The sequence below is a fragment of the Camelus ferus genome, chromosome 13, assembly GCF_009834535.1.
Source record: "Camelus ferus isolate YT-003-E chromosome 13, BCGSAC_Cfer_1.0, whole genome shotgun sequence".
NCBI classification, from domain to species: domain Eukaryota; kingdom Metazoa; phylum Chordata; class Mammalia; order Artiodactyla; family Camelidae; genus Camelus; species Camelus ferus.
The window spans coordinates 67,018,389-67,090,477 of record NC_045708.1 but is presented as its reverse complement, the minus strand read 5'-3'; the positions used below and the strand labels follow the sequence as shown (position 1 = coordinate 67,090,477).

Sequence of the window (72,089 nt, the reverse complement as noted above, 5' to 3'; positions counted from 1 at the left end):
TCTGACAGAAAATCAGTAATGAAACAGAGATATTAAGTGACACAACAGAACAGCTGGACTTGGTTAATATTTTCAGGACATTACATTCCCCCCAAAACAGAATATACATTCTTTTCAAGTGTGCCTGGTATATTCTCTAGGATGGACCACATACTCAGGCACAAAAGAAACCTCAATAAATTTAAGAGGATAGAAATTATTTCAAGCATCTTCCCTGACCACAATGAATCTAGAAATCAATGACAGAAAAATGAATGAGAAAATAAATGACTGTACAAAGACTAACTAACATGCTACTAAAAAACCAATTTGTCAGTGATGAAATCAAAGAAGTAAATTTAGAACTTTGAGACAACTGACAGTGAAAACCCAACCACACAAAATCTATGGGGTGCAGCAAAAGCAGTCCTAACAGGGAAGTTCATAGCAATACAGGCTTTCCTCAAAAAACAAGAGCAATCTCAAATAAACAACCTAAACTTCCAGCTGAAAGAATTAGAAAAACAAACAAACAAACCTAAATCCAGCAGTAGGAAAGAAATAATAAAGATCAGAGAGGATATAAATAAAATAGAGAAAAAACCAATAGAAAAAAAATCAATCAAACCAAGAGCTGTTTTTTTTGTAAGAGTAAACAAAATCAATAAACTCTGGCTGGGCTCACCAAGAAGAAAATAGAGAAGACACAAAGGAACAACATAAGACTGGAAAAAGGAAATTACAAACACCACAGAAATTTAAAAAACCATAAGAGAATTCTGTGAACAAGTATATAGAAATAAATTGGACAACCTAGAAGAAACAGATAAGTTTCTAGAAACATAAATTCCACCAAAACTGAATCAAGAATAGATCTCTTGAGCAGATTGACCACTAAAAGTGAAATAGAACTAGCAATAAATGCCTCCCTGCAAACAAAATTGCAGGACCTGATGGGGAGTTTACCAAACATACAAGGAAGAACTATACTGATTCTTCTCCAACTTTCCAAAAGACTGAAGAGGAGGAAATACTCCCAAAATCATTCTATGAAAGCACCATCACCCAGATGCCAACCAGACAAAGACTTACCAAAAAAGAAAATTACAGGCCCATATCTTTCATGAACATAGATGCAACAAAATATTTGAAAAGAATCCAACAACACATAAAAATGATCATATAACATGACCAACTTGGATTTTCCCAGGGTCACAAGGATGGTTCAAGACATGCAGATCAGTGTGATACCACATCCACAAAAGAAAAGTCAAAAATTACATAATCTTAATAGATACAGAAAAAGCATTTGAAAAATTCAACACCTATTTATGATAAAAACTCTTACCAAATGGTATAGAAGAACATATCTCAAATAATAAAAGCTATTTATGACAAACCTACATTCAGTATAATAATCAATGGTGAAAAGTTTAAGGCTTCCTACTAAAGTTTGGAATAAGACAAGGATGCCCACTATTACCACTTCTATTCAACATACATTTGGAAGTCCTAGAGACAGCAGTAGGCAGGAAAAAAAAATTAAATGGGATCCAAATTAGATAGAAGAAGTAAAATTCTCATCCTATGCAGATGGTATGATAGTATATATAAAGCTCAACAAAAAAACCACTGGAGCTGATAAAAATTCAGCAAGGTAGCCAGATACAAGATTAACATACAGAAATTAGTTGCATGTCTTTACACTAACAAAGAAATATCAAAAAAGAAAAAAGACAGTAAAGAAACATCCCTTCTCAAATCGCATCCACAACAATAAAATACTTAGGAATAAATTTGACCAAGGAAGAGAAAGACTTATAAGCAGATAACTACAAAACACTGATTAAGGAAATTAAAGATGACTTAAAGAAATGGACAAGTATCCCATGCTTTTGTGGTAATAAATCGATATTATTAAAATGGCCGTACTTCCCAAGGCAATCTACAAATTTAGTGTGATCCCTAGCATATTACTCATGACATTTCTCACAGAACCAGAACAGATAATTCTAAAATTCATATGGAATCACAGAAGACCCAGAATCAACAAAGCAATACCAAAGAAAAATGAAACTGGAGGAATAATCCTCCTAGACATCAGAGAATACCACAGAGCTACAGAAATCAAAACAGTATGCTATTGGCCCCAAAACAGACACACGATCAATGAAAGAGATAGAGAGCCCAGAAATAAACCCACAGAGCTACAGTCAATTGGTCTTCAACAAAGGAGGCAAGAGTATACAATGGAGAAAAGACAGCCACTTTGGCACGTGGTGCTGGGAAAACTGGACAGCGGCATGTAAATCAATCGAATTAGTACACTCCCTCACACCGTACAAAAACGTAAACTCAAAATGGCTTAAAAACTCAAATATAAGGCGAGACACGGTAAACATCTTAGAAGAAAACACAGGCAAAGCATTCTCTAACATAAATCTTAGTGATGTTCTCCTAGGGCAGTCTAGACAGGCAATAGAAAGAAAAGCAAAAATTAACAAGGGGGACCTAATTAAACTTTTAGGCTTTTGCACAGCAAAAGAAACCATAAGCAAAACAAAATGATAACCTATAGAATGGAGAAAATATTTGCAAATGATGCACCTGACAAACATTTAATTTCCAGAGTATATAAACATCTCATACAACTTAATAACATAAAAACAACCAAACCCAAAATAGGCAAAAGACCTGAACAAGCAATTCTTCAATGAAGACATACAAATGGCCAGTAGGCACATGAAAACAGCTCAATGTTGCTAATTATCAAAGAAGTGCAAGTCAAAATTAAATGAGGTATCATCTCACACCAGTTAGAATGGTCATCATTCAAAAGTCCACAAAGGATAAATGCTGGAGAGGGTGTGAAGACAAGGGAAACCTCCTACATTGTTGGTAGAAATGTAGTTTGGTGCAGCCATTATGGAAAACAACATGGAGATTCCTCAAAGGACTAAAAATAAACTTTCCATATGAGCCAGCAATCACACTTTTGGCCATATAGGGAGGGTATACTCACATGGAAAGATACAGGCACCCAATGTTCATAGCAGCATTATATACAACAGCCAAGGCATGGCAGCAACCCAAATATCCATTGAAAGAGGACTGGAGAAAGCAGTTGTAGTATATTTATACAATGGAATACTACTCAGCCATAAAAATGAATAAAATAATATTTGCCACAACATGGATGGACCCAGAGAATGTCATTCTATGTCAAATATGACAGAAAGAGAAAGAAAAGTACCATATGATATCACTCCTATGTGGAATCTTAAAAAAAGAAAAACAAGACACTAATGGACTTATCTACAAAACAGAAATAAACTCACAAACAAGCTAAACAATCTTATGGTTATCACAGGGTGGGAGGGGATAAATTTGGGAATTAGAGAATTGCAACTATTAACTACTATGTATAAAAACAGATTTTAAAGAGTCAATTTCTTCTGTATAGCACAGGGAACTATATACAATACCTTGTAATAACCTTTAATGAACAAGGATATGAAAATGAATACATGTGTATGTGTATGACTGGGACATTGTGCTGTACACCAGAAACTGACACAGTGAAACTGACCATATGTGAATTAAAAACAAAAGATTTTTACACACACTTTCAGGCACATAGGCTTAGATTCTAAAATAATCAGTCAGTAGATTATTATTGGAAAAATATTGTGACCATTGAGTTTGGACTATACCGACTTTAATCTGAGAGAAACCCGGCAAGGACTCACCAGTCCTGCTGTCTTTTTCTTGCTGTCCCTAACTTACTCTGATTAATATTTTGCAAAATACAAGGTTTAGAGTTCATCCCTATCTTTTGCATGAATCTAAAATTCTGCTGTCAATTTAAGGACAAAGCAAACCTGAAACTTTAGTTTCTGTTAGTATACATGAGATTGAAAGTGAAAGAAGGGCTGGGCTGATTTGAAATACGGTTCATGCTGAGAAATCATCTGTTGCTTCTCCAGAATAGTAGAATGTGTTGTTTATTTCAGGTAACCCCAAAACAGTTCCAGAACAATTGAATCTTCTTGTGAAAACCACTGGCAACTTTACAACCCAGAGAGGTCTAAAAGTTTTTGGGCTCCACCCAGAAACTTTTTCACCTTGGGAGCTTAACCTAGCTTCAGTCTTGGATGTAACCATTCCTTCCTGGGGAGAGATGATGAAAGTTTTATTTTTCTGTCAGATGAGGGAAATTACCTACATGATAGTGACCTCAATTTTCCAGTGAGCATAGGGGGAACTCTATATGAGAAGGTACAACATTCAGGATGACACAGTAAGTTGTGCTGTTCAGTCCTCATGGGAAAACAGGATACCACTGATCCAAAAGACATGTCACATGCAGGCTAAAAACAGTGCAAACAGATCTTACCTGCTTGTTTATAGAAAACGTGTGGAATTTCACCCTGCCTTTCTGGTCACTTTCAGTCTACCTACATGCATGTCCTTAGTTGTGTGAACTCAACAATGAAACAGTCTTTCTTTTTCTCTTCATTGTTATGGACAGGACATTCTTTGCTGATAAAAGTTTTCATTCACCAACAATAAGAAACAGCTGAATCTATCTGCAAACGCTTTCTCAAATAAACTCAAGTTATTCTTTGTAATAAATTTGGGTATGTTTGCTTGAGAAGAATCCAACTTATGGTAGGTATAAGATTATTTTATTTTGAAAAATGTATAAAGTAATTAGCATAGAAAAGCCTAGACGCATGCAGTATATACTCCAAGATTAATCTTATTTCTTACTAATTGATGGGATTAGAGATTATGTTTTATTTTTAATTTCACTGAGTATTGTAAATTGTTTTCAATAACTGAAAATTATTTTATCGTAGTACAAAATATACACCAGAAGAAACTAATTTCTCTTTTGAAAAAGAAATTTATTTATTCAAAAAGTATTTTCTGCTAGGTGCTGAGTCCCCACAATCCTTGTCATTCGTTTGCTAACAGACATTTAATAAGCAATGACAATACACAAAGTCCATCACACATTAGTGGTCACCTTTGGACCACAGGAGAGTTATTCATTGAGGTGGGGTCGTGTGGGAATGGCAGCTTGGAAATGAGGGATTGTACTGGACCTCTTGGTTTGCAAATGAAAACCAGACTCATTTTCTATAGCTGTGGCATCCATTGTTTCATACTGGTGGGCCAACAGGAAGACAAACCAGTATGTTATCCATGTGGTAATTTATTTTGAAATGTTTCCAGTAACATGTGTGCTGCGTGTGTTAAGCTGCCTCCAATTTAAACCTGTTGGTGAATAATGAGCATGTGAATTGCCCTAATGTGGAATCATCAGTGTTAAAAGTGGTGGCTTAGCACAGGAAGTATAGTTTTCAGAATTACCAACAAGGCGTTTGTCCGCTTATACATCACTTTGGTATAAATACTGAAGCCATTCGTGTTAATGCATGTGGTAGCTCAGGAGAGGAGGACAGGACCGTGCTCCCTGCCCACCGAGCCTGGTGCAGGACTAGGGCCCTGAGGCCCTGCTTCTGCCGCAGAGGGAAGACGCTGCCTCTGCCTTAGCGTCTCACTGCCTCCTCCCTGGGGTCGGGCTCAGCCTCACACAGAGGGGCCGCCCTGGGCTGCAGAGAGATGGCTGAAGTACTCTTATCTTCTTCTCAAGTTCAAGGTTCACACTGTGGCAGAATTTTATCTGAGACTGAGGAGGCCGCAGGAGTCCTCCTGACACTCTTACTTGTAACTTCAGCTCTGAGCTTTCTAAAGTTCTTCCCTGTATTCTTGGAGAGAGGCCCTCCTCTATTTTCTTTGCATTTCTAACAATTTGCTGCCACTATTCCCTGAGTGTTTCCTTAAGAAGTACACTGTCTGAGGCCTACTTGAGGACCAGGCTAACAGGTGAGAAACACAGCATCCGTGAGGCAAGCTGCAGACTAAGTCTGAGAAAGTCGGGAAAGAATTCTCGAAGAGCCAAGCTGCCGACTTAGTGTATTACACCATGTACAAGGGTGATCGTGACCCTGGCTTCCAAAACAATTGTTGAAATCTTACTTGAAATACAATTTTTATTCCTGCAATAATTTAATGATTATGTATTAGTTTTGAAGTATGTGAGAAGACTTTCTCCTAGAGCCCTTTACTGGGGTGCATATAACCCATGACAACAGATGACAGCTTATGCTTGAACGTCAAATTGGGGGCCTCCTCCTTTACTCAGCCTCTCTGAACTTTGCCTCACTCCAAATCCCCTCCTGCTCTAAAAGTAGCTCTAACTCCACACCAGCAGTCTTGTGTTGACTGTTGCATGTTCAGTGCGCTGGTCCCGGGTACTGGGGAGCCTAATGGGGATGCAGCGCTGTTCCCTGTCCCTCACTCCCTTCCTAGAGAATCCAGACATGCAGCCTGCAGCGCATTTCTCCAGGAGGCACCAAAGGACTTCAGGACAGGCTCAGCTCTAGGACTTCACCTTCCAGTGTTGGCTGGAGAAACTACAAGGTGCCTGAAAATGACCTCACCTCCCTCGGGAGTGCAGAGCTGTGTGCCTCCTACTTTAGAAGGAGAGAAGAAATGAGGACTTACAGCCACTGTCTGTGGCTCAGCGGACGATATTCAGATTCCACCACGCTGTCAGCCTGTGGGTAGCTGTCATGTTCAGTGAGATGTTGGTTTTCATAGAAAAAGCATCATTTTATTTCAGCACAAACACCCTGAACTGATTTTTTAAACTACAGTGAAAATATGAGGAGTTTTCGTGATTTGGGTAATTTATTTACTCACAATGACCCTGTGAGTCAAAGGCACTAGTGTAATTCCTGGTGACTGTCATGGAAAGAATTTAGAGGACACAAAGCACATGGAGTTTCCATTCCTCAGAAAGAACAGACAGCAGATTTGGTTGTGGTGCATGGCCTTCCTGCCTCAGTGAGTCCCTTCTACACTAGTTCCTCAAAGTGTGTCCTGGATGTTGAGAAACCTGGGGGAGCAGGGAATACAGTGAGGACATGGTACATTGCATGTTTGTTCCTGTGCTGATGCAACCCACACCAGCTGCGTACGTGGTTGGCTCTGCTCTGAGAACTGAAGATACATGACAGTGACCAAATCCCTGAGATCAAGAGATAGTAGGGGAGACAGACGTGCACAGGGAACCTTCAACTTTATGATTGTATGGGACTTGCTGATAGGAATGGCACAGGAAGGCACAATGGCTGCAGAGATGAGGGTCCCCTCACCCAGTCTCAGGAAGTCAGGAAGTAGGAGACCATACAGAGGAATGGAGGCTGGCAAACAAGGAGGACCAGAGGGGGAAGCAAGAGTGTCTCTTGAAGAAGTCTGTGCATTGCGTGCAAAGGCCCAGAGCTAGACAGTATGTTTAGCTTGTAGGATTCCAAGGAGTTGATTCCAGCTACAGCAGTGTCTACAACAGGGGACCACATAAAGCACTCCCCCAAGATGGGGCTGACCCTGAAGAAAACATTTCCTCCTAATGCCCCAGCTTTATAAATCTGGGAGGAGAATTTAGATCCCATTCCAGCCAACCTCCCGTATGGCTTTATATTGAAGAAGTTAGGGAGTCAAATCTTAAAGCATTATGGGAAAACCATATACTGATGAACCCACAGTATAACCAAAGGTTTACCAGATATATTGAGCACAGAGACAAGCTTTAGGACATGGGTGACTCATGGTTCCCAGTGACAATGACCCTTTCTTTTGTGGTCTTGGTCTTTTTTGCATCGGTGAAGAAACAGGACTAGAAAAATTTTACATGCCCCAGGAAATTACTATTCAGCATGTCTTCTGGCATTTTATCGATATGGAATCAGAGATTTTGGTCACTTGTTAGCTGGTCAAGGACAAACCTTCCATTTTAGAAAGAACTGCCTGATACACTCTGGGCATGTGGGAATTCTGGATTTGGAGATTTTTTTACCTGCAGACATGGCAAAATCGTGGTCATTGAATGGACAGCTTTCATGCAAGACTGTTTCTGGGAACATTTGCATCATTGCAGCTCCTATGCCTTTAAATTTCCTTTAACCCAATCTAGTGTCACGTTATTGCAAATTAAATTGTGCTAATCCAGCAAAGAGAAGGAACATCATTTTCTGCGCCAGCCAAGAGTCAAGGAAGTACTTCAAGTGAAGAAGGAGAGACAGGCAGCCGAAGAGAAGAAACACATGGTTGTCTCTCTTAGCACTGGTATGGAGCTTGGTGAATTAAGGGTTTCTTAAATGTGTATTGAATGAGAGATTAATGAAAACATGGTCATAATTCCTCATGATCCTACTGTCTCCATGGCTGAAATGAAGGGCCCTAAAGTAAAGTAATACAGTACTGCCAGAAAGAATACAATGTTCCTTGAGAAAATACTATGTGGATAAGAGTGGAACAAATATAGAAATCAGAGCTTATGTGTACACACAAACACACACACACACACATAGAAACCATAAATGTGTTTGGGAATTCACTTTACAGAAAACTCCGGAGAGTAAGGTCAACCTAAATATAATTTGGAACTCACTTCTCATCTGTATCAGATTTCATCACACTTGACAGTGCCTTACAGAGTCGTTCTGTGGTTCTTACCTGGTGTTTAACTGTTTAATTAATGTTTCTGATGGAATAAATTAATGAGTAAACAAAAATGAATATTCTTCTTAGGTGCCATCAGTTGCTCACTGTGCTAAATACAACAATGCACTACGATAAATAACAAAATGATACTCCAATGCATAAGGCTCTAAGAATGAAGAGTTAGGTCCTAGGGAAAGTAAAGTGAAGGGCTCGGTAGTCTTCTGCAAGGATACGTCATTTTGGGATGAAAATTTAGGTGTGTATATATTCTTTCTCGGGAAAATGCAACTGTCCAGGCACTACCAAAATATGCTTTGTGAAATGTATTTTTAGGTGAAATTATTTTACTTCTTGTGATTCTATATGTATTAAGTCCTGCTCTGATGAGCTCTTTTGGCAGTACAGAATAGGAGAAGCACAAATTCGGAACGTATGTATGTGAGCCTTGGGGAGTTACAGCACTGACGGTAACCTGGAAAATTATTTTCAGGGTGTCAGTTGGTATAAAGTCATTTGCCCCAACATTGGTTCTCAAATTTGGGGATTGTTAATTGTATGAGTCAAGTTGATAGAGCTAAGGGATACCCAGAGAGCTGGTAAAACATTATTTCTGAGTACGTCTGTGAGGGGGTTTCTGGAGGGATTAATGTTTGATTCAATAGAGTAAAAAGATCCACTTTCATGAATGTGGGTGGACATCATCCAATCCCTGGTCTCAGGCCTTCAGACTCAGACTGAATAACACCAGTGACTTTCTTGGTTCTCCAGCTTGCAGACAGATTGTGGTACTACTTGGCCTTTATAATTGCATGAGCCAATTCTTATAACTCTTATAATTATATATAATTCCTATACATAATATCTCTATGTGTGTGTGTGTGTATGTGTGTATTCTGTTTTTCTGGAAAACCCTAACTAGTACAATTTTCTTCAGTGAGCTTATCCAGCACAGGAGTTTTACAAGCAATAACCCAAGAATATCAGTCACCAGTTGCCACTTAACCATCACCACTATTAGCACGGTTCTCAGTCCAGGGTCAATTGTGATTGAAGTCAAGTTCTGAGTGATGGTGCTCACGTGATCCTATCCACTACTAAACCAGCCACCACCCAGGCTATCTCTGGTACCTGGAAGCAGCTTCAAAGCCTCTTCCGGTACTCATTTTCATTGATGGGGTGTCCATCTATTTTCATCTCCAGGGTGAAATCCAGAGAGTCCCAGCAAAACCTGGGGAAAAATATAAAAACTCGGTGGAATCTCCTACTTCATCAAGTGTCAAGGAAGGTTTTGCCCTAATTGGCTGTGTTAATTGAGTCACAGAGCTAGGAACTGAGCTTAAGGAAGGAGAAGAGTTCTACACTGTTAATTTTCAGATCTGATAAAAAATTTTTATAAATATTAACTTTTGCCTAGTGTCCCCTTTCCAACCATGATGACTGAGTCCCAGGAAAAAGGAAACAGTCTCAGTTGCCATAACTGTGATCTCAGTAAAACTTGGAGGTTTGGTCCACCTGCTTGATGGTGCCCATGCTACTGTAGGCAAAATTGCTACTCAGAAGCACGGCCAGTGCAAGGGTCCACAAGTCATTCTTAGAGTCAGCCTAGAAAGTGTATTAGAGCAAAGGGCTAAGAACTTTGTTCTTCTTTCATTCATTCATTCAATCAATATTTAATGCATTCATTCAAGGACTAGTACATAGTAGGTGTGAACTAATAAGCAGGGCATTATATCTTTAGCAAATTTTATTTATCATGGCAATATTGGAAACACAATGCTATTTGATTCAATTCAACAACAATTCATTGGGTGTCTGCTAAATACCAGGCAGTGTATTTACTTGTGTTTATGCAGAGTTCCATGTGACAGTCCTTGTCCTCAAGAAAATGACTTTCTGGATGGGCACACCACTAAAATAAACATAAAACTGTGACCAAGTTTATCATCTCTGCCAGCAGTGGAACCAAAGCTATAGTGTAAAAGACAAAGGAGTAAATTCAGTTAACAAAAACAAGTATGTTTTGAAGACAGAGCAAGAGGAGTCTACATCTGAATAAGAAATGATGGCAGTAGGGGAAATAGCTGGGCACTGCAGAACTTGTAGAATGTAGATCAGTGGAGATGAGAGGATCGTGCAGGCGGAAGGACCAACACAAGCCAAGTCAGAACTGTTAAAAGCACCGTCACGTGAAAAGTGTGGTAGATTTATGACATTTGGCTGAGGCAGTGGATCGCTCTGTGGGAGTGAGAGACAAGGAGAGTTGGGGCAAGATGTGAAGAACCCTGAAGGCTGGGCAGATGGAATTAGACACCACCCAGATCCCGCTACAAGTGCTAGATTAGCAAGCAGCCTCTATCTCCACCAGTCAGTTACAGTTTCATATATCTTGGTCCCCTAATCAAATACAAGTCAGATAAAAGTAAGCTTAGGTCAAAGGTACAATTCTATTTCAACATTGAGCCCATCTAAGTTTTAGACTTTAATAGTGAAAATTTTAAATATAATTGAAAACTGTTTCCAATTTTGAAATTAAAAATAACTTTAATTTAGAATTTCTAAATCCTCCCCCTCCCTTTTTCTCAATAATGGGAGTCTCCAATCTGCTGGTCCTACTTTCAGTGTAGACTCTGACTCGAGTAATATCAAAATTATCGATTTCACCTAACAGAGAAAGTCAGTGTACCTTAAATTATCACATTTACTATATTTTCCTTCGGTCAAGCTCATGCTTTTTAGAAGTCAGTGAAGAATCAATCTTCAAAGCCCAAAACTTAGACCCAAACTTTTATGAGTGTTTCTAGTGCAGCTAAAGCTTTACTAAATACAATTTATTGTCTTTTTAATTGACTTATAGTCAGCTCACAATGTTGTGTCAATTGCTGGTGTATAGCACAAATTTTCAGTCGTACATGAATACTCATATATTCATTTTCAGATTCTTTTTCACCATGAGCTACTACAAGATCATGAATATAGTTCCCTGTGCTATGCAGTATAAACTTGTTTCTCTGTTCTATATATACCTGTCATTACCTGCAAATCTCCAACTCCCAGTCTATCCGTTCCCACCTTAATCCCTCCTGGCAACCACAAGTTTGTATTCTATGTCTGTGAGTCTATTTCTCTTTTATATTTAAGTTCATTTGTCTTTTTTGTTTTTTCTTTTTTAGGATTCCACATATGAGTGATATCACATGGTATTTTTCTTTCTCTTTCTGGCTTACTTCTCTTAGAATGACCTTCTCCAGAGACATCCATGTTGCTGCAAATGGTAATATGTTGTCATTTTTTATAGCTGAATAGTATTTCATTGCATAAATATATCACATCTTCTTTATCCAGTTATCTGTCGATGGACATTTAGGTTGTTTCCATGTCTTGGTTATTGTAAGTAGTGCTGCTGTGAACATTGGGGTGTGGGTGTCTTTTCGAATTAGGGTTCCTTCTGGATATAGCCCAGGAGTGGGATTGCTGGGTCATATGGTAAGTCTATTCCTAGTCTTTTGAGGAAGCTCCATACTGTTTTCCACAGTGGCTGCACCAAACTGCATTCCCAACAATGGTGTAACATTATAGGAGGGTTACCTTGCTTCACAGCCTCTCCAGCATTTATCATTTGTGGACTTTTGAATGATGGCCATTCTCATTGGTGTGAGGTGATACCTCATTGTAGCTTCGATTTGCGTTTCTCTCATAATTAGTGATATAGAGCATTTTTTTCATGTGCCTATTGATAATTTGTATGTCTTCATTGGAGAACTGCTTGTTTAGGTCTTCTGCCCATTTGTGGATTGGGTTGTTTCTTTTTTTCCTATTAAGTTGTAAGAGCTGCTTATGTATTCTGGAGATCAAGCCTTTGTCAGTTTCATCATTTGCAAATAGTTTGTCCCATTCTGTAGGTTGTTGTTTGTTTTGCTTATGGTTTCCTTGGCTGTACAACAGCTTGTAAGTATAATTAGGTCCCACTTCTTTATTTTTGCTTTTATTTGTATTGCTTTAGTAGACTGCACTAGGAGAATATTGCTGAGATGTATGTGAGGTAATGTTTTGCTTATATTTTCTTTGAGGAGGTCTATTGTGTCTTGTCTTATATTTAAGTCTTCAATCCATTTTGAGTTTATTTTTGTGTATGGTGTGAGGGAGTGTTCTACCTTTACTGATTTACATGCTGCTGTCCAGTTTTCCCAACACGAGTTGCTGAAGAGACTGTCTTTATTCCATTGTATGTTCTTGCTTCCTTTGTCTAAGGTAAATTGACTAAAACATTGCAGGTTCATTTCTGGGTTCTCTATTCTATTGCATTGATCCATATGTCTGTTTTTGTACCAATACCATGCTGTTTTGCTTACTGTAACTATAGTATTGTCTGAAGTCTGGGAGGGTTATTCCTCCAGCCACATTCTTTTTCTTCAGTAATGCTTTGGCAATTCTGGGTCTTCTGTGATTCCATATAAATTTTATTATGATTTGTTCTAGTTCTGTGAACGAATGCAATTTAAGTATATTCCTTCATTGGAATCCTGTTTTCAAAGCTCTTATATCCAACCTCATAACTCCACACATTTTAACTGGTATCTCCCATCGACCTCATAGGTTACAGTTTAGATGTTGTCTCACCATGAAACTTCATCTACGTGTCCAATTGGGCTGCATCCATGGCATCCTTTACTGATCATGCTTTGTACTGTTGTCCCACCAACTAGCCTCTGGTCCATTACCTTCCTCATGGTAGTGTCTATAGGACTTCATACAAAGCCCTGGATTCACCTGTTAAATAAAATATTTACTAAATTGTGTTATTCTTCACAGTGTTAAAAATGAGATGAAAATGTTGCCCTGAAATAGAAATCTATTTGTACTGATCACAGAAATATGTTTAAAGTAAGAGAATTTAACTTCATTATCTATAATTTAGTTTTACATTTTGCAGGAATATGTCACAAAAGTTGAATTAACATGGCAAATTAAAAGTCAAGAGCAAAGATGATTTTCCCATGATCCTCACTGTCCAGGCCATCTGTGTCTAAAACGACCAGGGTTTGAAGGAATGGGGTCTATAACACATCTAGATGTCCCGGGTTCAGATCTCACTGTACAGCCCGGACGTAAGCCTGCAAGGGAGGAGAAGCAGACAGCCTACAGTGACAGCAGATGGTGCAGGTGGCCCAGGGACCACAGGGATTAGACTTGTAAGAAAGTAACAGCCCAACAGGAAGGGGAGTTGCTTCTACTTTGGCCAAAACAGGAGTTCCAGTCTTAATTATATACTAAGAATTTTCTCAAGAAACATGTTTTGTCCCTAATTCACCACATACCTTTAGAAACTAGATGCCATAGCAGTACAGAATTAAGGTAACCTCTGTTAACTTGTATAATTTTATCTGATGGGCAAGAAGAAAGATAAAACATGCATTCATAAGCAGAATATGTGAGAGGGAGGAGGTGACAAATCTATATTCCTGGTCACCTTCACGTAGCACTTCTGCTTCCTTACCTGTGTCATCCTAAGAGGAGGACAATTCAGTGAGGAAGCTGCCATCAGAGGAAGGAGAGCATTGAGCTCTCACCCTGGTGCAGGCCTGAAACAGGTTTCCCATAGTGGAGGAGTGAGGATTGAGTCTCGAAAACCTAGTTGCAGAATCCAGTAATGAGGCCCGAATGCCCAGCTAAGTGGACAGGATTTGTTAGACAACCAAACTACTTATGTGTTAGTGATGCCCACATGATGTGTAAAATGGATAGAATGAGAAAAGCAAAGGATGTGTGCCGGAGCCTTGAGAACACTAACATTTCAGGGGTCAGCAGAGGTGGGATGGGACATGAAGGAGGTGAGAGAAGTGGCCAGAAAAGGTTCTCGGAGTTCCAGGAAAATGTGATGTCCCATTAATTCAACCAATATTTGTGGAGTCCCTACCTTGTGCTGGGCACAGTTCTAAGGGCTCAGGATCCAGAAGTGAACAAAGTGAACAGCTCTTGTCTACTTGAGTCATCAGGTAATTTCCAAAAAAAAAAAAAAAAGAAAAGAAAAGTCCGTATGTGTGTTAGATGATGGAGTGTGATCTGGAGAAAAATAAGCAAGGGATGAAATTCTCAGGAAATGGGATAGAGATTGTTGAGTGTTGGATTATATGCAGTGTATTCTGAGAAGGAGTCCAAAGGAAGGTGATCAGCAAACTTGACAAGGACAGATTTAGTGAAATGATGGGAACAGGACACAGATTGGATGGCAGGGTAACCATTAAAGAAGGGAGAAGAGATGCAGAAAGCAGTTTGTCTCCACGTGGAAGGGGAGGACGCACGTAGCACCTAGAGCAAGCTACCTATCCAGGACTAATGTATTTAACAGGAAGAAGAGGACACTTCTTGTTTACAGGTTGACAGGAAGAGAGCAAACGGCGAGGTGTCTGAGGACCTCCCTGTTCCGACCCAGTCCCACCTCTGAGGGCGGCTCTACATTGTATCTTTCATCTTGGTGAGAGGGACGTTTCATGACACCGAGAGACTTGCATGTCCCTTTAGTCTATGACATGCTAAGCAACATTCTCATGTTCCCCACTGCTTCCAGCCCTCTGACTAATGTGGGGGTCACTTCAAACAGTAACATTCAGGCCTGTCCTGGAGCCCAAGTCAGAAAGAGCTCTCATGTCCAAAGGTGCCCCACACTTAGGTGTGAGTGTACATTTATAAAACATAATTTTATAGGTCAAAATAATCACTATCATTTAGAGGCTCATTCTTCCATTGGTTTTCATTGGGCTGGATGCAGAACTTGGGGGAGGGGCTGCATTTTTATATTTTGGAAGTCCACTTTCAAAGATGCAGAAATAAAAATCAAGAAGTAAATATTTATTTAAATGTACAAAGCAATCGTAACCAACAACAAATTTTAAAAATTTGTCAGATCATCAAACATTTTCTCTCAGTTTTCAGTTTTTCTTCTATTAGGGTACTTCTGATAATCACTGAATGTTAGTGTGGGCAATAGTTCTGGGGAAACTAAAAATATACGAATGTAAGGCGTTTTTCCATATTGAACTGCAGAACTATCTACATATGTCCTCAGCCGGGAAATACAAAGGAAAAGGAAACAAAAGGGATGACATCAAACTAAAAAGCTCCTGCACAGCAATGAAAACTATCCACAAAACAATAGGCCACCTACTGAATGGGAGAAGTTTTGCAAATGATATATCTGATAAGGGGTTAGTATCCAAAATACAGAAAGAACTCATACAACTTAACATCTAAGAACCAAATAACCTGATTAAAAATGAGGATTTGAATAGACATTTTTCCAAAGATGATGTACAGATGTCCAACAGACACATAAAAAGATGCTCAACATCACAAATCATCAGAGAAATGCAAATCAAAACCATAGTATCACCTCATATCTATCAGAACAGCTAATATCAAGAAGCCAACAAATAATAAGTGTTGGCCAATAACATAGAGAAAAGGGAACACTTGTGCCCTGTTGATGGGAAAGTAAGAAATGAAGAACAATTAGCATCAATCCCCTTGAAGCCCTCCAAAAAAACTGGAGGAGGGATCACTTCCAAATTCATTCTATGAGGCAAGCAGTACCTGATCCCAAAGTCAGACAAAGATACTACAAAACAAGGAAGTGTGAGTCCTCCAACTTGATTCTTTTTCAAGATTGCCAGGGCTATTCCCTCGAGAGTCCATGTGAATTTTAGGTTGGCTTTTAATGTTTCTGAAAAAGACACCATTGGGCTTTTGATAGAGATTGCATTGAATCTGTAGATCGTGTTGGGTAGTATGGACATTTAAGCAATATTAAGTCTTATAATCATGAACATGGAATGTCTTCCATTTATTTGTGTCATTTAAAATTTCTTTTATCAAAGTTTTGTGCTTTTCAGTGTATAAGTCTTTTGCCTTCTGGGTTTAATTTTATTAATTGTTTTTATATTCATATACAATAATTTATTAGTTTATTCTTTTTGATGTATTATAATGAGATTGTTTTCTTAATTTCCTTTTTGGATTGGTTTTATTGTTAGTGTATAAAAATGCAATTGATTTTTGCATGTTGATTTTATGTCCTACAAAATTGCTGAATTCATTTATTACTTATAACAGAGGTTTTTTTGGTGAAGTCTTTACAATTTTCTTCATATAAGACTACTGCCCTTTGTAAACAGGAATAGTTTTACTTGTTCCTTTCTGAAGTGGATGCCTTTCAGTTTTCTTCTCTAATTGCTTTATCTGGGACTTCCAGTACTATGTTGAATAGAAGTGGCCAAGTGGTCACTGTTGCCTTATTCCTGATCTTTTACTGAAAGGTTTGTCTTTCACCTCTGAGTGAGATGTTACATGTGGGTTTTACATATATAGACTTTATTATGTGGAGGTAGTTTCCTGGTGTTCCCATTTTACTGAGTATTTTTTATCGGGAAAGGGTGTTGAATTTAGTCCAATGCTTTTTGTCCATCACTTGAGATGATCATGTGGTTTTTGCCCTTTATTCTGTTACATGGTATGTCACATTGATTGATTTTCCTATGTTGAACAATCCTTTAATTGCAGGTACAATACACATTTGGTCATGGTATGTACTTCTTTTAATATGCTACTGAATTTTGTCTCATAGTTTTTTGTAGAGGATTTTCACATCAACATACATCAAGGACACTGGTCTGTCATTTTAAAAATTCTGTTCATCAAAGGAAACAATCAACAGGGTAAAAATGCAACTTACAGAATGAGAGAAAATATTTGCAAATCATATATCTGGTAGGAGACAAGTATCTAGAATATAAAGAACTCCTACAATTCACAACAAAAACCAAATAATCCAGTTTTTAAAGGATCAAAGCTTTATCTTTCTCCAAAGAAGATAAACAAATAGCTAACAAGCATATGAAAAGATGTTCAACATCACTAATCCTTAGGGAAATGCAAATCTAAAGTCCAAACTACAATAAGATATCACCTCTCACTAATTAGGATGGCCACTCTCAAGAAAGAAAGGAAAGAGAGAAAGAGAGAAAGAAGAAAGAAAGAAAGAGAAAGAAAAAGAGAGAAAGAAAAGAAAGAAAGAGAGAAAGACAGAGAAAGAAAGAAAAGGAGAAAGAAGAAAGAGAGAAAGGAAAAAACAAATATTGGTGAGCATATGGAAAAATTGGAACTCTTGTGAAATGTGAGTAGAAATGAAAAATTATGCAGCAACTATGGAAAACTGTACAGTGAATCTTCAAAAATTTCAAATAGAGTTACCATATGACCCAGAGATTCTGCTATATTAGAATCCAACAGATAAATAGATAAAGAAAATATTGTATAAGCATACAATGAAATGTTAGCCTTAAAAAAGAAAAATCTTGTCACATGGTACCACACAGATTAACAATCAAGGTACTATTCTAAATAAAATAAACTAGTTACAAAAAGAGCAATACTTTTTTGTTACACTTATATGAGCTATATAAGGTAGTCAAACTGATAGGAACTGGTGGTTGTCAAGGGCTGGAGTGAGAGGGTAATGGGGGTGCTCAGTGGGTATAGAGTTTCAGTTTTGCAGGGTGAAATATCTCTACAGATCTGTTCCACAATGACGTGAATATAATTAACATTTAACTATATTTAATGTGTACACTTAAAATAGTTAGGATGGTAAAGTTTGTGTTATCTGTTTTTTAACTCCAATTAAAAAGGAAAAACAGTAAGGCAATTATAACAATTTGAATTTGAAGAGAAATAGAGAAAACTACACAATAATGCTGGAGAACTAAAAAGGGGTTTTAAATGAAGCAACAATCTATGCTCCAAAATGAAAGCAATGACCTAAAAATAGTATTTATAAGTCAGTTTGTATTTGCCTGTTATATCCAATATAATCCCAATTCTGAAGGAATTTCACGAAGTGATCCTACTTTTCACTAAGGATTGGTTGGTCAGAGGAGCCAAAACATACATTGGAAAAAAATTCACTACAGTACTGAAACAAAATATATCGTCATTTAAAGCATAGTACTGAGTTCATTAGGATAGGCAGGGCAGAATAGATAGTTAAGAAAGAAATTTAAATATGAAAAGGAACAACCGTCAGGCCATTGTTTTCAAACTACAATACAATCCATTTCATATAACTGACATCAAAATAAATTCCCCGTGGGTGAAAGTTTCCATTTGAGCTATTGAGACTAGCCGCTTCAGTAATCGGTGCTCCCCCCTCCCTCTCCTTTCCATTCTTTTCCTTTTATTTTTATCTTTTTAATAGACTTTATTCTTTTAGAGCAGTTTCAGGTTCACAACAGAATTGAGCAGAAAATACAGAGAGGTCGCACGTAGCCCTCCGCACGCACACATAAATACTCCCCTACCCTCAGCACCCCTCACCGTGTGGCATATTTGGTACAGTCGATGAAACTTTCTATTAACTGAGTGCACGTCAATCCCACTCACTACATTAAGTCGGTCTTAGGGCAATGACTGCGTCTAATTGATCTTCATACCCCCTGAGCACCTAGCACAGGTGCACACAGTACGTATGCTTTCTAAACACACATGTATACTGCGGATTCTGTTCCTAATCTGCTGGTCTTGGCTCCGTTGTATGTGAGACTTAGTGACCCCAGCTGAATAAATGAGAACTTGGTGCTGCATGAAGTTCTTTGTGTGAAAAGCAGCTTAATATAAAAACATCCCACACCTGAAGTTCAAAGTCTATTCTTGGGACCTATAACTCTGGACAACATTTAAAACCACTGGGCATGTATACATATGTGAAGTTTTAATGTAATAATACCAACATGCAAATTAACTTGATCTGCGACTATCTCTTAAAGGAATGCAAGCATTCTAGACCCTGCAACTCCAAGTACACTGGAAAGTGAGGAATTATAGCTCACAACCAGCATTTAGAGAAAACCTCCCTAGAAAACTGCCAAGAGAAAACTTGCCCAGAAAATAGTTCAAGCAGCCTGACATTTAAAAAAAGCCGCAGCTGCGCACTCTGTGCTGATCAGGAAAGAGCTGTTTTCCTAATCTCTAGTCAGTTTCGAGAAATGAAAAGCTTGCTTTCACTTTCAACTGGCATGTGTTCAATAAAATAGTTGCAAGTTGTCCTTATTCAACACCAGAAAATCCCTTCTCGTGAGAAAAAGCAGAGGAGAGCCAGAGACTTCCCATTTATAAAATGGCTAATCAAAATGTCATCGTTAGTATAGTCAGTAAGGTTACATCACCAGTGTTTCCGTCCACTTTTGCAAATACAGAGCCACGGTGGGCAAAGCGGTGAAGGGGGTTAGGAGGTACCAACCTCCACTTACAAAAGGCATAAACCACAGAGATTTAATATACAGCATAAGAACATGGTCAATAACATTTTAATAACTTTGTATGGGGATAAATGGTTACAAACTTATTGGGGTGATCACCATAATGTGGACACCTGTCAAATCATTACATAGGACACCGGACAATAATACAATATTGTACGGCAACTAAATTTCAATTGAAATGTCATTTTATACAATGTGAGTAAGAAAAAACAATACATTAGTATTACATATACATAAAATGTATAGTTTTAAATGTGTGTAACTAAATTAACAAATAAATGCTTTACATACGTATTTTATTATTTCTTCTACATTTCAAATTGGCAATAATGTGGGTTTTCTGTCATATTTGGGGTCATTTTATATTTAGTCACACATGATACCCATTGAGCTTATACTCTCTGCCAAGCCCTGTTTTAATGGCTGAAGATACACCGTGAATACATGAGGTCCATGTTCTTACGAGCTTCAATTGCAGGTAATCAAGAGGGAAAAGGAAGAAAAACCAAGGTGATGGGATGGAGATTGACAATGGTTCATGGAAGACTTCAGTGAGAAGATGCCATTTCACTGAGAGCAGTAGAATAAGAAGCCAGTCCTGCCAAGACCAGGGGAAAGTTTCAGATGCAGAAAATCACTGTACACAGACTGCTCAGGCAGGAAGAATCTGGGTGTGTTCCAGCAACTGAAAGACCCAGATAAACCATATTTTTCAAAGCAAATTAAAATGCTCCTTACTCAGACATTTAAAAAGATAATAGCAAAGTGGGAAAGGAAAGAGTATTCAATTTCATTTCTTAAATTTCAGACACAGACTTCCAGGTGTACTGTGGGATCAGGAGAGAACCTTATAAATATCTCCTTTCCTTCTCACTTCTCTATTCATTGTCAAGGGGGAGAAAAGGCAAAACAATTTAAGGGTAAACAGGGTTTCAGATTCACACCCCACATGGATGACTTGCTTAGTGAATTTGAACAGGCATGCTGTTTACCCTCCCTCATTGTTTGTTTGTAGGCCTCACTGTTTGTAAGCCTCATTGTTTTCACTATAAGATGGAGACGACGCCACTTATTTTGCACAGTTGTAGTTAGGATTGAGCGAGGCATGTAATACATGTAACTCTTAGAGAACAGTCAACAAATAAAGCAGCTCCTTCTGTTGCTGTTTACCCCACAAACACAGAAAGGCAGTGCAGTGAACTGGTTTAACAAGAGGGTTTGGGATCAAGAATGATTTGGTGAGATCATTTACAGTACTGTGATTTGGGACAAGACATTAACTCTCTCTGTGCCTCAGTTTCTGTAAAATGGCGGGGAAATGTTTGTTATGAGATGTGAGTTACTGAACCCATGTAGCGCCGTCAGTGCTGAGCCTGGAACACGTGTGCGATACTTGGCGCCCCTTCCTGCCTGTGCACGGGGTATTCCGTTCCAGGTACTGTGTGTTCATGAATGTACAAGACATGTCCTTTTCCTCACCATATGCGTCAATGAGGAGCCAAGTTCACTGTAGGTGTGTCCATTATTTAAGGAAATTAAAACTAAAATTTAATATGCTTCCTCCTTCTGGCTTTCTCAAACTGACCCCCAATCCTGAAATACATTCCATTATATTTAAATATCTAATAGCCACTCTTTTAAACAGCAAATGGTTTCTAAGATCTCTTTAAAAAAAAAAAAAAGATAATGTGAAAGTTCTAGTTGAGAACTTGTGCCCAATCCATGTACCCTCCTATGAGCATAGCTTCCAAAAATTCCTTTTATGGTTGGTGAGTCATTGCTTTGTACTCAATGCTTTCAATTTCATTTTACTTGAAGTCTATAACAGAGCTTGCTTTACTGCTGACTGTCAGCACTCTAAAAGAAGTCAGGAGCGCTCCATGACTTTGGGTGGGTGAGATAAAAGGCTAACCACCTCGCGAGAGACAGAGAAGTCGCAGAACTGAGAAGAAAACAGGTAAGACCTCTCTGCTTTGTCCTCAGAGCAGCTCTCGCTCCAGGGCTGAAGGAGCTCTCCTTGGGGAAAGGAGCCCATGTTACAACTGGTGCGGGGTGGGAAGGGATTTATAAAGGTCAGCTAGTTTTCTAAAAAATGACCAGCATCAAGGTCGGCTGCAGCTGAGCGTGCCGTGCGCCACGAGGTCAGATGGAGCCCTGCTGTCTGCCCTGTGTCATCACCGTGCTGGTGTGGGATTAAGCACCTAGGACGTGGGGCTTAACCTAAGAGCTTGAAATGCATGAGGACTGTCTTCTTCTTTGCTGGTGCTGTGTGAGCTGACTGGGAACATGATTAAATTACTGCTGTCTTTGATGGAACTCGCTCAATACTGATCTGCCTGCAGCTAAGGAACTGAAGGGGCTATAAATAAGTTATTTTCATGAGAAGGAAAGAATAGTAAATGAGAAGCAGGAAAACAACACTCACATTGCTAAAGACAAAGAAAAAACCCTGAAACCAAAGTGAAAGGTGTAGATTCATGAAGAGACCGCACTCCTCAATCGTGTATTTGAACTTCATTTCAAAGAACTGCTTTTAGAAATAGTGCGGGTTCACTAGGTCCAGCTTCTTGGTGCCAACTCACTCCCTACCCATTAGGCACTGAGTTCAGCCCCACTGCTTTGCTAAAAAGTTTCCTCCTTAAAGAATCCACGGTGGGGCAGCACTAAAGGCACCATCTTTGTTTCCTTTGTCCCTTCTGTGCTGTCAAGGAGCTTTGATCCTGCCTTCTGGAAACTCTTCCCCTCAACTCCTTGGCTAGGCGCCTGCTTCCTCATCACCCACTTGTCTGACAGCTTTCTCTCTTCTTTTCAGCTCCCTCCCGCCTCTCCCCTCCGCGACCCTCTCCCCTACCCTTCTTTCTCCTTTTCCTGCTTCTCCTTCTCCTCTACCAAAAGGGAAAAAAAGAAGAAACAGAAAACTTGGAAGTGTATGGCTGGAAAAATAGGTATGTCCTCTGAGCAACTTTCTCTCTTGCTCTCCTGATCTGCCTCCTGATCTTCTAATCTTTATTCCGTTGTCTTTTGTTCCATTACACCACACACACATATATGCGCAAACATGAGTTTTAGCAACGTGCAGTGATTAGAGTTGTGCAGTTTACCCCCCCTCAGCTGGAGGCTGATTTATTGGGAAGCTAATCAAGTCTAAGTGTCAGCACCCCTGCTCACACAAGCCCACACCAAGGCTTCGAAAGGGTCCCTAGCCTCGTGATTCACAAGGTCATACATTTTTATAAAATTTGCAATAGTAAGTGATATTGGTTCCACTTCCAAGATAGCAGTGTGAGAAGTTTTGGACTCTCATTCCAGCAAAAATAAGCATTAACTTGTAGGTGGGGGGTGGGGACACATTCAAAATCTCTGGAAATTGTTCAAAGACGTACATCAAATGATGGAACATTTATTCATGGAAGTCTTTATTGCTAGTAAGGGTTAGTGAATAAACACGACTGAATTTCTCACACATAGGTAGGATGTACAACAAATTCCTCTAAATCCAATTTTACTTTCCACTTAATGTCTACTATAAAATTTTAATGAGAATCCTAAAGGAAAGTTTTCCATGATAAACTAAATGAAAGATTTTGTTCATAAATCACTGTGGTATCAATATTTTTAATGGACTAGTTTGATAATACTTCTGTAACTTTCTAAAATGATACAGATCTTTCCTCCTTCTATCTCAGGATTGACCCAAAACTTTTGGCCATGTTGGGGAATTTTATGACCTTCCTTCTGAATGCAAAGTAACCTGGTGGAAGTTCTTGATCCGTTTAGACTAAAAATTCTAATTCATCCCATCTCTTTGCTTGCAGACAAGGGAACATGGCTTCAGCGATCCACATGCCAGAACCCTTGTGCCTCATTGAGAACACTAATGGGCGACTGGTGGCTAATCCGAAAGCTCTGACCATCCTGTCTGCCATCACGCAGCCAGTGGTGGTGGTGGCCATCGTGGGCCTCTACCGCACAGGCAAATCCTACCTGATGAACAAGCTGGCTGGGAAGAGCAAGGGTAAGTGAGGACACCAGCAGAGTCTCCCTGAGTCCCTTCTGTCCACCCACACTCCCAGCATTCAGGACAGTGATAGGAAGAGAGGAAGTTAGAGATGGGGAGGAATATTGAAAGCTCACTTTCAAATCACAGTTATGCTCATATCTTCACTATGATCTGAAAGAATCAGCTCATGCCTCTTTGCATTTTGCATTTTGTCTTTTTTCTATCCTTTTTTTTTAACTGTTGTAAGATATGCATAACATAAATTGACCACTGTAACCATTTTTAAGTTCTGTGGCATTGAGTAAATTCACACTGTTGTGCAAACATCACCACCATCCATCTCCATGAGTTTCCCTGAACAGAAACTCTGTACCCCAATAAACAATAACTCCAGCCCTTGACAACATCTTTCTACATGCTGTCTATAAATCTGACTGCCCTCGGAGTCTCATGTAAGAGGACTCATACATTATATTCCCTTTTGTGATGGCTTATCTCACTTAGCATCATATCTTCAAGGTTCATCAATGTTGTAGCATGTGTCAAATTCTCTTCCTTTTTAAGGCTGAATAATTGTATGTGCATATCAATTTGTTTATCCATTTATCTGTGAATGGACATCTTGGTTACTTCCACCTTTTGGCTCTTATGAATAACATTGCTAAGAACATGGGGTTACAAGTATCTGTTCAAGTCCCTGCTTTCATGTACTTTGGGTATATACCAAGAAGTGGAATTGTTGGATCATATGGTAATTCTATGTTTAATTTTTTAAGAAATCACCATAACTTTTCCCCAGAAACATTACCATTTACTTTCCCACCAGAAATGCACAAGGGTTCTAATCTCTATATCCTTATCAACACTTGGTATTTTCTGATTTTTTTGGCCTTCCTAATGGGTCTGAAGTATCTCACTGTGGTTTTCTAAATTAATAATTTTCCAATATTATCAAATATTCATTCAGTTTTACATTTTCCAATTTTCATATACATATCAGTTAACTTTCAGGATTCACATAAGATCTACAATACATGTTTGGCTGCTCTGTCTTTTTTTTTTAAGTACAGTTGATTCACAATATTGTGTTATTTTCAGGTATACAGCAAAGTGATTCAGTTATATATTTTAATCAGCTTATTTTCCATTATATGTTATTATAAGATATTGTGGCTTTGATTTGTACTTCCCTAATGACTAGTGATGCTGAGTGTCTTTTCATGTGTTTATTAGTCTTTTGAATAATTTCTTTGGAGAATTGCTTATTTAGGTCCTTTGCTCATTTTTTAATTTGTTTGTTTTTTTAATTTGCTTTTTTGTTTTTTGTAGGAATTCTTTATATATTCTGGATATCGATCCCTTAACACATTGATGACTAGCAAATATTTTTTTCCCATTTGTTACCTATTTAACTGTGTTGATGGTGTCCTTTAATACACAAAAGTTTTAGTTTTGATGAAGGACAACTTGTCTATTTTTATTGTTGCTTATGCTTTTGGTGTCATATCTAAGAAATCATTGCCAAATCCGATATTGTGAAGCATTTCACGTATGTTTCCTTTTAGTTTTATAGTTTTGCTGATACATTCCAGGTCTTTGATCCATTTTGGTTAATTTTTGCAGAAAGAAAGCTTTCTGTCTTTCACCATTGAGTCTAATGTTGCATACAGCACCTTTCTTGTGTTGAGTTAGTTTCCTTCTATTTCTAGTGTGTTGATTGATATCTTAACTTCCCTGCTTCTTTGATTGTAAGTAAGATAAATACTGGTTGTGGTTTCAGTTCTCTGTCCTAAACTTGATTTTATTAATTTTATCTCAAATTCCAGAACCTCCTGATATTACAATTCCACCTCTTTTCTCCCCACGCCCCCTCTCAGGCTTCTCCCTGGGCTCCACGGTGCAGACTCACACCAAGGGCATCTGGATGTGGTGTGTGCCTCACCCCAGGAGGCCAAACCGCACTCTAGTTCTGCTTGACACTGAGGGCCTGGGGGATGTGGAGAAGGTAAGCATTGAGGATTCAGTTTTGGAATAAGCCCCCCATCTCTGAATAGTCTCTGCACGATTTAATTTTTCTTTAAATAAGAGCTTGCACTCAATCATGTTTTTTTTTTCATTTCTGTGTATGTGCCATGAGACCAATCTTAACAACTATGGGTCAGGAAAATATTCATTAGGCAGAACCCTAGAAGCAGAGCATAGTGGTCAGTAGAGAGTATTCTAATTATTAATGATAGGCTGGTTGTAGGCTACGCCAGTGAACTCAGATGCATAAAGGTAGCACAAACAAAATCAGCGTAACGACTCTTATCCTGCAAAGAACTTTAGTTAAGGGATCAGGTTCTATCCCACAAATCTGGCTTTAAATTTAAACTGTCAATAATGCAGTGACCATCACAAATTATTTGACCTCTTTCAAGCTGAGCTTTCTGATTTGTAAAACACATATAACAGATCTACATTTGCCTCATAGTATTATTTTCAATATTGCATAAGGTAAGTAGTGGAAAGTGTTAGGTGCATAATAATTGCTGAATGATTGATCCAAGTATTATTATTCTTATATTAAGACAATTTTCTGTAAAAATGAAGAGAAAAATTTAAATTTAAATTATACTTAAGGTCTTACAAAGTCTAACAACATTGACTATTTGTTTTGCAATTCTCTATCAATCATCTTAAGAGGGTCTAGTCAGAATTAGTGTAAACGAAAAATCCCAATCAGAAAACTATTCAAAGTTCAAGCCCTGGGGGAGGATGTGGCTCAAGTGGTAGAGCGCATGCCTGGCATGCACAAGGCCCTGGGTTCAGTCCCCAGTACCTCCTCTAAAAATAAATAAATAGATGAAACGAAGTTCAAGTCCTCCTGACAATCATTTTTGCTTAGATTTGGTTTCCTTTTATAGGTCATTAGTCTGAAAAAATAAATTAAAAAACCTCTAATTAAAGGAACAATCTTTTACTCCTGCTGATCTGGAAAGTGCCATGACAATGAAATATAATCTTGGCCCAAATGTGTTCTGATTCCCAGGGTGACAACCAGAATGACTCCTGGATCTTTGCCCTAGCAATACTGCTAAGCAGCACGTTTGTATACAATAGTATGGGAACCATTACCCAGCAGGCCATGGACCAACTACAGTATCCTTTTTGGGGTCCAGAACAGCATCACATTCAGAGGGGAGGCCTGTATTTAAAAAAGATAGCTGCCTAACTGTGAATCCTGGAGAATCAGACCCAAAAAGAGAAACATAAAAAATAATTCAAGGGCAGGGAAAAAAGTCCTATGTACCCACTGAAGGATTGATACTTGGGTTAAGAACAAAGGTGGTAAGCCTAGCATTGCTCCTCAGGTGAAGAGCCCCCTCCAGATGTCCCTGGCAGCAAACTGGCAGTGCCAAAATAGCATGGGCCCTTTGGAGCATGTCAAGGCTTTTTAAAAAGTTGAAGTATAGTTGACTTACAACATTGATAGTTCCAGGTGTACAGCAACGATAGTCAGGTGTATATGTGGTTGTTTTCATATTATTTTCCATTGGGGGTGATTGCAGGACGTTGAATGTGGTTTCCTGTGTTTTACAGTAAATCCTTGTTGCCTGTCTACTTTATGTAGAGTAGTTTGTGTCCGTTAAAAAAAGAAAGGACAAATGCAAAACGACAGTTTTGTATATGTGGAACTACCGTAGGAGAGGCGACACTCTTCTTTTATGCCAGTTTTCCTGAATTTGCTGCTCAGCTATGTGACAGAGCTGACAGATAGAATCAGGGCAAAATCCTCCCCTGAGGAGGACGGGGTTGAGGATTCAGCTGACTTTGTGAGCTTCTTTCCAGACTTTGTGTGGACGCTGAGGGATTTCTCCCTAGACTTGGAAACAGATGGGCAGTGTATCACACCAGACGAGTACCTGGAGAATTCACTCAAGCTGAAGAAAGGTAAAGGGGACTGAGAACTGGTAAATGAGGTCAGCACCCAAAACTATCATTCTTTAGTTTTCTATCCAGTTTTCTTGTATTTATGTTTTCTATTTCTTCTCGGGGGCCATTACTTAACCTGAGAGCTCGTTTAATACCTGAACTAATACATTTGATTTTGAACTATTTTCTCTTGTTCTAAGAAAGAGTTGCTTTTTCTTTTACCTTTCCCTGTGCTGTGCCTAGATTGATATGATCTTCTTAGGGCTTGTGATGCTGTAATTAGCCAGAGTATGGAGTAGAATGGTCATGTATTTGAAGAAATTAAATAAAAGCATGAACAGTGCATTAGTCCAGGGGTTGGCAGACTACGGCCCACAGTCAAATGATGGCCAATCCAGCCGGCCAGCTGTCTTTGTAAATAGGGTTTTACTGGAAAACAGCTATGCCCCTTCACTTATAGATTATCTAAGGCCTGCCTTCATGCTGTGATGGCAGATAGAGTACTTGAAAAAGACCATCTGGCTTGCAAATGCCTAAAATATTCAGAAAAAGTGTGTAAGCCCCTATATTAGGCAAATTCTCTTTTATCTTCCTCCAGGTACCAGTGAAAAATATAAAATGTTTAATCTGCCTCGACTCTGTATCCGGAAGTTCTTCCCAAACAAGAAATGCTTTATCTTTGATCGACCCACTCAGAGGAAGCAGCTTAGCCGGCTTGAAGAACTGCGTGATGATGAGCTGGACTCTGAATTCGTGCACCAAGCTGCGCTCTTCTGCGCCTACATCTTTAGCAATTCCAAAACTAAGACTCTGTCAGGAGGCATCAAGGTCAACGGACCACGTGAGTCCTCTTCCCAGTCTTCCCTCTCGCTGTTAAGACTAAAGGACAGTGTATAACATCCCCTTAGTTTTCAGCTTTGAAAAATGCAAACCTACTGCTATCAGCATATTAAGTTCTAGATGGCACCAACATTTCTAATAGACCTTATCACTCAGATTTCTTAGGTGAGAAAAGATAGGAAAGGCCAAAGGGAAAAAGCTCTAAGAGCTTAGTGTCCTAGACGCTGGACCTGCCCTGTCCAGTATGGCTGTCACTAGACAGGTGTGGCTATTGAAATTTAAATCTAAGTTAAAATGAAAGAAGTTTAACATAATGATCACACAGCTGTATCTCAAGGGCTCATCTCTACAAGTGGCTAGTGTCTACCCTACTGGATAGCACATACAGAGCACTTCCATCATCCCAGAAAGCTCTGCTGGTTAATGCTTTGCTACAAAAAGCAAGGAGGACTCCTTTAGAATTGTTCCCCACATATTCATCCAGGGTTTCCCATGGACTTACCACGGCTGATGATACAGACTTCAATGAGAGATGTATGGTTTCTGTCCTAACAGTGCTTGGGAGTAAGGTGAATGCACTCAGTAAACACAGGCCTATGCTATCTACAACAGAGGTTCTCAGTCTTCCATGTGCATACATACCGCCTGAGGATCTTGTCAAAGAGGACGGTCTAATTCAGTTGAACTGGGGCAGAGGCTGAGAGTCTGCATTTTTAGCAAGTTTCCAGGTGATGCTGAGGACATGGATGCTGTTAAGGCAAACGGTTGGTAATAGACATGGTCAGGATCACACAGAATAGAATCTTTACTCATCCCACCTACAATAAACGTCATCATTTGTTCCTTATTCGTAGGTCTGGAGACCCTGGTGCTGACCTATGTCAGTGCCATCAGCAGTGGGGATCTTCCCTGCATGGAGAACGCAGTCCTGGCCTTGGCTGAGATCGAGAACTCGGCCGCAGTGCAAAAGGCAATTGCCCACTATGACCAGCAGATGGACCAGAAGGTGCAGCTGCCCACGGAAACCCTCCAGGAGCTCCTGGACCTGCACAGGGGCCTGTGAGAGAGAGGCCATCACAGTCTTCATGAAGAACTCTTTTAAGGATGTGGACCAAGTGTTCCAGAAAAAATTAGCGGTATATTTGCTCTTCTGATTTATGAGAGGCAGGAGTTCCTTCAAAGATGTAGACCATTTATTTCAAAAGAAATTAGCAGTCATTTTTTTCTCAAGTTTATACAGATTAGGCTCTTGGAAAGCAAAGTACTACTAGAAAATGAAATGGGTGCTTATTTTGGCAAAAGCAATTTTACCCAGACTTTTAAATGGTGACAACCACTATTTGTTATTTAAAAAGAGGAACCAGTTTTATTATGGTAGACTTAATTATGATGGACTGAAAATTTCTTTCTTTCATGAGTAATCTAATCTTCACTCTAATTTAATTACATGCATATAAGTAACCATCAGAGCTTCTGATCCAATTACATGCTCATTGTTATCAGGCTGACATGATATTGTAGACAAAAGCAAAGAAAACTGTAGTCTCACTTATCTTGAGCAGGCTTATGTTGAGCCCCATTTATTTCACATTTAATCACTGGTCCAATTCATAACGCGTAAGTTTATCCCCAAAGGCGTAGGGTAAAGCTAGTAATCTCTGCTCTGAACTCCACTTCCAAGCAGAAAGGGACTTGTAGAAAGTCAGGATCAGGAGGAAGGATACGGCCCGGCTGAGTGCCTGCAAGTTTCTCTAGGGGTCACAGAGCTTTTTCTGGCGGTGGGGAGGAGCCTTTCCAGAAATTCTGAGGTCAAGCTAACATCTTTTCCCTACTTTGCTTACTTCCTATTTTTACATTAAAGGCCCAGCTAAACAAAAAGCGAGATGACTTTTGTAAACAGAATCTTAAAGAATCATCAGACCGTTGCAAAGCATTACTTAAGGATATTTTCACTCCTCTAGAAGAAGGTGTAAAACAGGGGGTTTATTCTAAACCAGGAGGGTATCGTCTTTTCATGGAGAAGATACAGGAGCTGAAGAAACAGTATGACCAGGAGCCCAGGAAGGGAATACAGGTAACCGGGATTGGTTCTGGGAAGCTGCTGACACGCCTCCTTGAAACACCAATGGGACTAAGCGTACTGCACATGGATGCGCACGTACAGGGCTGACAGCATTCCTGCTCTAATTCAGTAACCACGGACAGGGAGCCTGTTATACCAGATGCAGCCTATATGCTCACCCGAGAGAGTGCACTCAATTCACAATCAAGTTAGAAACTGGATTATCAGATTAATCAGCAGGTATTTCTTGTAGACCACTATTACAGCTGGATCTTTATGTCACAAGAGACAGAAACCCAATGATAGTTGCTTCAGCAAAAATGGTAATTCATCAGTTCAGCTATCAACCTGCTTGAAGGATCGATGTAGCCAAGATTTCAAATAATGTCATCGCATATCTCACTGTCTGTTGCTCCACTTAAGCCCACACTTCCCTCTCCTCCCATTCTCCTCCTCACCCTCTTTCTTCTGATCCACTTTGTCCACGGTGGCTTCACTCTCCAGCGTGCTCACCCCATTGGGACCACAGCACCCACAGCCCCAAAATTAGAGTCCTCGGTCAAAAAGAACAGAGCATCTCTGTGTCTATCTCAGTCCGTGATAAAGGATTCTGCTCAGTAGGGGGCCAAGCCTGGCCAGCCTGGAGCTCGTGCTCACCCCGGTGACTGAGAATCTTGACCACCGGGCACACCAGGGCCAAGAGGAGCAACTCTTAGAGGGAAAGATGGTGGGCAAGTAAGTGCTCACAGCCATTTCCTACTATTTACTCCATTTTCTCTGGGTCCTAGGCTGAAGAGGTTCTTCAGGAATACTTGAAGTCCAAGGAGTCTGTGACTGACGCAATTCTTCAGACAGACCAGACTCTCTCAGAGAAGGAAAAGTTGATTGAAGGTGAGGAGCGAATCAAGAGACCAGATAGCCCCAGAAGCCCATAAACTTCAAATAACTGGATGAACCTACAATCCTTGAACTATAGTGGGATGACATAAGATGCCTCTTACTTGCTGAAGTCATTTCCGCGCCGGGTGTACGCAGTCAGTAGCAACAATGCCAGATCAGTGCACACGGAAGAAAGAAGCAATATGGTCACCCACATACATGTTTCTTTCTCCCTTTCCTCCTGACAGTGGAACGTGCGAAAGCAGGAAGCAGCACAGGCTGCAACAAAAATGCTGGAGGAAATGCAAATAAAGAATCAGCAGATGATGGAACAAAAAGAAAAGAGTCATCAGGAACACGTGAGGCAGCTGACGGAGAAGATGGAGAACGACAGGGCGCAGCTGCAGGAAGAGCAAGAGAGAACCCTCTCTCTTAAACTTGAGGTAATTAACTGCATCGCCGCAAGGTTCCTGTTACTCTGTCTTCTCTCCCCTCTCCCTGATCACAAATTTGCCGTGGCAGTGAGGACACGAACCCCAGAAGAAGGACCTCGCTTGCTCACCTGTACTTTTTAATCCCCATCTGCCTACCCAAACTGGCCCCTGCCAACGTCTGGTTATTCAAAGGTTTTGTGTTTTTGTTTTTGTTTTTGTTTTGCAGTTATGTCACACCCAGTCCGTTCTCAGTACATCCTTCGATCAGTGGTAGCTATTACCTGCTACACATTATAAAAAACGCCTCATCTCTGATCTTGCTTAATCGTATATGAAGCAAAAACTGCCATGTCTCTGTTACCCAGGAGATGAAACAGAGGTTCAGAAAATATTAAACAACTTTTATAGGGTCACACAGCTTGATGAGATGTCTGAACTATCTGCACCACTTAAGAGGAATCTTTTTAACTTTTTTTTCTGTCACACCTAGTATGACTTTCAGCTCTCAGAGAACCTTTATAAGCAGAGGGGCTCCTTAACTCTCACACCTGTGTGTCAGTGTGTTACTCCTACGTGTTTTCTAGGCCCTGCTCCTAGTACGTGTTGAGCTGGGAATTATGTGCAGAAATCCACTATAGTCTTTATGGGGCCCTGATTCCCTTACCTTGCCTGTATTTTGCTGCCCCTGCCACCAAGATGTGGAAGCTTAGATCAAATTCCCTGATCTAAGATTCAGATACTTTATCAGATTTTGAAAATTATTTATTTCTCTATGTGTGTACGTGTGTGTATAAAATAGTCTAAATCCATAAACAGGATTTGAAGCTAAACATATCATTAAGATTGCACACAAAGGTGGTACACAATATTGGGAGAAAAATTAGGACTGGTAATTTAGGTTTATCAACATATTGAGAAACAGAAGACAAAAATCTTTCTTAACTAAATGAAGGAGACTCAGGAAAAGTGATCACAGAGCTAGAAGGCCCAAGAGATTGTATAATGAAAAGTACAGTAGAGAAACTTTCAAGAAGAAATCAAATATTTTTTAAATCCATGAATGTGGACACTAGATAGAAGTTAAGACACTTACTTAACACTACACTTTATTCAGTCTCCATTTGTACCTTTTTAGGAACAGGCCCGACTACTAAAAGAAGGATTCCGAAATGAGAACAAACAGCTTCAGAATGAAATACAGAAGCTGCAGCAGAAGATGGAAGAAAGACCAAGTTGTGTCCTAATATAAAGAACTGAAGAATAGCAGTCTCCTGGTCACTCTTAGCCAAGGCATTCCTCAAGCAGTTTAGAATCTAGAAAAAGTGTCACCACACTTGATAATAATTAGGTCTTATATTTTTTAACATGAAAATTTCCGAAGTCATGCAGTAATAGGTGAAATCACGTCTATCTTCCTCACAGTATTGTAAACCGTGTAACGTGGATGCATCTCACCTCTTGCCAACCCTGGAGGTATCATAAGCTGGTACCACTCAGGAGCTTCTTCTTCTAGATGACCAGGTAAAGTCTCAGGTAAAAATCTTGGGACATAGTTGAGCATGAGTTTGGCCAAGTGCACAACAGGTTCCCATATCAGGGACAACCATTCTAGCTTCTTAGTGAAGGCAATATATAGTGCACCATTGTTTCTGGACTGCTCAGTCTGTGGGTGATGGTGTCATTCCTGGGCACTGGGAATAGTCAGTGCTCACTAGTGGATTCCACGCTAAAGCAAATCACCTTATATAGAGCTCTCAAATTGCTACAGAATTTCCATAGGAAGATGGAAGAAACCATTGGCATGAGTAGGAGTTAGGTCATAAATAAAGGTGCTGGAGAAGCAACTTTCCCTTCTTACTCAGTTCACCCAGATTACAGTTTTAATGGGGCTCTTTAGAACTTTAGGTAAGTGACACTGGACTAAACATAGTAACAGGAAGGCGATTATGCATTGTGTGTTCCCAGCAATTTACAGTTTGCAAAGACGAACTTTAAATGGTGACAGATACCGTGTTAGGAAACTGAGCTAACTGAATTATGAGATTGTTTGTAACCCTGAAGTTTAGGCTGTCTTTTCCCAGTTCTTCACAGTCGTACTTGAAAGCCTGCTTATTTTCCCCCAAGAGATTATGGGTTCTTTTTTGACATTTTTGACCAGTAAAACAACACTCTCGGTATTACCTGGTATATATGGACTTTCTCACAATTGTTAAAATTCCTAAGTGGTTGCTGCTTCTTAAGGAGGTTAAGAATTGTTTTCAAGCTGGAAATAAATTATGCTTCACTGAGCTTTATGTTTCTGATTTTTTATGTTTTCCACCAGAAAATAAGGTTTTAGTCTATATAGCCGTAAGGTTTGGCTAACTTTACGGTAAAAGACTGGATGGTAACACTTCATGGCCTCTGTGAGCCATGCAGTTTCTGGCCCAACTAGTCAACTCTGCCACAAAGCAACCACAGACGATACGTAAATGGATGGGCATGGCTGTCTTCCGATAAAACATTGTTTTCAGAAACAGGTGGCACTCACAAGCCATAGTTTGCAGACACTTGCTTTATGGAAACATTAGTCAAAGTTCTATGCATCTGCCTTACGTTGCTTGCATTTGTAAGGAACATATGCATTAGATTGTCTATGTTAGCATCCTGAAAATATCATGCAGTGTTTCAAAATATTACATGAGGAGGGAAAAGCAGGGAAGCAGCTGATGCCACTAAATCGACATTAATAAACCTGCTTTTTCTGATTGCTTGGGACCTTTTATTCCATTGAATCCCCTTCCTTCCCATCGGGATGGAGAATGCCTGCTTCCACAGCTGGGCAAGTGCTGCTAAGCAGTGTTTCTTTACTTTCTTTACTGCAATTTCACAGGGGACCAGGTGAGACCCACAGCCTGTTAGATGGAACATTGATGTAGATATGCCTTGAATTTTCCAAGCTGCCCTGCAACAAAGGCATAAACCAAATACATTTTTATTAGTTGAAGAAACTTCACGATAGAAAAGAATAACTCTGTCCTCAAGAGCAAATAGAGTTTCTTTATTAACCATTTGAAAATAAGAAAATTGAAACTAAATGAAACGAGGCAACTTCCTTCTTAGGTTGGTAGCGTGGGTCTATACTAGATCCCAAACCCTCTGATTTCTGGTTCGGTGCTTTCTCTATATCATCTCCAGAAACAAAATACAGCTCTCTCCCCGGGAAGGCACACTGCTTTCACCAACGGTCCTCAGTCTAGCTGTACATAAAGCAAATGTATTAAATATAAGACTCCCTGGCCCCTCTTTTCCCCATATTTCCTGATATAGTAGATTTGAAATGGGTCATTGGACAAGAAAAGGACAATTCATGGTGATACGCTTTCAATCTGCCAAAGTCACCACATGTCAGGGCCCACATTTGCTGACCCACATGGTGTTTCTCTGTCAAAATTCTTTTTAGCCTAGGGAAGAAAATACTCCTTTGCTTAAGTGCCACATTGCTACATTTACTTCTGCAGGTTAATATAGGAGATATAAGCGCCACTGATCAAGAGGTGGAGAACATACCGAAACCTGAGACACTGGCAAAACAGCAGAACTCCTTCAGAGAAACCCTCCCATCCAGGGTCAGTGATCAATTAGACCAATGTAAAGGTAGTCATTGAAAAATAAACACAAGTGTAAGATTTAAGAACTATTTTTAATATTTGATATATAAAGAGATAAATTTAAAAATCAATCTTAATACCACTCTATATGCATAATTTCAGCAACTTAGATGAAACACACTAATTTTTCAAAAAGCACTAACTATCAGAACCCACCCAAGGTGAAATAGATGGCCTGAATAATCTTATAATTTCTCAAGAAATTGAGTTTGTAACACACAAAAAATCCTGAAGTGGCATAAGGAAGATAGTGGAATAGAAAGTCCCAGTACATGTACCATAACAGAAAAAAATTTTTAAAAAATGATTCTGATGACAAAGTACATTTATGAGGCCTCCAATCAGGAATACTGTGCTCCGAGGGGGGAGGGATAGCTCAAGTGTCAGAATGCATGCTTAGCATGCATGAGGTCCTGGGTTCACTCCTCAGTACTTCCTCTAAAATATAAATAAATAAGTAAACCTAATTACCACCCCCCCAAAATATTTTAAAAATAAAAATAAAAAATAAAAAACAAATTTTTAAGAATAAGGATTAGAATCCAGTTGTACTGATTCTTAGTCCTGTGTTTCCTCCCCATTTGTCTCAATAAAGTAGAAGAGGTTTCTCTCACCTGTCTACTTACAAGAAAGCATTTTATTTATATTTTCCTTAATAACAATGAAATTACCTTGAACTTAAATACATGGGCATGTACATGCGGGAAAAAAAGTCCTAAATCAAATAACTCTATGATAATGAAGATTGTTCAGCATAGTTACTGTTGTTTGGGTAATATCTTTCCTCAAAACTCTCCCTCCTGCCTAATCCAGTTACTATTTTACTCATGAACAGAACTATTCAAGACCCAAGAATAGGTATTTCTTTTTTTATATTTTTAAATTTATTTTATTTTATTTCATTTTATTGAGTTACAGTCAGTTTACAGTGTTGTGTCAATTTCCAGTGTAGAGCACAATTTTTCAGTCATGCATGAATATACACATATTGATTTTCACATTCTTTTTCACCATGAAGTACCACAAGATCTTGCATATTTCTCCCTGTGCTACATAGTATAAACTTGTTTATTCTATATATACATACACATGTCAGTATCTACAAATGTCAAACTCCCAGTCTGTCCCTTCCCAACCCCCCTCCCCGCTGGCAACCACAAGTTAGTATTCTATGTCTATGAGTCTGTTTCTGTTTTATATTTAAGTTCATCTGTCTTTTTGGTTTTTTTTTTTAGATTCCACATATGAGTGATATCATATGGTATTTTTCTTTCTCTTCTGGCTTACTTCTCTTAGAATGACATTCTCCAAGGATATCTATGCTGCTGCAAATGGCATTATGTTTTAATTTTTTATGGCTAAATAGTATTCCATCGTATAGATATACCACCAATTCTTTATCCTGTCATCTTTTGATGGACATTTAGACTGTTTCCATGACTTGGCTATTGTAAATAGTGCTGCTATGAACATTGGGTGCTGGTGTCTTTCTGAATTAGGGTTCCTTCTGTATATATGCCCAGGAGCAGGATTGCAGAGTCAAATGGTAAGTCTAGAATAGGTATTTCTTGATTTAAGAAAACCTGGTCTTTAACTTGAAAGACATGAAACATGAGGTGATTATTTACATTACAGAAGGAATCAATATTTCATAAAAGGGCTCATCATAAATAGTCTACTTGAATCATTACTTTATAATTTGACTTTCTGTATTCATTCACTTTTATTTATAACATGCCTCCAGTGTACCAGAGAAGACAGTGGTGAACTAAATGCACCAGGGTCCTGCTCATGGCACTTAAATTAAATTATCAAATGATCTATACTTCAACAGAAAAGAAAAGAAAGAAAATAATTATCAAATGAGCAAATGGGTGATCAGCCAGACAATCAAACAGAAAGTGCTTTGCAGAGGATTAACCTAGGCTGGTAGGGTATAGAAGAGCTAAGAGGCTGTCATTTTGGCTGAGATTTTATTGACAAGGTTGGGATTTTGCATTTCACTTTTTAAGAAACATCCAGTATATTATTTTTCACATCCAGAGCTCTCTGTAGCCTTAACATTTTGGTAACTTAAAGAGATTCATAACTAGTTTCAATGTCCCTTTGAGTCCAAAAAGTATCTTTTTTCCCTTAAAGTTTGATTACGAGAGATAAGGGAAATGCCACCCACTGATAGAACATTCTTGGAGTAAAAGCTTATAAGAAGTTTCTGCTGGCCTGAATGCTTCCACTTCTAGGGGGCAGTATAATAATAGAATTTTATTTTGCTTTGATCTCCCTACATTTGCCCATGATTGATAATGACCTCCTTACAGGTAGAGAAATTATTCAGAATGTGTGCCTGTGCCTGTTAGATTCCTGGGATCTATTGAAACGGCTTGCCAGCTATTTTACTGAACTGTTTTTCAGAAGTACCATCTGAGAAAATAATGCAAAGTTCATTCATGTATTCTTTATGCTTATCAGGGACCAAGTGGAATCCTTTTCAAACAACTTCCTAAATACCTTGTTTCTAAAAACCTTAATTTACCATTACAAATTGTGCTTTTACTAGTGGCTTCTCCAGATGATTCCAAAATTTAACTAGTTCTTAGATTGAAATATTCTAGATTTTATGGCTACTAGAAATGAAATTTTACCTACAGTAGTTTATTGCTTTTGACAAAATTAGAGCTTTATTTTTTGAATTCACAATAATCTTAAAGATCTCTAGTTCAAAATGGGCACATGCATAAATTTGTGTAAGGATTCTGTTAGAATGATTCTAGTGATGAGAGATTATATCATAGAAAGAAAACTCAGCTATCAAAATTTTTATTTCTATTTTGCACAAGATTATAGTGTATCCACTAGCTAAGTGTCTAATAGTGATATAAGTATATATTTCCTCCATTTAAATTTTTTGCTTTTATCCCGTAGCATGTTTTTGGCCCTGGGGAGACTCTGCACCCGTGGCAGTAGAGCTAAGTTCTTGAAGACAATTTATGCTTCAGAAATCCTTGGACTCTCTACTTCTGCTGTAGGTATTGCTTAATCACTTCCAGGTAAAACATTGCACATATTCTGCAATGACACAGGACACGATTTTTCAGCTACTTCATAAGTACTTCATTAGAATGAGTATTTCTGTTACATAAGCTGAAATCATCTCTCGGCAGCAGTTAGCATTGACATTCACTGGGCAGCTGCTTGCCTGTCTGTGTATCAGGTATGGTGTTGGGCATTGTATTCATTATCTCACTGAATTTTTTAATTTTTTTATTGAAATGTAGTTGAGTTACAGTATTATTGTTAATTTCAGGTATACAGCATTTTTTTTTGCTGATTATATTCCATTATAGGTTATTACAAGATATTGGGTTTAATTCCCTGTACTATGTAGTAAATCCTTGTTGAGTTTCTATTGTATATGTAGTTGTTTGTATCTGTTAATCCCATACTCCTAATTTGTTCCCCCAAGCCCTCTTTGGTGACCATAAGTTTGTTTTCTATGTCTGTGAGTCTGTTCCTGTTTTGTATATACATTCATTTGTATTATATTTTAGAGCCTACCTATAAGTGTTATGTAGTAGTTTCTTTTTCCTGTCTGACTTACTTTACTAAGCATAGTATTCTCTAGGTCCAACTACATTGCTGCAAATGGCAATGTTTCATTCCTTTTTTATGTCTGAGGGTAATATTCCATTGTATATATACCATATCTTAAGCCAGTCATCTGTTGATGGGCACTTGGGTTGTTTCCATGTTTTGGCTATTGTAAATAGTGACACTGTGAACTTTGAGGAGCATGTATCTTTTTGAATTCATTTTCTTTTTTTTTGCAGATATATACCCAGGAGTGGAATTGCTGGAAAATAAGTAGTTCTATTTTTAGTTTTTTTAGGAACTTTAATACTGTTTTCCATAGTGGCTGCACCAAATTACATTTCCATCAACAGTGTGCAAGGATTCTTTCTCCACACCCTCTTCAGCATTTATTATTTGTAGATATTTTTGACGGTAGCCATTCTGACCACTGTGAGGTGATAGCTCACTGGGGTTTTGCTTTGCATTTCTCAAATAATTAGTGATGTTGAGCATGTTTTCATGTGTTTACTAGCCTTCTGTATGTCGTATTTGGAAAAATATCTATTCAGATCTGCCCATTCTTCAATTGGGTTTTTTTTATATTGTGTTATATAAGCTGTTTGTACATTTTGGATAGTAACTCTTTGTCGGTTGCATCATTTGCAAATATTTTCTCCCATTCTGTCAGTTGTCTTTGTTTCATGGATTGTTTCTTTGCTGTGCAAAACTAAGTTTGATTAGGTCCCATTTGTTTATTTTTTCCTTTATTTCTTTTGCCTTGGGAGACCAATCTAAGAAAATATTGCTATGATTTATGTCAGAGTGTTTCACATATGTCCCCTTCTAGAAGTTTAATGATATCATGTCTTACATTTAAGTCTTTAAACCATTTTGAGTTTATTTTTGTATATGGTGTAAAGGAATGTTCTAATCTCATTGTTTTATATGTGGCTGTCCAGTTTTCCCGCCACCACTTATGGAAGAGACTTTCTCTTCTCCATGTGTATTCTTGCCTCCTTTGTCGTGGATTAATTGACCATGGTGGGTGGGTTTATTGCTGGGCTCTCTCGTCTGTTCCATTGATCTGTGTGTCTTTTTTGTACCAATCCCATACTGTTTTGGTTACTGTAACTTTGTAGTATAGCCTGAAGTCTGGGAGGGTTATGCCTCCAGCTTTGTTCTCTGCCCCACCCCCCAGATTGTGTTGGCAGTTGTGGGTCCTTTGTGGTTCCATATAAATTTTAGGATTATTCTAGTTCTGTGAAAAATGTCCTGGATATTTTGATAGGGGTTGCATTAAATCTGTAGATTGCTTTGGGTAGTATGGCCCTTTTAACGGAATTATGCAAGAGCACAGGTTATCTTTCTATTTCCTTGAGTCATCTTCACTTTCCTTTATCTATGTTTCATAGTTTTCAACACATAGATCTTTCATCTCCTTGGTTAAATTTCTTCCTAGTTTTTTTTTAAAATGTGATTTTAAATGGGATTTTTTTTAACCTTAACTTTCTGATCTCATTATTAATATATAGAAAAGCAATAGATTTGTGTATATTACTATTGTATCCTGCAACCTTGCTGAATTAATTTATTAGTTCTAATAGTTTTTGTGTGCAGACTTTAAGTTCTATACATACAGTATCGTGTCCTCTGCAGATAGTCACAGTTTGACCTTTTGCCTTCCAGTTTGGATACTTTTTGTTTCCTTTTCTTTTTCTGATTGCTGTGTTTAGGATTTCCAATACTATGTTAAACAGAAGCAGCAAGAGTGGGCATTCTTGTCTTGTTCCTGAAGTTAGTGGGAAAGCTTTCAGCTTTTCACCAGTAAATATTCTGTAGGGTGTAGGTTTTTCATAAATGGCCTTTATTATGTAGAGATATGTTCCCTCTGTACTCACTTTGACAAGAGTGAGTGAGTTTGATATTTTTATTTTTTATGTTTTGGGGGGACTTTTTGGGGAAGTAATTAGGTCTATTCATTTATTTATTATTAGTTGGAGTTTATTTTATTATATTTTAGTGGAAGGTACTGGGGGTTTAACCCGTGACTCAAGCATGCTAAGTACACACTCTACCATTGAGCTACATACTCCCTGACAAGAGTTTTCATCATGAGTGAATGTTGAATTTTGTCAAATGTTTTTTCTGCATCTATTGAGGTGATCATTTGATTTCTGTCTTTCCTTTTTATGGTGAATGTAAGTGCAGGCTCTGTGACTTCCAGTTATAGGAAATACAGCAGATTGAGGACCAGGTTGTGTGACATCATGGAAAAGCGAAAGCTTCAGAATGTGGATCATAACCGCAGGATAGATGCCTTACTTGGTTTTTTCAACAAATCAGTAGCATTGGGGCAAAGTGGGGAGGTAGTGTTTCAGAGCAACTGCACTGAGATGAAAAGAGGCTTAAGAACTACAACCACCAATATGATGTATGGACCTTGTTCAGGAACTTGATCAATCAACAGAAATGTAAAAAGATATTTTGAAAGACGTTCAGAGAAATGTGACTGTGAATTGGGTATTAGATAATACCAAGGAACTGTTAGTGAGTGATAATGACATTGAAGTTATAGAAGAAAATATCCACTTTTTTTACTGCTAGATGCCAAGTATATAGTGGTGAAATAACTTAAGGTCTCAGATTTGCTTTAAAATTACTAAGCAATAAAAAGAGAGAGAGAAAGAAAAGGAAAAGCAGGAGAGATGAAGCAGATGAGGCAAAATCTCTGTATCATTATTGAATCTGGGTAACGTGTATGTGAGTGTCTTATATTATGTTGAGTCATATGAAATTGTCATTTTTGTAGGTTAAAAAATAGGTGAATATTGACAGTTTCATATTGTTCAGCATAACCTCTCAACCTCTATGTATAGGTTTGAAATTTTCATAAAAAAAACCATCATCAACTTCTCCTACATGTAAATGCTGTGATTACTACCTCATAATCGTCTTGAGTCCTACCTCTCCTCTTTATTACCACCATGACTGTCTTAGTTCAGGTCCTCGTCCATGCAGAGAGGTTGACTGAAGCCACAAAAGTGGGTGCAGTCACCCAGGATGAGCAGATAAAGCCATGGTACTAAATTAAGGCTGGTGTGTGCTGAATTATTATCTGTGGAACTCTGTTAGTATGCGCATGCCCAGGATCCATCCTGAGAGACTCTGGCTCTGTAAGTCTGAGCTGTTTCTTATAAATCAAAAAAGACTTGCCCGAACAAGCCAGACTACTTACTGTAAACCTGTTTGCACTAGAAATTCCATCTCATCCACACCATTGTTAACATTGTAGAAAGCTTACTGTGAAAGTTATTTCTGGAAGGTGATATAATGGGAGATGGGTTAGATTTTGTGTGGATCATTTCCTTTTTTTTACAAAAACAGTTTATTTTTTGTTTGTAGTTTCTTCTGTAATTTCATTTTTGCTTCTGTAATTTTAAATAATGTTTTAAATGTTAAGAAAAATATTATTGCTATACAGCAAGAAAAGAAACAATGGGAACCCAGGATGAAAATCACTTTCTGTGATTTAGTATGTAGTATGTAGATCTTAAAGGCCTAGAAACTGGAAGGTAAAATTTATATTATCCTCTGATGCTGGAAAGCCAGGGAATGAATTAATAGATGAGAGAGAGACAGAGAGAGAGATGGAAAGAAGGAAGGGGGGAAACAAGGAGAGAAGGAAGGAGTAATTGTTGATGAGGGGTCTCCTGGAGCACCAACCCCTACTCCCTGATGTGTCACCCTTTGTTAGACTGGTCTTCATTTAAAGTTGAGTCATTCAGATGGCAATTTGTAGCCCTTTGGTTTTCAACTCTTCTTCCATTAATAATCTATTGTCTGCTTCTTTTCCAGATAGCTTCCCTAGGTAGGACTTCTCAGGGGAACTATTCTGTGTGATACGATAGTGATGTATACATGTCACACACTTGTCAAGACCTGTAGAAGGGAGAACACCAAGAGGAAGAGCCCTTATGTAAACAATGGACTCTGGGTGATAATAGTGTGTCAATGTTGTAACACGTGTAACACATGTACCACTCTGATGGGGCACGTCGTTGTTGGGGTGTCAGCGGAGTATGTGGGAACTCTGTATTTTATACCTGATTTTGCTGTGAAACTAACACTGCTCTTTCAAAAGTCTATTTTTTTAAAGGATTTCAAAAATTTATATGCCCACTACAGAAGCCAAAAAGATTTACTGTATAGCTAGTAAGACAAAAACTTTCCCATTTTCAGTGTGTCCTTATCTAAGGAAATCACAGCCCTTTTGCTTTTGGGTCCTTTTATTTTCTTCTTTCTTTTCTTTTTTTTTTAATGTGAACACATTCTCTATAGTACTATACTTTTAGATCATACTCAACATCTTACCCCCATTGGAGTCAAATTACGCATCTTACTTGTATCTAAGAATTTTTTTTTCCAATTCCTGACTGAGCAGTAGTTTTTGAGTAAATGTTATATATTTTTTCAATGTGATGTTAACTCATTTAGCCATCATTACAGTTGCGTCAGGTAGGCATTCATTTTTCTTTTTAACGAACGAGGAATCTGAGTTTCAGAGAAATCACGTAACCTGCCTGCCATCACAGGTAGTAGTTTTGATCCTTAATTTTGAACTAAGGTCTGTCTGGCTTGAAAGCTCTTTACACAACCTTGGAAATGCGAATTATAATGTAGGCATTTGTTAGAGCACAGAGCTTGGCAGGTCAGTGGGGCATTGTGCACAGGCTTGCCCACATTTAGCTTTGTAACTCTTCCTGGATTAAGTGACCAGCAGAAACTACCTGTCTCTCAGTCTCAAAATTTCCATGGTTTGTCCTGGTTGGTGCAGCCTCCATAAAGTTAGATTGTGTCAAACCCTAATCCAGTCAGCTGTGTGGGGAAATGGGAGGGGAGGATGGGATTGAACAGTCTAGGTGGGCAGAGGGGCTCACCCCTGTCAGTATGGGAGGGGGCAATACACCCACTCACTCCTGTAGGATCTTTGATTGGATCCAACTTTCAGAGACTAAATCAGGTGTTTTCCTTCCCCAACACCATTTCCTTTATTCCAGCTATATACTTAGCTATTTTGTCAGCTCTCAGGTTTATAGAAATCCTTGTTTCCAGCATTAAAAAACAAAGTAAATTTTAAGGATCTCATTGGCTTTATTCAGTGATGCATGAATCGGGCAGCATCCAAACCAGCAGATGGAAAGGAGCTCTGAGGAGCTGTACAACTGAAAGGCAAGCAGGACCAAAGAAGTTATACTAGCAAAAAACAGATTGGTTATGGCAGTGATGCAGGAAAAATGGGTGTGGGGGATGAGGAGGGCATGTCCCAGGATTCAGTTGAGCCTCCAGGACATGCCCTGCCAAGCAGAGGTCCTTGGGTTCATGCAGGAAAGAATTCAAAGTGAGCCACAATTGAGTAAAGGTAGATTTATTTAGAGCGAAACGTCAAAAGGCAAGAGAAAGACCACGAGGTGTGGGGGTTGGGTGCTCAGATTAGAGTAAAAGTAGGTACACACTCCATAGACTGAGTGTGAGCTGTCTCCAGAGAGGGAGAGAGAGAGGGAGGTGACCAAGGGGTTGCCATGTTGCCTGTTTTTATGGGCTCAGTAGCTCCACAACTACAAGTGGCAGGACTATTCCAGTTACCCTGGGGTAAGGGCTGGGATTCCCAGGAATTCCCGCCCTTTGCCCATTCTTTGGCCTTTTTCAGTTAGCTTTGGGATTGTCATGGCACCTGCAGGGCATGTTATTTATCACACTAATGTTACCATGAGCATATAATGAGGCTCAAGGTCCATTAGAAGTCAAACCTCCTGCCATCTTAATCCTCAAGGCCTAGTGGGAGTTGAACTTTCTACCATTTTGGTGTGATTGCTGTCATTTCTTGAATGGCTGTGCCCTGCCCCCTTCCTGTCTCAGCAAGGCCACTTTTCTTTCCAGGGTGGCAGAGGCCTGTTAGGCTGATTTCTTCACTTGTGTTGACCAAGTGAGTCCTGACTGACTAGGTTAAGATTTGCTTCTGGGAGAGGCTGGCACTGTATTTAAGTTAGGTCTCATTTTGGTGAAGTGGGGCTTGGCATACGTGACTCCATTTGGAGCCTGTTGTCTTGTTTTTAATACCAATAGCCTTGTTTCTCTACATGTATAGTTGAAACATGATTTTCAGAAAAAGGTAAAATCATGAGTCATACAAGTATAAAGACGTGTTAAAGACTTACTTTATTCATATAGAACAAATCAAACGTTATAACCAGTTCAAAGGAAAAGTCAAAACCACAAGTTTGTATGTAGTAGAGAAGCTGAATTGCAAATGAAGGCAAAGTTATTTTCATGAGGGTGTAAGGAAGTCAATCAAAAATCAGTCTAAGCTCTACAAGGAGCATTTGCATGTCTGGCAGTTACCTTTAATCTACAAAGGTGCGGAACAGCTCAAGGCCCAATTCTAGCTGCTTGGATTAGCTCTGTAAGGTGGTGCTGTAGCCACTGCACACAGATTTTTTTCTACAAAAATTATCTCTCAGAAGGGATCCAAACTCTTTTTCACTCATTTGGTTAGTCAACAAGTACCACTAGCTACAACATATCAGGCACAAGTAATTGTAAAATAAACAACTAAATAATGTGTTACTTACTTGGATTTTTCTTATATATCTTTAAGTCTGGTGTCCCTTGCTTTGCACTTCCGCTCAGTTCATCCATTACAGCAACATTCTGTCATTTTCCTCTGCCATCTAGTGGCAGAAGTATGTAATTTGTCTATTTTTTCAATGGATACCTTAGAAAACACCTAATGTCTGTGAAGTAATTCTGTTAATGTCTGCTAGCTTGAGCAGCATTTTGTCCAAAGAGAGATAGAGGACATGATGTCACTGTACCTTGTAAGATCTTTTTTTTAATTTTTAAAATTTTAATAAACTTTTTTTTAGAGCATTATAAGTTCTGAGAAAAATTGAGCAGAACCAGAGTTCCTGTGAGCCCCCTGGCCCCACACATGCATAGCTTCCCCCACTGTCAACATCCCTCCGCTGAGTGGTGTCCTTGTTAGGAACAATGAACCTACCTTGATACATCCTTGTCACCTAAAGTCCATGGTTCACATTAGGGTTCAGTCTTGGTGTTGTACATTCTATGGGTTTTGATAAATGTATAATTACATGAATCCATTTTTATAATACCATGCAGAAGAGTTTCACTGCCCTAAAAATCCTGTCTTCTACCCATTCATCCTTCTTCCCCCAAGTTCTGTAAACCACTGATCCTTTTAGTGTCTGCCTGATTTTGCCTTTTCCAGAACGTGTATAATTGAAATCGTACACCGTATGTGGCCTTTTCAGATCGGCTTCTTTCACTTAGTAATATTAACGTCTTTTTCTCCATGTCTTGTCTTTACTTGATAGATCATTTCTTTTTAGTACTGAATGATACTCCATTGTTTGGATGCTGCTATAAACATCTGTGTGCTTGATTTTATATGGACATAATTTTTCACCTTCTTTGCATAAATACCAAGGAGAGTGAGTGCTACATTGTATAGTAAAACTATCTTTAGTTTTATAAGAACTATCCTGGCCCCTTTTTAAAATCAGCTTTATAATGGCACAATAAACTACATCCATTTGGAGTATACAATTCAATAATTATTTTTAAATGTGTATATCATGAATCCACTGCCACAATCAATATACAGAATGTTCCTATCACACCTAAAAGATGCCTCCTGTTCCTTTGCAGTCCATCCCTCACTCTCCTGTTTTGCTTTGTCAATATAGATTAGTTTGCTTTTTAAAAAATTATTTCATATAGGTGTGATCATGTAATATGTACTGTTTTGTGTATGGTTTCTTTCACACGCAAAATGCCTTTAAATTGACCCTTGTTGTGGTGTAGTTCATTCCTTTTTATTGCTGAGTTAGCATCCCATTGTACTGATACATCCTTTGTTTACCCATTCATTCACCTGTTGATGGACTTTTGTGTTGTTTCCAGTTTGGGGCTGTTTTGAATAAAGTTCTTATGAACATTTCTGTAGATGCCATTGTGTGGACTTAGGTCTTCTTTGCTCTTGGTTAAATACGTAACAGTGGGATTGTTGGATTGTGCGGTAGATTTATGTTTGTTTTTTTAAGTAACTTCTGGGCAGTTGTCCAAAGCGGTTGTACCATTTTACATTCCCACCAGGGTAGTGCAACCCTTCCAGATGCCTCACATCCTTGTCAACACTCCAGTGTCTATAATTCTAGCCATTCTGATGGGTATCTAGTGGCACCTCATTGTGGTTTTAATTTTCATTTCCCTGATGACTAATGATGCTGAGCATCTTTTATGTGCTTTTTGGCCATTCGTGTATCTTCTGTGGAGTGGCTGTCAGATTTTTTGCCCATTTTTAACTAGGTTGTTTGCCTTCTTATCATGTTGTAAAAGTTTATACATTATAAATAAATTTCTTTTGTAAGATACATGTTGCAAATACTTTCTCTCATGTTATGGCTCATCTCGTAACTATTTAAGAGATATTTGAGCCTACTGAATATTGTAGGAGAGGGGAAAAATACAATTTTTCCTCTACCCTCCTAGGGTTTCTGGCTGAGGCCCCGAGAATTAGACTGACGAAAGACAGATTAAACAAGAGTTAAGCAGTTTATCAATATGTGCGTTGCACATGCACACAGGGGAACTCAGTGGGGTGGTTAGAGCTTGGGCTTATCAAGCATCTGAACAAAGAACAGTACATTTGCAGAGAAGTGACCAAAGGAAAAATTCACCAATGGAAGAGAAGGGTTATATTGACCAGGTTCCTTGTGCGGAGTCCTCTGGTGCTACCTCAGCTGGTAAGAGTCTAGAACTGTCTCTGGTGTTAGGAATTGTCCTGCCCTTCCAGGTAGAAAGCAGGGCGAGAGGCAGAGGTTTTCTTGTGTCTGCTTCTTCACAATTGCCTTTGGCTCAAAGTGATCATTATGTCAAACTGGAATGGCTTGGGGTGGCATATCTAATTTCCTATAGTATCATAACAGATTTTATGGATTTTTTTTTCAGTCAAGCAATAATAAACATACTGTGAGTGTTCGCCATGTGCCACTGTACTTTGCATGCGCTTTACATCATATCCCACTTAATCTTTGTAACTGTCCTCTATTGTAATACTGTTTTATGTAGACTGCAAGTCCGCTGTGGCTTTGCCGCAGATTACAGCTCCACTCTGTGTGGTTTTTTATTGCAGAATCTGGGCTAAAGGAGTAACCCCCACCTGAGACATGGTCTTCTCACCGTGGAGGCTGAACCAAAACATTCAGACGCTTCTTAAAGCTTCTCCTGGACCTAGTCTGTGTTACATTCATTCACTTTCCACTGCCCAGAGCAAATCCCATGGCCAGTGTCAAAGTTACTCCTTCTAAAAAGGAGGGGTAATTACATGGAATCATGTAATGTACAGCAGATGAGAATAATCCTGGAGTGTTTCAGACCCAGAAAGAAAACAGGCTCAAGGAGAATAGGGAATTTTAGTCTGTTCAGCTCACTGTTGTATCCCAAGCAGAAAAGTGCCTTGCACAAGATTAAGTATTCAATACATATTTGCTACATGCGTGCATGAAGCCAGTGTGGTCAGAGGATAAGGGAGACGTGAGATTGCAGTCACTAGCAATCCACGGGTTGGCATATAAGAGGAAGCTTAATTTCACCCTGCCTTAGAATTTGGTTCTCCATCAGCTCTTCCCCTGGCAATCATTCCAGATGGAGGAGTTTGATGCTGCGTGCCTTCAGCTCTGCTGTACGTGCGGGGGGGTCTGCACCTCTCGCTCTCTCAGCCTTCCCATTTAGATGGACTTGTGGGGACTGCTGTGCCCTGGAACCCCTCCTCTTTTCTAAGGATAGCAGTTCCTCCTGTTTTTTCTGGAAATGCTCTTTTCCCTGTTTCAGCCTTATGTTTCAGTAGGCCCTAGTATATTTAGAAAGATATTCTCCACGGCATTGACAGGTTCTAGCTTAGGGAGCACACCTAGAGGGGCTGGGGATTGTGGAGTCAGCTCTGTACCATTTTTTGACTGAATAGTAAGCACATTAAAAAAAATCAAAAAAGAAAAAAGCATCATCGTTTGACAGCATCTCTACTTCTCTCATGACCTTGCTCTGCACTGCCCTCTCTAATATCATTCATCATAGTCTTAATAGGCATATTAACATAGTACTTGTTAAATTGGGGGGAAATGCCACAGTTGATTAACCAACGCTAGGCCATTCAGAGCTCTTCCCTAGAATTTTTGAATATAGAACCAGAGAAAGCAACTCTCGGGCCCTCTGTGGTGGTGAAATTAGAAGGCAAAACTGTGTTTTGTCTCCTGTGGAGAAAAGTGGATTGAGGCTGCATAGAAAGTAGATGAAGCAGAGACCTGGTAAGGTTCAAGTTTCTGGTTTCAAGTTACCCTTGAGGCTGGCTCCACTTCTTACCTTCCCATGGAGACGTGAGCTTTCTAATAAATTCCTCTTCTCTCTGTTCAGATTGAGTTTCTGTCTGTGCAGCTAAGAGATCTGAGTCGTATAGTTTTGGAGCTTCAGAGGCATCCATGTGCTTGTCTGTTTCTTACCCTTCAAGCTAGGAAAGAGTGTAACAGAGTTTGGTTTTAGTCAGGTTGGGGAACAGTCAGGTTTCTTGCCAGCTCTCAAACTGGCAATGTATCAATAAATTACCTTTCCAAAGGGAAAGATGCACGAAGTTTCTTTTTAAAATAGATCTGTATTCAAATTTTAAAAGACACTTAGGAAGTGGTGTAAGTGTTAAGGAATGAAGGAAAATGATACTAAGAGTCATCACTGTGGTTGCTAGAACAGCAAATATCAAATTTTATGTATGTATACACATACATATATATCTTACGTGTGTGTGTATAAATATAAATATATATATATACACAAATTCCATGTGTACATTATGTATACATATTTACCCATAAAATTAAGCCAAAAGTTAATATATTTGGTTAGTTTAGATAAAATATTGAGAATATTTGTCATCTTTCTTGTGACAGTTAATAATTGTATTACAAGAGGGCCTTCACCTTTCACATCAAACTTTAAAACTGAAGGTAACAGAGCAGGGACCACACAATTAAATACACAGTAGAAATATACTACCTACAACTGCAGAAGTAACAAATGCCTAAATAATGGGGGAATGGATGAATAAGGTGTGATATACTGAAATATTACCTACTAATTAAAAGTGAAATTATATGGTAAGGAAATTTATAAAATGTTTAATATACTCTGTTAATGTTGCTGAATCCAAACTCGTTCTGCTCGCCACACGACAGGCCAATAAATCAGGAGATTAGGTGTTGGGGCAAGGAATAGTGACTTTATTTGGAAAGCTGGTGGTCCAAGAGGATGGCATACTAATGTATTGGAGAGCCACACTGTTCCAGTCAGAATACAGGATCCTTTTATACAAAAAACAGAGTGGGAGGTATGGCTGGTTTTTGAAACTTTTTTTTTTCTTTCCGTGTTGTTTCAAAATTTGGTAACTCACATTTATTTATTTTTTGGCTCTATCCCTGGCCCTCTCTTCCAGAGGCCACTCATTTTTATCAGTTCTTTTTTTTTTTTTTAACATTTTTTATTGATTTATAATCATTTTAAAATGTTGTGTCAAATTCCAGTGTTCAGCACAATTTTTCAGTCATTCATGGACATATACACACTCATTGTCACATTTTTTTCTCTGTGAGTTATCACAACATTTTGTGTATATTTCCCTGTGCTATACAGTGTAATCTTGTTTATCTATTCTACAATTTTGAAATCCCAGTCTATCCCTTCCCACCCTCCACCCCCCTGGTAACCACAAGTCTGTATTCTCTGTCTGTGAGTCTATTTCTGTCCTGTATTTATGCTTTGTTTTTGATTGTTTGTTTGTTTTTGTTTTTGTTTTTTAGATTCCACAAATGAGCGATCTCATATGGCATTTTTCTTTCTCTTTCTGGCTTACTTCACTTAGAATGAACATAGGCAAAACATTATCTGTCATACATTTCAAAAACTTTCTCCTAGAAGAAATAAAAGCAAGAATAAACAAATGGGACGTAATGAAACTTACAAGCTTCTGCACAGCAAAGGAAACCAGAAGTAAAAGAAGAAGAAAACCTACGGAATGGGAGAAAATTTTTGCAAGTGAAACCGACAAAGGCTTGATCTCCAGAATATATAAGCAGCTCATACGACTCAATAAGAAAAAAATAAACAACCCAATCCAAAAATGGGCAGAAGACCTAAACAAGCAATTCTCCAAGGAAGACATACAAATGATCAAAAAGCACATGAAAAAATGTTCAATATCACTAATTATCAGAGAAATGCAAATCAAAATTACAATGAGGTATCACCTCACACCAGTCAGAATGGCCGTCATTCAAAAATCCACAAATGACAAATGCTGGAGAGGCTGTGGAGAAAGGGGAACACTCCTTCACTGCTGGTGGGAATGCAGTTTGGTGCAGCCACTATGGAAAACAGTGTGGAGATTCCTCAAAAGACTAGGAATAGACTTACCATAAGACCCAGGAATCCCACTCCTGGGCTTGTATCCAGAAGGAAATCTACTTCAGGATGACACCTGCACCCCAATGTTCATAGCAGCACTATTTACAATAGCCAAACCATGGAAACAGCCTACATGTCCATCAACAGGTGACTGGATAAAGAAGATGTGGTATATTTATTCAGTGGAATACTACTCAGCCATAAAAACTGACAACATAATGCCATTTGCAGCAACATGGATGCTCCTGGAGAATGCAAACTTCTTGCAGTAGGAATTCTTTGTTCTTGAAGCCATCCGTGTGGGTCAGGCCATAGTGTCCCTGTAAACCTCCAACAAAACAAAGGTTATTCTCTAGTTTGCAACTTGCCATCTCTACATAAGTGCAGAAGTGCTAACATCCTTAAAGGTCAGAGCCCAGAGAACAGGCTCTCCTGTCTATTTCAGGCTAAAGGCAACATTGTTTCACAAAAGGTGCACAGCTGGCAAGACGGAGCTTGGGAAACATGGCACACTTTTCAAAACTAAAGGAACAGATGCAATACCGAGTCAGATTTGTTCTCCTCTATTACATTAAGAGAAAAGACAGTTAATAAAATGTACATATGATTACAAGTGTAAATAAATAAGTCATAGATCTAAAAGATAGTGGGTGTGTAGCCTACAACAGCAGCCTGGCACCACACCACAGGACTGCCCACTACACCGGTGCTCACTTTCTGCTCCAGCCTAGTCTTGAAGTACTTGAGTCCATCTGCTTCTCTTGCCTGGTTATTGTTTCCACCTTTCCAGCCGTTAGTTTTATTATTTCTGTTTCTGGCCTTTTCTTGCACTCTTAATTTTTTCTACACTTGACTCATGTTAACAGCCTTGATTTCCCCAGCTTCAGCCCACCATTCGGGAAGACTTTCTACACTTGTCCTATATTATCTAAATGCATCAAGTTGTAAAGGCAGGGCCCTCCCATTGTATACAATTGAAACGAGTGTTTTGGGGTCTTAGGATAATGGGTAATACTTTTTTTCTTTCCAAACTTTCCTATTCCAGTTCCACTGCAGTAAACATTTTTTTTTTTAAGGTGAAATCTAGTTGACACACAATATTATGTTAGTTTCAGATGTACTACGTGGTGATTTGACATTTGCATTGAGGTGGGTAGCCCCAGAAAAAAAGACTGGCAGGACCCCCAGTCAGGGCCACTACTCTCCTGCCAGCACCATCCGGTTCCCTGGCCCAGTGGCTTTATCTCACTTTTTACCTCTGAAACGGCTAACTTCTAGGAAAGTGGAGCTCACTCCTGAATGGTCCATTTCCCTCACTCCTGACTGGTTATTTCTCTCTCCCCTGATTGGTCCATTTCCCTCATTCCTGATTGGTTATTTCTCTCCCCTCTGATTGGTCCATTTCTACAAAGGCTGTTTCTAATTAGTCAACTTTTCTTATACTTTATTTGCATATGAATGTTGCGAAGTGTAAACTGGCAGCCTATAAAAGCCTGTGTAAACCTACAGATGGGGTCCAGAGCTTGGAGTGTTAACTACTCTGGGCCCACTGGCGTGATAAACCAGAGTTCTCCAACTCTTCTAGTGCTGCTTGGTTTCTTGCCCAGATCCAGGTTGCTGTCACAACTGAGCTGTAACATGTTTTTCTGCAACATTTCTGGAGGCCCCAGTGAGATTCTAACCACCCCGGCCCCTTGAGCCACCAGGACAGCGGAACGACCACCTGGAGGTCGGGAACTCCAAAAGTGAATGAGGAGGCACACCACCCAACAGTATTCCGAGTCCTCCTTCACGGAGGTAATTCAGTCCTCCGGGTGGCTGTGCCCCAACTGGACTCAGTGGAGGGACAGACCAACTCACCAAGCAACACGGCCGAACAAGGTAGGAGCCCTGGGAAGCGTCCATGTTTAGGTTAGGGTATTCAGGTTCTGTCCAAGTGGACAGAAGAGGAGACTGATCACCTCCTCCAGGCTCCCTGTCTGATGGTACTTCAGATGGGGAGATCAGGTTATCCTCCCTGTCTGATGGTAGTCCGGACAGGGAGATCAGGTTAGATAAGGGATGCCCCAGTAATAGGGAGGGGAATGTGAAAATAATCTGTGTGAGTCTGTGTGTTTGTGTGGCCTGAAAAGCATGCGATCATGTTCAAGTTTGTAGCTCCATGGCATTCTGCTATGGATTTTGAGTGAGTCCCAACCTGCAGTTCCATGGTGACCTCATATGGCTCACTGCAGTATCAGCCCCTCAGGTTATTGATCGGAGTCAACGGTTTATACTGATCCACCAAAGCTAAGAGGCAACATCGTCCCTGTGAGGGCAGTGGCCAGGTGGACACAGTGAAATACCCTCCCTTTGTCTCGTTTGCAACACCGGCACAGGGTGGCTACCCAGGGAGGGAAAGGGACATAGAACAGCCTATGAGTAAATGACCCCTGTCCCCTTAGGGACTAAAATGAGACTATTTTAGAGAGTTTCAGACATGACCTTGTCACCAGTCCCCCGGAATATCCTGTCACGATTAATAAACCAGCCTCAATACTTCCCTTCTGTCTAAAATTAAGACCACAAGACCTGAGCCAGAGGGAGCCAACCCAGGGCTGGCTGGAACCCTCTTTTGAGGTCCCCCTTTTTGGTCCATTTATTCTGCCACCGCCTGGCCATCCTGGTCTCATAATTTGTCAATTCAGGCTATAGAAAAGACTTTATGCAGGGACCCCTAGAGCTCTTCCAGGCCTAACGGGGCGCCCCAACTCAGTGGCAGCGCTTGCAGCCAAGCAGGTAGGTGTCAGGCCCAGGGAGGCAGCCAGCTTTTTGAAAACTCCACTGTTTTGAGGAGCGGGAAAAAGATACTGGGGTCATAGTCCTCAGTGCCAGGAGCAGACCCACACCTATAGGCCATAAAGTCTGTCAACCAATAATAATGGGATCCTGAAAATCAAAGCTGACAGTTCTGGACTGTATGATTAAAAATTTCAAAAAGGGTTTCTCAGAAGACTATGGGATTAAATTGTCACCAGGAAAATTGTGTACTTTGTGTGAGTTAGAATGGCCCACCTTTGGAGTGGGATGGCCTCCAGAAAGCACACTTGACCTGCCAACTATCCGGGCCATGTACAGAGTAATTACCAGGACCCCAGGGCACCCCAACCAATTCCCATATATTGATTCCTGGCTAACAGTTGCCCAAACCTGGCATGCATGGGTCCGGTTCTGCACAAATGGTCAGGGATGGTGTAGGATCCTCATGGCCCAGACAGTAAAAATAAAAAAGGAAGGTGCAATGAAGCCAATTCTTCAGGGGAACCCATAGGGAGGAGACTCCGTTCAGCCCAACCATCCAGCCAGACAGCGACTGCCATCCAGATGCCTCTCTGGGAGGCCCAAGGGCCCTAACTCATTAACCACGATGGCTCCGTAGAGCCTGGCCACTCCATCCTATACTACCAGCCTTTCAGTACAACAGACCTCCTGAACTGGTGACACCACACTCCACCATATTCAGAAAAACCCCAGACCATGAATGATCTCCTAGAGCCCATCTTCCAGACCCACCAGCCAACTTGGGATGACATCCGTCAGCTGCTCCTGACACTCTTCAATACTGAAGAAAGAAAGTGTATCATGACAGAAACTAAAAAATGGCTACAAAAGCAATCCCTGGAGGGAACCATGGATGCAGAAGGGTGGGCCCAAAATGCAGCCACAGAAAAAAGGCCAAACTGGGATTTTAACACCCAAGATGGACAAGAGGATCTGCGGACATATTGGAGAGCCCTCCTGCATGGGTTGCAAGCTGGGGCAAAGAAACCAACCAACATGTCTAAGACTGCCACAGTGATCCAAAAGCCCGAAGAGTCCCCCATGGACTTCTATGAGAGGCTATGTGAAGCTTTTGGGATCTATACCTTGTTTGACCCCAAAGCCCCTCAAAACCAGCGGATGGTCAATGCTGCTTTCATGGCCCAATCCTACTCCAACATCTGCCAAAAACTTCAAAAACTGGAAGGTTTGCTGGAATGAATTCCACTCAACAGCTGGAGGTGGCCAACAAAGCCTTCATAAGCCAAGACCGCGAAGCCCAACAAGAAGCAGACAGACGAACAAAACAGAAAGCATCCCTGATGGCAGCAGCACTAGGGAACTCCTACCCAAATGGGCATCCCGCCCCATCGTGAAAAGGGGGGACCTGTGCAGGGCCCCCCTGAGGCAAGACCAATGTGCATACTATAAGAAGGTTGGTCATTGGAAAAACGGGTGTCCTTATGGTGGAGAAGCAAAAAATCTACCAAAGAGAAAACCTCCAGCCAGCGAAGAAAAGTACCAACCCGAGCCTCCTCTGAGGAATCTCATCGGATTGGCAGGGCTGGACACAGACTAGGGGAGACTGGGATCCATGCTTCTGGGCCCCTGGGAGCCCACGGTCAAGATGTTGGTAGGGGGCCAACTGATGACATTTATGGTGGACACAGATGCAGAACTTTCGGTGGTAACCAAACCTGTGGCCCCTTGACCAAGAAAAACCCAGTCATCATAGAAGCCACCAGGGACAAAGCCACTCACCTGTTTTGGTTTTTGTGATTCGATTGTATGCTTTTGATTTGTAATTACCCTGCTTTTCAAGTATGTTAACCCATTACTATGCTTGCTTTAGACTGGTTCTGATATTTGATTTTCCCCTTCAGACTAATTTTTTGGGTTCTGTTTGTTTTGTCTTTCAGCATGCCTTGCAAATTTTTTGTTGCAAGCTGGCATGATTAAATAGGTTAAAGAACTGAGATAAATATGTGTTTAGTATGAGCTTTTATGTCATCTGTGTAGGAGTTAGGTTGTGTTTACCACGTTTTGTAGCTGTGGTGTCAGAAACTAAAATTCCCTTACTGTTCTTGTTTTTGTCTCTCTGTTGTTCTTTTGCTTTCCCTAGACAAATTTTCTGCTACGGTCTGAATGGGTGTGTCTCCCCAAAATTCACATGTTGAAAATCTAATGCCCAATGTGCTGGGTTTGGAGGTAGGGCCTTTGGGAAGTGATTAGTTCATGAGTACAGAACAGTAATGAGTGAGTTTAATGCCCTTATAAATGAGGCCCAGGAGAGCTCCCTTGCCCCCTTGACTGGGTGAGGATACAGCAAGAACTCGGCAGTTGGCAGCCCAGAAGAGGGCTTTCAGCAGAAGCCCACCTCGCTGGACCCCTGATCCCAGACTTCCAGCCGCCACACCTGTGAGAAATAAATGTCTATTGTTTACGTACTACCAGATCTGCGGGATTTTGTTATAATAGCCCAAATGGAGTAAGGCATCTCAAATAGTGACTGAGACTTGCAGTTCTTCTAGCTGTGACCTCCTGTTAACATACAGGAGTCCTGTTGTTGTAGTGGTGAGGTATGGGAGGGGAAGTATCCTATAGCCCTCCTGTTAAGTCTCAGTATTTCAGTGAAGCTGAGATGAGTTTTTCCTTAATGCAACATTGAAGCTTGGTGGGGATGGGGGAGAATAGAGTTGGATACTTCTCTTCCCCCAGGTTGCTTTGGCTTTGATACAACCCAAGGCTGTTTGGCTCTGGCAAAATAGTTTCCGTTGAAGGAAGGCTTTGTTAAGGAGAACAAAATGCTCTGGGTATATTTCAAACTTGTTACATTTCCCATCCCTTGCTGGAAACATTCACAGATTTTTCTCCAATTCTCACAGTGAGAACCCAATGGTTTTTGTCCTAGAAGTAAAACTCAAGAAAGTACGGGGCACCCTCTTAGGCCACCATCCCCCATGTATTTAAGTCACAGTTTAGTCCACACTAAGCCTCCCTCAACTCATCACTTTCAGTGATAGTGTTCCCACACTTGCTGGGGCCTGCCCTTGGTGAGCTATGATGCTCTGTCCACCTACCTGTCTCTCCAGACTGGGGGACAGCAGTTAACCTATGACCTCTACGCTCCCATGTATCTAGGAAGACTTGTTGATTTCAGTTTGTTCAGCTATTTTCTTGTTGTGAGAATCATGACTTGCAAGCTTTTAAATGTCAGACCAAAAATTGCCTTTACATTCATAAGTGATAGAAGCTTTCTTTCATGTATACTATTTTAGTGATATTTTGGAATTAAATATTTCCAAGACTCAAATGATGAGTTGACTAATGCAACTTATTTTTTGTGCTCTGTGGGAGTTTGGCCAACACTGAAATTATTGTTATTGGATGTAAAAAATCACAGTTGAATTGGCCAAGCGACGAGCTAGCTTAAAAGAATTCTCACTGTCTAAGTGTCTCTAATACTGATTATGACTTTCTGGTTTGTATTTTGCCCTTGAATCAGTTGTGGTCATTTGTATTTCAAGGAATTTGTTTATCCAACTTTTAAGTTATATACATAAAATTATTCATTAGTACCTTAGTGTTTAATATTTGTAGGATTTTAACAGCAAATACACACTTTTCTCATGTCTGAGAGTCTCATTTCTCATATGTTGTCTGTGCCTTCTGTTCTATTTATATTTGCTGAGAAGCCTACCAATCCAAGTGCTTTTATTCCTTTGTGTAGACCTAAATTTATCCCCGCTGTCATTTTTCCTTTTGATTGAGGAACTTCCTTTAGCAGTTCTTAAAGTGAAAGCCTGATGGCAATAAATTCTGTCAGCTTTGGTTTTTTTTTTTTTTTGGACATTTAAAAATTCATTTAATATTCTTGTAAGTGGTTAGCCCTTAGAGTTTTACAGTACCTGACCCCCTCCTAGCCACTGCTTCCATGTTTTACCTTTTTTAAAAACTTGAAGTACAATACAGTTGATTTAAAAAATTATATTCATTAAAAGTGTATACAGCATACTAATTCAGCATTTGGACAGACTACACTCTACTCAAAGCTATTATGATATAATGGCTGTAATCCCTGTGCTGTGCAATGTCTCCTTGTTAGATGTCTGTTTTATACATTGTAGTGTGTGTCTTTTAATCGTGTATCCCTAATTTGCCCCCTGCCCTTCTCTCTCCCCACTGGTAACCACTAGTTTCTTTCCTACATCTGTGAGTCTGTTTCTGTCTTGCATATATATTTATTTGTATTATATTTTACATTGTGCAGATAAATGATATCACAGATTTCTTGGTCTGACTTACTTCAGTAAGCATACTGTTCTCCAGGTCCACCCACATTGCCACAAATGGCAGAGTCTCAGTCTTTTATAGCACAAAGTAATATTACTTTATATCTATATTTACATGCACATTCACCACATCTCTATCATTCAGCGGATGATAGGGACTTGTGTTGCTTCCATATCTTGGCTATCGTAAATAGTGTTGCTATAAATACTGGGGAGCATGTGTCTTTTCAAATTTTTGTTTTTTCACATACAAACACAGGAATGGGATTGCTGGATCATATGGTGGTTCTATTTTTAGTTTTGTGAGGAACCCCTATACTGTCTTCCATAGTGGCTACTCCAGTTCCCACCAACAGATTACAAGGGTTCCAAGCTATACTTTAAAAGTCTTTATTTTGCATCCTCGTTAAAAACATTTTTACTAAATAGCTAATTCTGGTTGACATTTTTCATTCAGCTCGTTAGAAATGTTATCCTACTTTCTCTTAGTTTTTATAATTTCTAGCAATGTTTGTTTCCAATCCTAATTTCTCTCACACTATATGTTATGTTTCATTTTTTCACTAGATCCCTACGAGGTTTTTATACTTGGTTGTTAACTGCTAGTCTGTGATGTACATGGCCATATTTATCTTCTATTTGTTTTGCTTGGGGTTCAATGAGACTTTCATCTGACCTTTGTTTGCCTTTCACTAATTTTAGAAAATTCCTGGCCATTTTCCCTTCAAATATGTTTTCTTCTTCCTTCTTTACTTCTTCTATTTGGATTTTTCCAGTTACCTACAGTAAACTTTTAGACCTTGTCCTGTGAGATGTTCTCAGCTACTGAACGCTCAGTTGCATTTTTTTTTCTCTTTGTCTTTGATTTCCAAGTGGTTAAAAGGTATTGCTCTATCTCGGGTTCTCTGATTCTTTCCATCAATTTGCCTGCATCTTTTAAGCTAATTCCACTAAAATAATCCTTAATCATTGATATTGTGCTTTACTTTTATAGGATTTTCTTTTAACTCTCTAAGTAGTGTCCATGTCTTTACAAAATTTCACATATGTTCCTGAGTGTTCGTCACCTTCTCACTAGATCCTTCAGCATAATAATAGGAATTTAAAATCTGTGCCCTATCTGCTTGTTCCAACATTTGATCTGTCTCTGATTTTGGTTCTGTTCCTCATTTTATCTGATTATAATGGACTGTTATAACGTGTTTTGGTTTTGTTTTTCTGCTTGACTACATTTTAATTGTATGTTTGGCATTGTAAAACAGTAGACATTGAGATAATAATATTTATGTTTGAAATTTTCAGTTGTTGTGATTGTGGGGGCATTGGTTGAGTGCAGCTGTGTCCACCTGGCTGGGCTTCATTGTTGCTGTAGCTACATCAAGTACACAACAAGCTTCCCGTTCCTCCAATGGAATTCCGCCATGGCATTGATCTCAGAGGGAGGTCTGAGGATTTCCTGAGTATTCCTGTACCACCATCAACTTTTAGCAGACCTGCAGACCTGCATTACAGTCTCTCTCTGTGCCCTTGAACTATTCCATTGGTAGACTGCTGCATTTGTCACTCAAGGCAAGGCTTTGTTGAAGGCCTGTGTGCTCCTAGGTTCTCCAGGTCTTCCTGCTGCACCTCAAACCTTGGGAAGCCCTGTCAGCTTGTCCAGCCAAGGATGTCACACATCTCCTTCCCGGCATCTGCTGTTTCTTATGAGCACCTGATGGAGGCCAGCGGGGCACTTTTTATGAGTAGGTATGGATTCCTCTTATGCCAAGTTTGCTCAAGATTCTAGCCCTCTCCAATGAAATTATTCTGTATGATACTATAGTGACTATATGTCATTATGCATTTGTCAAAACCCACGGAATGTACAACATCCAGAGTACACCCTCATGGAAACTATGTACTTTGGTCGGTAATAAAGTGCCCATGTTGGTTCACTGATTGTAGCAAATATGCCACAGTGATGAGGGATGCTGAGGGTAGAGGAGTATATATGAGGGGGTGGGGAGGGCTATGTGGGAACTGTCTGTATTCTCTGCTCAATTTTACTGTGAACCTGAAACTGCTGTAAAAGAATAGTCTATTAAAAATAAATAAATCAAATAAAATTGATAAATTAGAGAAAAGGATTCTAGCCCTCACTCAGTCTTTAAGAAATTTATTAAAATTTTACTTAATTTATTCTAATGTGTATAATTTGCTAATGGTTAAAAAATTTAAGTGGCTTCTCAAAGGACATTTGGACCCTTTGGAATTCAGTTTCTCTTCTTACCTGGTGACCTAAACTGTCGTGGATTTTTAAAAGCATTATTTTATAGATTCTTTGGTTCTTTCTTGATTTTCAGACTGTGAAAATACTTTCTTGGGGCATTTTGGAGTCCCAGCAACTTGGAACGCGGGTCTCATTTCTTTTGAGTAGTCAGTCTAGCTTTGCCAGTTTCACAAAATACCAACATTTTGAACGCTTTGATTCTCTTACTGTAGATTGGTTTTCTGTTTCATTAAGTATGCTTTCATTTTTACTTTGGTTTATTCTACTTTTTCTGTATTTGTATCATGTGTAGAGATTGACATTTAGCTTGTTTTCAACTTTAATTCTCTACTAGCATGTGGCTCTGAGGCCACGAATTTCACTGAAATTAGCGATTTGGCTGCATCCTGAAAGTATGATGTATAGCATTATCAGTATTGTTCATTTTTAAATATTTTATAATTTTCAAAATAAAATTTTCTTTGACCTATAGGTTATTTATATGCATATAAGAATTTGTTGTTACATTTTTGTCAGCATTTTTTAACATTGTCTTATGGTAAATTCGTATACTCGGCTTGACTTTAATTATTGAAGTTGAAAAAATACGTTTTCTACAGTGTTTGATCACAGTTATCAATATACGAAATCTCTGTTCAGTTTTGCTCATTCTCCTCTACACATGTCCAACCTCACTATTCATTCCGTGTGTTTGCTCTAATGATCAATCATAGAAGTGGGGGAAGTGTGCTTTTAAAATTGTAGTCTTAACTATTCTTTTAGTTCTGCCCATTTCCTCTTAATTTATTGGAGACTACATTATAAAGTACATACAAATATAATAATATTATGTCTTTCTGTTAATCTGGAACTTTCATCAATTTTCTATATTATTATAGACAGGATTTTTCTTCTCTTTAAGTCTACTTTTATATGCTGCTGTATATTACATGCACAAACTATGATTTCTGTTTTCTTGTAACACTTGTAAACACTTCTGTTTTTATATGACACTATTTTTTTTATTTCTACAGTGCTTTGTTTATTATTTCTGTAATGTATAAATCCCCTTTCTTTATGTATGACATTTACATAGCATTGTATTTTGATGTTTCTCAAGAATAACATATGCTTTAGTTGATATTATGTACATATCATGCATTATTCCTGTTGCATTAATTTCACTTTTATTTACTCTATATTGCTTATATGCTTTTGTATGTTGTATAGTTTCACACTTTCCTTCTGCTTGACCTATTATAAGTTTATCTTTCTCTCTTCTGTTTTCTTTCAGATAGATTGAATATATTTAATTCCTCCATTTGTCTTCTGTTTCTTTAGAAGATGTGAATTGACTCTGTTGCTTAGCTCAGAATTAAAACATGCATTCCTAACACATCATGATTTAAAACAAACAATGGCTTTATTCTTCTTTTAGGAAAACAAGGTCTGGGAAGGTAAATGTATACCTTGGGACTTACATGTTATTATTATAGCGAAAATATTCCTCCCTGCCCCCATCATGTGACAGTAATCCTACCTCTTGATGATGATCACAATCAATTATCATGACAACTCCAAGGACACTGACTCATTCCTGTGCCTGCTCTATTGGCACAAGATGCCCAGAGAGAACAGGCAGCAGCATGGCTGTAGCCTACTGGTCCCTTAGTCCGTCCCCTGGTGGAAATATTCTCTCTCTCTAGGAACCAGGATCTCTGGAACCACAACCCAAGGTTTTCAAGATCAGGAAGCACAAATACCCCTAAAGATGTCACCACAAGTGATACTGAGTACGACTACTAGTCATTCTGCCATTGGCCTCCAATCCCATGTATTATGCCTACTGGGTGCACAGAACACTATCATGACTACGGGTTTAAGTTATTTACCTTATCCAGAACAATGGTACCCCATCCTCACAGAAGTCATGGTCAAACTGACCTCTCAGTTGCCTCTATAACAATGTGTTCCAAAGCTCTGCTGGGAAAGCAAGTGTTGAATCAGTGTGATTTGTGGTAGAACCAGTGGAATGCATGTCCCACAACTGTGGGCTCATTCTGTGTTGTGGAAGTGGCCAAACTCATCCCTAAGAATTGGGGAAAAAGCTCATCTTGGGAGGGATATGTTGACATACTGCTATGGTCTTTACCAGCACAGACAGCAAGCTAACTGAAAAGCCATAGTTTTAAAGAGAAATGTATAAGTTTTCCTCCAAGTTTGGCTGCTTTATCAAGTAGGACTTTCCTTGGTTTTTTTTTTATCATTATCAGGAACTGGACAGACCCAAAAGGCACAAAATAGCAGAATTCAGCTGAGTATATGGAAGTGTTGGGAATACTTTGAAGGAGAGGAAGTTTGTGCCTAAACAGGGTAGATCCTTGTCAGGTCATGGCTGCAATTTCTGCTCCCTTCACCAAGCAAGAACCAAGACAAAACAGAGAGGTTGACTGACAGACAGCTACACCACCTCTCATGCAGGAATTAGGTGAGCTGGTCATGTAGTTTAAGATTCGCATTATATGCCTATAATTGTACTATGACTGTTAGGCTCCCATATTCTTAAAACCTAGTGGAGATGAGTGAGAAGTTAAACACCCCCCATGAGGGATATGTAGATCCAAACAAATTAAACCCAACAAAGCCAACCGCACTGAATGAGACCCCATTGCAGTGGATGATTGCAGAGGCATTTGGAGCTTTCATTTTGCATTAGATCCTGGTTTCCCTTTCAGTGTAGCTCTAATGGACACCTTCTCCCCACCCCCATTCAGCAATAGTAGTCTGTGAACTCTGATCAGGTAAACCCTCATCTCCTAGTAAAAGGAAACATTAAACCAGCAATAATATTTCCGCTTTATAAATGGGATCTAAAGAGAGTTTACCCTGAGCACCATCAGTCCTACAGTGAGCTCTGACACCCAAGTGATAAATTAAACATTCCTCAAAGTTCCTTAAAATGGACCCTCCCTGACAAGTGCTGCGAATGTGTAAAGGAGGTATAAATACACATCTGTCTTTAGCACCCCGAGACAGACGCAGAAAACTGTCATTTCAGTATTCCCTCTACCTCATGTCCCAGACACACTACAACTGAGTCTCCTCAGGTGATACACTGCACTCCGGCTTGTGAGCAGGGTGACATGTTTATTACAGCCAGATCAGCACTCCAGCTCTGTTGCCTTACATTGTGTTCATTTCTGAGTGCCTGTTCTTTGACCTTGTTGATTTCTGTGCTCAGCAATGTACAAGGTGCTTCAGTTTTGTCTTGTTTTGGCAAACATTTTGTCCCACTGGCCACTCTCTCCAAGCCTAGAGCCCCCAAGCTTATGAATCTTATCCCCAGAGGGCCAATATTCCTTTGTATCCACATGTTCCTTACCTGAATGACTGCACTCAGATTTCTGAACTGAAAATGCTTCAAGTGTGAGCTGCTGAGAACGCTGCTGCATCCCCAGCTGTGTTCCTTCACTAAACTCTGAGTAGCAGGATGGGAAAATGAGGCTCTTTCTGGCAGGATTCTCACCAGACACCAAGCTGAGTGCACTAGGTCACTAATAAACACAATGTCTAAAATCAGATGCTGGACCACTTTTTCAGAGTTAAAGTAATAGACAATGAAAACACTTAATTTCAGCCTCATTGACTGCCTTAAGTTTAGAATCTCATTTTAATCATTCATCCTTTTCCAATATTATACTTTTGGGAATTAGACTTATGGAATACAATTCCTTAAAGTATTTTTCTTGAAGCAATTACAGAAAATGGAAGCTGAAAATAAGACTATCAATTAATTCCCCCTTTGTAAATAAATATCTATCATGCTTTAAAGCCAAACATATCTAAGTGCCCTTTCAGTCTTCATCTCAAAACACATCTTCACATCCTCATTGTCAACAATGAAAAGTTAACAGAAACAGAAAAGAAGACAGCTTGAGAGACAAACAAGACCAAGACCTGGAGAAAAAGAAAGACAGAGAGAGAGAGGGAGGGAGACAAATCCCTTGGATCCAAGTAACTGAGAAAGGATTAAATTTGTTTGGTCTTGGGTCATGTGCCACATCTCTCCCTAAATCGATCATGGTGGCTTAGGAATTATAAGGCTGTGGTCATTTTCTCAGCTTGGGTTCAAATCTTAAATATGCCACATTTATTTTCAGGATTCTAGAAAAATATGTTCCTGACCGTGCTGCATATACTTTTAGTTATAACAAGCTTTGAAGCTCAAATATTGTATCAGTGTAATTTACAATGTGAGCTTGTGGCCGTCCAGCTAAGGACGATGCTCACCTAGCTGCACGTGCAGCTGAACAAGTCCACGGATGGAACGTGCACCAGAGCACGTGCTCTGGGAGATTCTTGGCCGTGGATCTTTGCGACTGTAGCCCATCTGCCTTCCTCTCCCTTCCTTCCTTCTGACACACAGATGTGGTGATGAAACCACATCCCTGATGGTTAAAAACCTGTAAAAGGAGCTGGTAACTAACAAATCTTGAGCTCATCTTACAGAACAGCAGATAAAGGGACAGCTTTCTTTTTTCTTTCTTTCTTTCTTTCTTTTTTTAAAGCCCTCTTCTTGTAACACAACCAAAGTGACTGAAACCACTGGTACCAATATGGCTGAACAGACTCTGAACAGAACAGACTTGCTTGTCCCATGCGTGACTTATTTATATCCCAGCCTGCTTGTTTCACACCAACTCCCCATGAATATGCACACGCATCCCATGAAGAAGAACGGAAATAAAGTAGACCTGCACACAAACCAATGAGCTCACCTTTCCCTCACTTCCAACAACTTTTTCTCAAAGCCTAAGACCATCCTGCTCCTTTATCCCATCATTATCCCAAGCACCTCCCCTTCTGGGGGGCAGAGCTAAGACTTGTTCTCCTGCCTCATTGTTTGCTTGCCTCCCAAATAAACCCTTTCTCTGCTGCAAACCTCAGTGTCTCAGCATGTTGACTCACAGCTCCTCAGGCAAATGAATCTGGTGCCATAATGGCAGACATCAAGCTTATACGTGTTACGTAAGTATAACACCTTAAACATACACAACAATTCAGAAGGAATCTCAATCACCACCAACCACCAAATCTGGATCCACCCTAGACAAAGACAAGGAAAAAATTGTATGACAAAATAATAGTGAATATGTCTGGGCTATAAAATCAAGGATCTTATAGACACATGTACTGCTAATGAAGAAAAATCACTAATTGAAAAACAATACATTTCTTAACAAAGAAAGAGAAAGGAAATGAGCACATAAAATATTTCTGAAATTATAAAAAAAATTAATAAGCTCCTTTCCTCAAAAAAGCACCCGTGAGTGACAGACTATTGAACACTCTTGTCCCACTGTTACTGGCCCCACGTTCACAATTGGGTCAAGGACGCACCTAAGAAACCCATGTAGGAGAGACAATGTTGGGTTTGTTCAGCCAGGTGTGAAACCTGTCTTTCCCTGACTTCATCCAAGTTCCTGCCTGCAAAGGGATGTAGGAAGAAAGGAAGGAAGGAAGAGAAAGAGAAAGCGAGAGAGAGAAAGTGAGAAAGAAAACAAGAAAGCAAGCAAGAAAGAAAATAAAGGAAGTAAGGAGACAGTCTTTGCCCTTCCTAGAAATGGCCTTGTCCTTTCGCTTTCGTTTCCTGTAGACCAGACTGAAAGCTGGTTGGATGGCTTTAACACCAAGCTCACCTTTCATCTTCTAAAGAGAAGTATCCATTTCCATAGGAGCCAAAGGCCAGAGGAGCTTCTCCTGCGCCCAGGGCAGCTGAGAATTTGATCCGCTCTGTTTCGCCAGCGCCACGTGAGTTTGTTCCTAAACTTCAGCTTCCTTGCAATTTGCCATGAACTAGCAACAAGCATAGCAAGAACTCCCCCAGAGCAGACCCCGCGCTGCAGGCGGGGTGGCTCGGGCGCCAGCTCCGCGGGAGGGAAAGCGGCTGGTCTGGCGCCGGGCTGGTTTGGCTCTGCGGCTCCGTGTGGATGCAGGGCAGCTGCCAGGAGTGTCCTGGGTCCGGGAATGCAGCAGAGATCTGTGCATGTGAGAGGGAAGAATGTGTCCTGCCTCATCTGAGGAAAGAGGATGGAGGTCCTTTTTAGCACTGATAACCCTTCACCAGCCTCTTCCCAGAGGCGCTGGATGGGGTCCCTACCAAGTCAGTTCCCTCCCTCCTGGCCCTCCTCCCCACCTCAGACAGGTCCTGCCCCTGCCCCTCTGGGCATTGGAGAAGCAGAGAAAAGATGGCCCTTGACATATAGACAGCTTACATCCTGAAAGACTGACCCTGGATTAGTTTTGTGTTAACATTTGCTATTCCAAATACTGCAGAGCTGGATTATGTGCAGTAGTTAAATGTGGCTCTCAGTTAAAAGCTATTAAATGTAACTGTAAGTCTAAGCAAGTTTGTTTATCGTGGATTATTTGTAATGAGTAGCCCACACATGATCTGCCTCAGGGTAACTTTGTAATTGCTGAAGACACAGGGCATGTGGTATTTTTAACCATCACCCCAGGCAACTCTCAGGAATAATCTTTGCAAAGTGTTGATCATCTTCTGCCATCTAGTAGCACTATTCTGTTTATTTAGTTTCAAATTTAAAAGGGTTCTTCGTTTTTGTACCTCAGTATAGTCTGAATTAAAAACAACATCTTTGTAAACTCATTGACTGTTACACAAAAGTTTATCAATATTCAATCTAAAAAGTGACTTCCAGAATTCCTCTTGCTTATTCACCTTAAAAATCAACCAGTTATTTTTGAAGTAAAAGTGGGTTTGTTCAAGCATAGCAGTGGAATTGCAATTTGGGACAAGCAAGCTCTAGCAAAAGCCATAAGCAAGTCCAAGAAACAAAGAATAGGAACCTTTTTTTTATAAAAAAAAAGAGGAAGTTGGGATGGATTGTTTTCAAAAAAGTCCATTGGAGAAAAATAAGATGATGACTGGTTCTCATTGGCTGAGGTGTCTGGGTGGACAGTACTTGTAGACCTGCTCCTTTGGGGAACTGGTCTTGATGCCTTTCCTGTTGATGATTCTTCCCTCGGGGCCTGTCATTGACAAATATTTCTGTAACTGACAAGTGGTGCCGCATGGGAGCGCCCCCTTCTGGCCTCCACTTGAGTGAAATTTCCATTTATTAATTTTCACATAACACAGAAGTAAAAGGTCTTTTTAGTCCCCCATCTCTTCTCCCAATCCACTATAGAAAAAAGAGAAATTATAGATAGGAATTGTGTTAAAAAATTCATGTTTTTTTTTGTAAGAAAAGATTGTATATACATTACGTTTCTTGGCAACAGACAGCTCACAGAATGCACTGACACAGCCTAACACATTGTCTAACTTACTTGCTGTTGAAAGAGTAAATTAATGCAGGAAACGTTTTTTTAAAATTTCTGAAAACCTACATGTTACCAGTTGTGCAGTAGTGAATCAGGCAAGAATTCTTGTTTTCCATATGATATTGATAAAAATTGAGGCTTAAATTGTCAAGTTCCTTTGTCAAGGTCTCAACATACAGTAAGTGACTTGAACTCTTGGGTTTGAACCCTGGCAATCAGACTGCAGACCCGATCTCCATCGGAGTTGTCCCTCTCAGCTGTTACAGCCGGGCCTCTCGGGCCTGCTCAACATCCTCATGGCATGTGACGTCCCACTTGCTTGCACCCAGGGAGGGAAATGCCACTGCCTCAGGACACAGCCAATCCTCCGCCTTCATTCAGAAGTGACCCACCCTGCCTTCGGCATTCTGAATACTCAATTTTGAAACACTACTTATTCAGGGTTAACTTGGTACCAGCATGATTTTTAGGAGCTGTATGAACATTCTGACGTATTTATTCCCCTTGTGACCCTAATGAACCATATATATATATAGTGCTGCCATTTTACAGAAGGAAAACCTGAGACCCAGAGAAATGAATTTTTCTGGTGGTCACACAGCTACTGGAGTACAAGGAGGTGTGACTGTTGCTTCATATTGTCTCTAAGAAACTAAAGGGACAGTCAGAGCTCTCTGACTGCTCACTCTGGGTATCATGAAACACCTGATCATCGTGCTGGAATCATTTAAGTAGAATCTGGCCCAGATGTGAGACACTGACAGATCTAGGCAGATGCCCCTGTTGCTTGCCTCTCTCCCCTATCAGCCTTAATAATCAAAGATGTGCTGTCATTTCAGTTAGTAAGTTAATGATTGCATGAACGACTTTGTGTAGTTAGCACAAAGCTCTGTCCTGTTGTGTTTGAGGGAGAGCTGGGTGTTTCATCTATCCTTCTTTCTCTCACAGTCACACCTCCTCCAGCCCATTCCTGCTCCCAGCGATCCACTGCATCTCTCCTCACCAAGGTCCCTGATCATATTCCTTTTCCCTTTATGGCTCAGGCCTTCGCTGACTACCCTCTATGTAAACTCTACCACCAACACCTTCTGTCCCATCCTTAGTTGTTTTCTTCAGATCGTTTACCATAATTAATAGACACTTAGTGTTTTGCTCCTCCACTTTCTATAGTATCTGCCTTCTCTGTTAGGTGGAGCTCCAGGAGGCAGGGATTTGCATCCATTTTGTTCACTGTTTGATACTAAGCACCGAGAACAGTGTCCAACACACGGTAGTTTCTCCATAAATATATATCCAGTTACTGAGTGACCAAATCATTCTGGAACTCCTGAAATCTTCTCTGGTCACTCCTCAGCTCCTTCAAGCCCCTTTCTGCCTCTAATAACTCAAAAAGTGATAGTGTTCTCAAGTCTCCACTGGGAGAAGGGTATAGCTTAAGTGGTAGAGTGCAGGCTTAGCATGTCCGAGGTCCTGGGTACAATCCCCAGTACCTCCTACAACAATTAAAATTAGTAAACCTGATTACCTATACCCATCAGATAATATTATAAGAAAACCTCAGAGATGTGTCAGGTCTCCATCATCAGTGGCTTGTTTTCTCATCCTATTCACTGTGTGCATCATGTTGGCAAGGTTGTTCTAGGGTTCATCTGAGTATAGCTAATAGAGCGCTCATAAGCTACCTGTATCCGGCCTTGGCACAGTAGACTAGTAGTTATTATTGAAAACATACAAAACATAGAAAATTGATATAAGTTCCACAAGCAGAAAGCTCACGTGCACGTGACTTGTGTGACCATGAGAGGTGAGCTGTGTTCTACTGAGTTGTTGCTCTCGGTTACAGCTTCCCATGGCATCTGGACCCAGCATGATGAATCCCGTCTGTCTGGTGGAAAGACAGAACAGCCAGATGACAGTAAATCCGGATGCACTGAAGATTCTCAACCAGATATCTCAGCCTGTGGTGGTGGTGGCCATTGTAGGGCCATATCGGACGGGAAAGTCCTACTTGATGAACCGCCTGTTGGGACAGAACCATGGTGAGTGCTGCTCAGGGCTGCTCAGGGCCATGTGCTTGGAAGCAGGGATAATGCAGGTGCTGAGCATTCTGCTCCAGGGTCCATCTCAGGAAGAGCCTAACCCCTCCCACTGAAGGGGACTTCAAACTCTCACCACCAAATTTATAAACTCATACCCTTTTCTTTATGAAATTTACTCTTTTGTCCATTAACAGAGAATTCCCACACATGTCAAACTACCCACCTCCTTAGTCCTGATCCCATCCACTGCCATCTGCTCAGGGGCTCACTTGCATTCAGTATTCTCTTCTTTTCTCCTTCATCACTTTTGTCCTAAACCACAGGGGCATTTCAAGCAGCACAGAAACACTATTCAATATGTACTTTTTTTTTTTTAAAGGAATGGAATGAAGAACGGACAGCAAAATCCCTGGATCCCAAATCTCAGTGGGGCTACTACCCCTTTTTATGGCTTTATTTCACGGGAAAACTTTCATAAACTATACTTTCTCTTTCTCTACATAGTATTTTCTAATATATGAACTAGAACACATGCAGAAGAGGGCATAAATATATGTCTATTATATATATAAAATAAAGTCGATAAAGCAAAGGGATTATCTATTGAGTCACTGCTCAGTTCAGGAAAAAAAACATCACCAACCCACAGAAGCCCATGTCACTTGCATCAAACCCTAACCACAGCTAAGCAATATTTTGATTTTTGTGCTGTATTCTTTCAGGCTTCCTGTGTAAACATGAGTTTACAATCTATATATATGTTTCTGAAATGTAGCTTGGACATGGTATAGGAAGTTGCATGCTGGTATAAATTAGGATCTTGCTTCATACTCTCGCTAAGTTGTTTACAAAGTTGATCTAGTTCGTCATATGTGTCTATAATTATTTTCACTGATTGAAGAGCATGCAGTTGGCAGAGGGCACCACAGTGTATTCACCCACTGGTGCTGATGGACATTTGTATCACGTGCAGCTCTGCTGCTTCATGAATGGTGCCGTTGTGAGAGTCCTTGTGTCTGTATCCTGGTGCCCATGTGCACAGCTTCTTTGTGTGATGTGCCCAGATGTGGACTTGCTGAGTCAAGGAGCCTTTCTGTCTTCAGCCTTTCTAGATGGTATTGAACAACCTTTTAAGCTTCCTATTCAATGTGTATACTTATTAGAAGTAATTTAGAATTCTTCACATCCTCATGAAATTGGTAAAAACACTTTTAAGTTTTGCTGATGTGGTGTGTGTGTAGTCGCATGCTTTTTGCCTCAATACAATTAAATTTGAGCACCTAGTCACACAGTTATTTGTGATTTACATTTCCTATCTCAAGAAGTTGGGGTTTTTCCTACCAAGTTGCCTACTTGTTTCTTCTTGATCTGTAGGACCATCTGCCTACATCCTGTTGAGCATTTCTGTCTGAAAGAAACATTCACCATTTCTTTCCTAATGTCCTCTTCTGTGGCTCAGAGGCTCACAGGATTAGGGGATAGGACATCAGTTCACTAAACTCAAAGGATCTCAGGAATGATTCATTGTCTCTCTCAGACTCTATGTCTATTTCTTTCTCTCTCTCTAGTTTTTTCCATTCTTCTCTCCTTCTTGTTTGCAATCTCTCATTGGTTTCAAACA

At 39.7% G+C, this 72,089-nt stretch overlaps 1 protein-coding gene, 1 long non-coding RNA gene and 1 pseudogene across 2 annotated transcripts in view; 2 read left to right on the top strand and 1 right to left on the bottom strand.

The window, feature by feature from the left end:
- Positions 1 to 21,683: 21,683 nt before the first annotated feature.
- Positions 21,684 to 34,284, top strand: LOC116668136 (annotated as a pseudogene).
- On the bottom strand, positions 28,523 to 31,796 carry LOC116668138. The gene is made up of 3 exons (XR_004325211.1): positions 31,684 to 31,796; positions 29,263 to 29,369; positions 28,523 to 28,659 (listed from the first exon to the last, which is right to left on the bottom strand). It is a non-coding gene; the product is annotated as an uncharacterized LOC116668138 (long non-coding RNA).
- A 32,218-nt stretch (positions 34,285 to 66,502) lies between the features above and the next one.
- Positions 66,503 to 72,089, top strand: part of LOC116668103 (guanylate-binding protein 6-like) — a 16,474-nt gene continuing 10,887 nt past the window's right edge. The window contains exons 1-2 of the mRNA XM_032494657.1: positions 66,503 to 66,893; positions 70,273 to 70,468. Coding sequence (XP_032350548.1) covers positions 70,279 to 70,468 — 190 coding nt within the window. The 5' untranslated portion in view covers positions 66,503 to 66,893; positions 70,273 to 70,278. The remainder of the gene's footprint in view (positions 66,894 to 70,272; positions 70,469 to 72,089) is intronic.